The sequence below is a fragment of the Ruditapes philippinarum genome, unplaced genomic scaffold, assembly GCF_026571515.1.
Source record: "Ruditapes philippinarum isolate M1 unplaced genomic scaffold, ASM2657151v2 ctg12866_1_1_1_1, whole genome shotgun sequence".
Taxonomy (NCBI): domain Eukaryota; kingdom Metazoa; phylum Mollusca; class Bivalvia; order Venerida; family Veneridae; genus Ruditapes; species Ruditapes philippinarum.
The window spans coordinates 1-64,192 of record NW_026857268.1 but is presented as its reverse complement, the minus strand read 5'-3'; the positions used below and the strand labels follow the sequence as shown (position 1 = coordinate 64,192).

The 64,192-nt window shown below is 32.5% G+C and overlaps 3 protein-coding genes across 4 annotated transcripts; all 3 read left to right on the top strand.

Moving 5' to 3' along the window:
- The first annotated feature begins 28,728 nt into the window (after positions 1-28,728).
- Positions 28,729-34,116, top strand: LOC132749236 (uncharacterized). 2 transcript variants are annotated; one of them, XM_060738955.1, is made up of 3 exons: positions 28,729-29,014; positions 30,212-32,605; positions 32,645-34,116. In XM_060738955.1, exons 2-3 carry the CDS (start codon positions 30,385-30,387, stop codon positions 33,685-33,687), a joined length of 3,264 nt encoding a protein of 1,087 aa, XP_060594938.1. In that variant the 5' UTR covers positions 28,729-29,014; positions 30,212-30,384; the 3' UTR covers positions 33,688-34,116. The 2 variants fall into 2 exon arrangements, with proteins under 2 accessions (XP_060594938.1, XP_060594937.1); XM_060738954.1 differs by having other exon boundaries at positions 30,212-34,116.
- A 9,126-nt stretch (positions 34,117-43,242) lies between these two features.
- Positions 43,243-59,331, top strand: LOC132749234 (uncharacterized; the record flags this gene model as incomplete). Its single annotated transcript, XM_060738952.1, is given in 2 exon segments — positions 43,243-43,344; positions 58,950-59,331. A coding segment is annotated over 1 exon segment (374 nt), but the record flags the coding sequence as incomplete, so codon positions are not given.
- Positions 44,033-46,370, top strand: LOC132749235 (uncharacterized). Its single transcript, XM_060738953.1, has 3 exons — positions 44,033-45,035; positions 45,334-45,629; positions 45,842-46,370. The coding sequence occupies exons 1-3, from the start codon at positions 44,033-44,035 to the stop codon at positions 45,971-45,973; spliced, it is 1,431 nt and encodes a 476-aa protein (XP_060594936.1). The 3' UTR covers positions 45,974-46,370.
- Positions 59,332-64,192: the final 4,861 nt, after the last annotated feature.

Below are 64,192 nucleotides of genomic sequence, written 5' to 3'. Positions count from 1 at the left end.
CACGGAAGTGTCATATTGAAGGTTCCATGATAACCGCCGTATGAACACATCTGCGGATGTTTCTAAATTCAAAATTTTACTATTTCATATTTAAATGTTGAATTCTGCTTAAGCTGGTGCTAGGGGGCGTGAACGGTAACTTGCACTTTCCAATACCGTCCATGAACAGGCTCAATCAAACCGAGCCTGCAACATTTTCAATTTTGCCGTGTTGGGCTTTCTTTAGGGATTCTGTATTTATCTATTTCAGTAAATATTCATTAGAATTTACCTAAAACGCTCAGTTTATAAAAAGAGTGGGGCAGTCTTTTTATATTTAAGGCAGATTTATAATTTTATCTTGAACATTTTCCAATATCAACTGTTGGTCAAACACCATTTAAACAGTCAATCTTGAGAGATATAAAATCAATTCAGCTCAACTTGACTATGACAATTTGGGCAATGTCACTTTAATTCAGCTCTATTTTAGTAGCAAGTCATGGATATGGTGAAAGTATCACTGTAAATAACAGTTGATGATTCATTCAATATAGTGGGGCGGAAAATTAAGAAAATAGTGCAAACTGTGATACAAGCATGAAACTTTCAGGAAATCATCTTAAGACCATGTAGATTTCAAAAGTGAAGTGGGCCCAACAATATCTCTGCTCATTCAAGATGGCCGCCATTTTCAAAATGGCCGCCATATACATTTGACGTACATACTAGCTCATTCATTCCAATTTTTGGTAGGATTTTAACTAACACCAAAAGCATGCATATAGTTTCTCCTTTTCAAAAATTTGAATCTTACAAAATTTCTCTTTCATACCTCTTCCAAATCCAAGATGGCGTCCAATATGGCCGTCGATTTTGTGCACAAATTATGTTTATTATGATAAAAAGTGTTTAAACATATCAGAGATAATCAAATTTTATACTTATCTCAATAAAAGTAAACATTTTAAAAGTTTTTGTCTTAGAAATATCTTTTAGAAAGATCAAGGAAAAAATCCATTTTTTTCATATTTTTCATATTTGATTTCCTTAATTAATGTACAAAGTTAAAAAAGTTACTTTATATCTTAAACTGTATTTGACATTCCATTAATATCATGTGTTTATTGTAAAAAATGTAAGAAAAACATTAAATCTGTAGGTTTTATATTTTGTGAAAGAGGGTGGGGTAATTTTATACGGTAATTATTGTAAAAGAAAAAACAACAGAAAATAAACATAGCTAAGTTCATTCTATTTCTTTGCCTTTTTGCTTTTCTATGAATTCTAATGCAAATGTTCTTACTTAAAAAGTAGTTTTTATTGGATGAAAGTATTTTTGTCTTCCTTCGGGCCAAGTGGCTAAGCAAGAAATGCACATACAAACATGTGTATACATTCAGTTATTAAATTTGGTTGCATGATAATTTTTGTTTCAATATATTTGATATCATATATTAATTGTTAATTGTAAAGACATATAAGAAGACAATAAATCAACTAAAGTGCTTAAAATAGCAAGCATGTACATGAATGTAAGGTATAAAGGTAGTCCATAAACGCATATTTTTGTCTCCTTCACAATTTTATATTTATAATATAAACATGGCTTAAAAGCCAACAAAATGTATATGATGTGAAACAGATATATCAATGATATGGCCTGGCCTGCATGCAGTTTTTTGAAAAGTTAAGATACAAAGTAAGTGTATTTCCTAAAGTAATCATATCTCTTTTTTTTTCTTTCAATTAGAGGGCAATGATGACCCTGAATCACTCACCTAAGATCATTCTTGGAAAAAAGGTAACAAGATCATTTTGGGAGTGTCAATTATGTCATAACACACATGATTTGTGTCATAATCGAATTCGGTTGCGTTTAAAGAAACGTGCTCAATATCTAGTTTCAATTTTTTTCACACGAGAGGACTTTAATAACCATATTCATATATGTGTCCATATAAACTTAGTAAATTTTGACCATGTTGACCATGATATATCAAATAATTGTAGAGTATAACACAATTATGATGATACATGATTAATGTCTATGTGTCGGATACTGTTGGTTAGGAGAAAACAGATTTAATACATTAGTCTTTTTAAATTAAGTGATACTCATTGCAAAACCATTTTAGACTGCAGTAGCATCATACAAATGTATGAATGTTATATCAGGCTACATCCCAAATATCTTAGTTAAAGTCATTGTAGTTTAACACTTGATGTTTTAATGTGTTTTCCTATACAAGACTGTGAACCCAGGTGGCACTATGAGCATGATACATTAAATATGTTAATAAAGACACAAGGTGGGACTACATGCTTAGTACCTGTGCTATGTGCATTTTGATTTTTGAGAAGATTTTTAATTTTGCATGTACACTTAATGATCTAAAAGTGTTTTATGTAATTTTAAAAGAGGTCTTCTTTACTTGGCAAGGTTATATGGTGACTATCTAAGCTCTAGGCATTGTAGTTTCTCTGTTTGTTAATTTTTTTTTAAATAACAACAACAACAACAACAAAAAAAAAAACTTCAATAAGATTCCCTACACAGATCTTTAAAAACTGTGTTCCTCGTGAGGGCCTTTAAATCATGCTCCTGCAGTCCAAAATGGCTTTACCTGTCACTTTGTTTACATTGACTTATGTATTAAAATTCTTCTCCGAAACTACAGTATACAGAGAAGAAAATATATCGTATATCATCACATTGTGATGCTATATAAAGATAATGAACTAGTTTTCATGGACTCTTATTGGAATATAGTTATATGAATCTTTTGGTAGTTCTGAGAGCCTAGTTATTTGGCATGTTTCTTTTCAAATAGTATATAAATCATGACTGTATTTGGTGAAAAAAGATACTCCTAATATGATTTTAGCATTCTTCAGTATTAAAGAATTATAGACCTTAAAATTCCAGCAGTGGATCTTAGGCGAGTGATCTAGGGTCAACTATTCTCTATTGTTTAATGGAGAAAATAAAGTATAAATACATTTAGTTTATATTCCAAATCATAAGCTATGTTATGTGGGTCAAGCGGTTTTATTGATACCTATTTTAGCACACATAGATAATATGATGTAGCAGTCGCCTTAATTTTTGTTTCTTTTGAAAATATCATTTCTACATAAGTTATTAGAGCTGGACAGTACTAACTCAATTATACTTGGTTACAATGATGTGCAAGTAAATATAACGTTGAATCATTCCGTTACAAGCTTTTAGCAAGACTTAATTATCCAGGAAATAACTTTATTCATAAATAGACAACATTTCACTCAGGTCCAGGCATGATTTTATCTAACATATGGTTCGTTGGTGAATATTCAGTCTTCTTTATGTACAATTATCAAATTATATTGAGAATACTGAAACAACTTATATCATGCAAACACATTTAATAACTGAATGTATACATATGATTGTATATGCATTAATTGATATTTTAGTACACCCTCTAGACCTGAAGGAAGACAAAAATACCTTGATACAATAAAATACTTTTACAGTGAATATTTGCATAAGAATTCATAAAAGACGTTATTTTGTACTACAATTGTCTGATAAATTTACCCTACCCACTTTGAATAAGTATAAAACCTTCACATTTTTTTTTTACAATTATACGATAAAACATTATGTGTTGATTCATTATCAAATACACTTAACGAAACTATGTAACTTTTGGAATTTTGTACATAGACCTAGAAAACCATGTTAGAGAAAAATGCAAAAAGTGGCACTTTTTCTTTGATATTGTTACAGATTTTTTTTTGTACAAAAAACTAAAAACATGACTAACAATGTGGTTAACCTAAAATTTGAGTTTTGTTCTAATATGTTTAACAATTTTATATGGAAATAAGCATACTGTGTGCAAAAAATTATACTACAAAAGAGATATATCAGTTTTCATTAAAATTGGCAGCCATATTGGACGCAATTTTGGATTCTGAAGAAATATGCAAGCGAAATTGCTTAAAGATTTAAATATTTGAAAAGGGGAAACTATATGCATGCTTTGGTGTAAGTTTCAAGTATGTACAAAAAATTGGAATGAATGAGCTATTATGTACGTCAAATTTATATGGCGGCCATCTTGAAAATGGCGGCCATCTTGAATGAGCAGAGATATTTTTGGGCCCACTTCACTTTTGAAATCTACATGGTCTAAAGATAATTTCCTGAAAGTTTCATGCTTGTATCACAATTTGCACTATTTTGACAGCAGAGACCTTATTTCCCGCCCCACTAATATGACTGCATCAATCAGGATCAAACTGCGATGTCTTGCTCATATTTAAATGCTGCTTCAAACAATGAATGTGAAACCCTTAGAAAATAAAGTTTGTGGTTACCCTTTTTCATAACAATTATATTGGTACAGAGTATTTTAAGCCCACGAAGCAGTCTGGTCTTGGCTTAACAAATGATACAACAGTAATGGATTAAAAGACACCTTGGAATTTCACTTTTAACATGCTGAAAAGGTTTCTTGAACAGTAAAGTATTACGATAAGAAGGGTCATTAAGTGGAAAGTTCTGGCGGGACAACTAATACGTATGTTCCAAATTTAAAAGGATTATAAAATAAATCTGGCCATTTAATCATCGAAACATGTTTCTAACACATTAGAAAACAAGAACGTGTTTGCTGAACACAATTGCGCTGGTTCTTGTTAGTATTTTTTTTCAAAAATAATGTAAACATTCATTCAGTCATAGACAGGAAAAAAAGGATAAAAACTGTAAACAGAGTTATGTATAACTTCACAGAGTCAAGATGTTTTGTTATTGTGAAAAATAAGTTGGCAAGTTAAATGGTGATAAAGTCATAAGGGAAAATTCCATGCAAGTTATGATACTTACAAATATGAAAACATCTAGAACTAAATCATGGTTGTTTGGGCATAGTATCAAAATATTTTTTTTGTATAGGTGACCTTGATCTTATTGACCCTTTATTCATTTAAAAAAGGAAATTCCTCAAATTTCATGTTCCTCCCAAATATCAAAGACATCAGTCAATAGAATAAGGTTATACCTGTAAAAGTGTGAAAATCTTTTTATTGACATTGGTGACCATGACGAAAATGTCCCCTAACTGAACACAAATGCAACACGAATGACATCAATTTAAAGATTAAGGCTGTCAGGCAAAACTGTTTGAATTTATTAAAAAACAACAACAAAGATATGGAACTTAACCCTCGACCCACCAAAGTCTATTAAAAGTTAGAGGATCACTGAAGGTATCTACCTACCAAAGAAGGAAAATATCGTAAAAATGGAGTTTAAGATAAACCCAACTTGCGGAATAGGTTCATCAGACAGGGCCCAATTTTCAAAGTGTAAAAAAGGGAAATAGATGAAAAAAATGGAGACACAGCAATATAACTTGGTATTGCCATGTACTTTGTATTGATAAGAGTTGAAAATTATGAAGCCATTAGTATTGATATAACTTATGATTTATCAAACTTTCCGGTTAAGGTTAACAATATCTATCTTTGTCAGAATAATCATGAAGTTTATATGTAGATATTTATCTTACAACGAGTTAATATTTCCCTACAGTGATATATTGTTGTAGATGAAACAACGAGTTAATATTTCTTTACAGTGAAACAATGTTTTAAATAGAGTTTAAACCAGTCGCTGTATGTATACATGTTAAAATGTCAGATCGTTTAAGCTAGCAAATATGCTCGTTTGGTAGCACACCACAGTAATGTAAGCCACAGCTTCGAATGGCCAGGGAGGATTTCTTGGATATAGTGAATATTCTGGATAAATGACTGGTTGTCTTTAAAATGCATTTTCAGCATAAAATTTGATTTTGTGACATCTAATATGATCACTGGCAAATTCGAAAACATAGCCAGAAATCACATGCTGTTGATTATGAATGTCAAGGCCGCCATTTTTGTAAACATTGCTTTTATACAGCATGCACGGTAAAAAGAAGTCATTTTACAGGGGGGTACAAACTTTTAGCAGTAGCAAAAATCTACAAGGTTGAGGACTAGTTTCTTTGTGATATTTTGCATGTATAGGGAGTTGCTAAAGCAGAGACGGTGTTCCTTTAGCCTGTATATTTGCAGATATTTTTTGCCAGAGGGTCGAAATGTGTTGTTTTGGGTCTCGGGTCACTGTAGATTTTGGGCTTCAACGGAATGAATTGCAAATTTTTTGACTGCCTGCCTATTGCAGATGGGATAATTTCTTTGTAGATTTGCAATCTTATGTCATATATGTTCTCAACAAAATGTGTTTTCTTTTTCCAGGTTATGTAGTTTGGTATCAGAATTATTAGACGTATTGCTTGTAGGACATTGACGGCAGGAACTTGAAATTAACTGTGGAGTGCTACCTTAAGGTAAAATGATTTTTTTTCAAACCTTGTTTTTTCGCATTTAACTTTGTGTAAAGGCTCTTCCATGCACACTGACCAAAATGATGGTGAAATTTCATAAAAATATTTGTCACAGAGCTTGACAGTTAGGTTTAAAAAAGGGAGGTAACTCAAATACATGAAAACCTAAATGTGAAATGTATGAAAGGTGCTGTGTCTGCCATGTGTCTTAAGTCATAATGACTACTTATTCCAGGAGAGACAGCTGTGGTAGAGTGAAAATATTCACTTATAGAGCTATTCTGTTGATTTTTTCCTGATTTTCCAAACTTTTTTGGTGGAAAAAGGCATGTTTTTATTGCATTTCAGCTGTACATGTAGAATATGGCCATCGGGCGTGTTCCATGTGATGCGAAATATTTGTGCGAAGGGATATGTTTGCTTGAAATCATTTACTGGTGCAAATGGATGTTAAAGCTAGGTTTTCGGGTTAGATTTTGACCATTTTGGAGTTGGGCATGCGAGATCGAATAGTCGGAGAATTTGGTTTTCAGGGTGTCGCTTGGTGAATTTCGATGCCCTGGGCGACCAACATTGATAGATCTACAATGCTCAGAGGGCCATGATAAGTGCTGTGTCTCTTTGAATTTGACTTTACATAAAACCTTTATGAAAATTGTGCATGCTAATTGGACTTTATACTGTGCAGGATTGAAAAAAACATAGCACATTTTGGTGTCTGGCAAGAACATAATCTGTTGTATTTTTGCCTTATATGAAGCATGAAGCCATATATTCTTAAACTGTATGCCAATTTGTTGAATATTTCTTTCATATTAGATGTTATAAGGACATATTTGAACATTTTGATTGTATAGATGGTATAAGAACCAGATTGTGTACACTTTACATTGGGAATACTTTCTTATTCTACATGTACTGAAAAAGGCTTGCCGAGGGCTGAAAATGGGATGAACAGCATAGTTCATTTAAGGCATAGATAATGAAAAAACAAACAATTCCCAGCAAAAATTTTCATTTTGTTTATTGAAATATGCATGAATTTGTAGAAAAAGTCCATATAAAGGTCATCAATCAATGTTATGATGCCCCTTAAGGTAAAATGATTTTTTTTCAAACCTTGTTTTTTCGCATTTAACTTTGTGTAAAGGCTCTACCATGCACACTGACCAAAATGATGGTGAAATTTCATAAAAATATTTGTCACAGAGCTTGAAAGTTAGGTTTAAAAAGGGGAGGTAACTCAAATACATGAAAACCTAAATGTGAAATGTATGAAAGGTGCTGTGTCTGCCATGTGTCTTAAGTCATAATGACTACTTATTCCAGGAGAGACAGCTGTGGGAGAGTGAAAATATTCACATATAGAGCTATTCGGTTGATATTTTCCTGATTTTCCAAACTTTTTTGGTGGAAAAAGGCATGTTTTTATTGCATTTCAGCTGTACATGTAGAATATGGCCATCGGGCGTGTTCCATGTGATGCGAAATATTTGTGCGAAGGGATATGTTTGCTTGAAATCATTTACAGGTGCAAATGGATGTTAAAGCTAGGTTTTCGGGTTAGATTTTGACCATTTTGGAGTTGGGCATGCGAGATTGAATAGTCGGAGAATTTGGTTTTCAGGGTGTCGCTTGGTGAATTTCGATGCCCTGGGCGACCAACATTGATAGATCTACAATGCTCAGAGGGCCATGATAAGTGCTGTGTCTCTTTGAATTTGACTTTACATGAAACCTTTATGAAAATTGTGCATGCTTATTGGACTTTATACTGTGCAGGATTGAAAAAACATAGCACATTTTGGTGTCTGGCAAGAACATAATCTGTTGTATTTTTGCCTTATCTGAAGCATGAAGCCATATATTCTTAAACTGTATGCCAATTTGTTGAATATTTCTTTCATATTAGATGTTATAAGGACATATTTGAACATTTTGATTGTATAGATGGTAATAGGAACCAGATTGTGTACACTTTACATTGGGAATACTTTCTTATTCTACATGTACTGAAAAAGGCTTGCCGAGGGCTGAAAATGGGATGAACAGCATAGTTCATTTAAGGCATAGATAATGAAAAAACAAACAATTCCCAGCAAAAAGTTTCATTTTGTTTATTGAAATATGCATGAATTTGTAGGAAAAGTCCATATAAAGGTCATCAATCAATGTTATGATGCCCCTTAATTTTGAGAGAGATTTTACATCAGTTATGAGAGACACGCTGATAATGTGTAGTGGTTATTTTTCTATTTGGAAGAGAATTTTGTTGTTTGAAGAGAATTTTGTTGTTTTGAAGTCAGTTTTGTTGGTTTGTTGAAGTGGTTGAATCTAATTGTGGTGATCTTAATTGATCAGGGTTTATTGGTTGTAATAAGTTGTTTAGGTTGTTGAGTTATATCTATTTGTGAAGATATAATTGGTTGATATTGGTTGAATGTTTGGTATTGTTAAGATTATATTAGTTGCTGCATTGTTTTGAGGATATATGTAAATATTGGGTGCTTTAGTTTAAGTTGTTTACTGATGCTGATTAGATTGTGTGAAGTTAAAATTGTTGGATGAATGTTTGCGGTTTATACTGTATCTTAGAGTTGTAAAAATATTCATTTTTGTGTTCTTCATTTTGTGGTGATTTTATTGTTTTGTTAATCATAATATGTTTAGAGCTTGGGCTCGCCAGGTGTCTTGTTTTGTTTCGTATAAAAGACGTATACGTGGAAAGATTTTTCGTATAAGTGGCGGATAAATGATGTGTGTTTGTTTTGGGTGCAAATAATGATCATAGTTCTGTGTTTTGGGTGTAAATAATAGTCAGAGGTTGTTGTTCAAATGTATATATTGATTTGAGAAAGAAAAAATAGAAGTACCTAAAAAAATAGTGTTAACTAAACAATTACATGCTAGTTTTCCAACTGAGAATATTTCAATTTTATGTCAGGCGGTGCTGCTTTGGAAATTGGTTTTAGTATTTCTTGCTTAATCTTTCCTAAGATTAAATAACATCAAGGCAGTCATTTCTCCTGACAATTTGGGGGCTCGTCCGGGATATTCTCTTTAAGTTGGAATTTTTCCTGGCATAAAAAATTGTTTGTTAAACTTTGATAAAAATTATTTTGTTAAATTTTAAATCATTTGTGATCTGTTGGTACAATACTGCAGTGTAAAAATTATAGGCGAAAATCGATAAACCTGCGTTGTAGTGTTATACAAGTAAACTCTCTGTACAATAGTTTAAATAGAGGTTTATATGTATAGAACCGGTGACGGACTGTGTTAAAAGTTTATGTATACTGAAGAATTTATTGCGTTTTAGCAGGAGAGCACCCTTTGTTGAATACTGTTTATACGGTGATATAATTAAGTGGTTTTGGGGAAACATTTGTTTTGATAGTTTGAAGTTTATATCAATGATAAAGATATAGCTTATAATCCGTTGAAGTTATAAACATCAGTAATTGATAAAAGTTAATAACCGGTATCCAGTGGATGATTAATCATAAAAGTGTATGTAATAATTGAATAGCACATGGTTTTTGCCGCCGGTGCTCAGTTGGTTGTTCTCATAAAGTTTACATAGTTAATAAACACTACATAAAGATTGATATCGGTCCCCTGGTTGTTACTGTTGATACAAGTTCATTGCCGGTGCCCGGTAGGTGCCATTATTATATAGAGATTAGATTTGGAATAACGATTGTCGGTGCTTCAGAGGTACACCATTTTGTTGATTAATAAGTGTTTACTTTACGGGTTCTAATAGTAATCCAGTATTAAGCAATTGTGGATTATGAGAAATGGGTATCATTGGGAGAAAGGCTTGGGTTGAAGGACGGGGATTTACGTGATTATGTTCATAAGAAAGAATCAGAATATCTTGATAGAGTAGAGATAAATATTAGACGTGAAGAAGATAAACGGCGAGTTTAGGCCGAGCGTAAAGCAAAAGAAGCTGAGCGTGAAGTCGAACGTCTAGAAAAAGAAGCTGAATGTGAGGAAGAGAGACGACGTTTTGAGGCAGAGCGTCTTGAAAAAGAAGCCGAACGTGAGGAAAAGAAACGTTTATTTCAAGCTGAAGTAGAGATGAATATGAAAGAGCAAGAAATAGAATTGATGAAGTTAAAAATTGAGGCTGGGGATCGCCTTGATATCCCACCTAGCACCGGTTTGAGGCCAAGATTGCCTAAATTTGAAGAGTCGAAAGATGACATAGATGCTTATATAGAGCGTTTTGAAAGGTTCTCCATTAGTCAAGGATGGAAAGAAGATACATGGGCAATAAGCTTAAGTTCTTTATTAACGGGGAAAGGTCTTGAAGTTTACACTAGTATGCCTCCTGAGCTAGCATCAGACTATCAAGAATTAAAAACAGCAGTTTTGAAAAGATACCAATTAACAGAAGACGGTTTCAGAAATAAATTTAGAGAGAGTAAGCCGGAACAAGGAGAGACTGTAAACCAATTTATGGCTCGCTTAGATTGGTACTTTAGTAGATGGACAGATATGGCCGACGCTGCGGATACAGTAGATAAATTGAAAGATCTTATTATTAGAGAGCAATTTGTCAAAGTTTGTTCAACAGAGCTAGCTCTTTTTCTTAAGGAACGAAAGCCAAAGGATCGTAGAGATATCATCTCTTTGGCTGAACAATACTTAGAGGCTCATGGCGGTACAATTACAAATAGTTAAAGCTCAAAAGTTGCCAATTTTTCAAATAAATCACCAATACGCCTTAATCAAGGTAATCTATTAAAACCAATACAGCACTATCACAGAGAAAATAGAAAAGTTACATGCTTCATATGTAATAGAGAGGGTCATATGGCCAGATATTGTCGAGATCAGACTAAGAAAAGATATGGGGCTGCTGCAATGTCATATGGAGAGCAAAATAGAAATTACTTTAAAACAAATTGGGATTCTTCACCAAGGAACTGGCGTAGTAGGCCTGGAGAAAATAGACGTGATGGTAGATCAGATGATAAGAAAGTATTGGGGTTATGTATGTCAATTTCTCCGACAAGTTCTTACGATGGCTGAATTGAAGAGGGGAAACTTAAATTAGCAAATGGTAATTCTTTGCCTGCCATTACAAGTAGCTGTACAATTGAATCATTAGAAGGTGCACTGCGAAAAAGGTATGGATATACGGAAGTGTACGGAATTCCGTATATCATTAATATACGGGTAAGAATACGGGAAACTGGAAATACGGAGATGTACGGGACCGTATATTAGGTCAGTCCGTATATGACCAATATACGGTAATCCGTACACTCGTAATATACGGGAACTTTGATATACGAAGTCAGTATTTTAATGATATACGGAATTATTATATCAAGTCCGTATATTACTAAAATACGAAATTCCGTATTCGTGCAAATACGGATTCTGTATATAGAAATAGCAAATGAAGATTTACTTCTAAATCGCCTATTACCTATAAGAGGAAAGAAATAGTCTTATCTAATATTTGTCAGACATTTGACAAACTAACATAAAACAGGAACGCTTTTACACGATGTAATATTTTCTGGAAGTATTAACACGTTAATTGCATACTAATAATATCGTCAGTGCACAGAACGTGTAAAAAATCCATCTGTAGCATGCAGACAAAGAACGACAACGTATATTGAAATATCTTCTTTTGTATACAAGGCAACGTGGTATCTAGCTCAATACCGCTTGGTTTGCTTTTAATTGCATACAGCAGCAGATAAATAGCGAATACTTAACAATTGCGATTGACGATTAGATAGTATTTTTTGTATTTGTAACTTCTTTATCATAATCATTATAATAATTTAAAATGATAAGCCAAACATGAGAAAATGATAAAGTTAAAATTGTAATATTCAAAACATAAATTAAATATATTCAAATCGTGGATCTGTGAAGTTGAAATAGTGAAAGGTAAAATTATGAAATAAAGAAGATGAAATCGGGATTGTCCACACACAGTTTTTAAATTTTACGTTTATATATATCCTATGAATAATTTAATACATGTACTTGCATATGTAAAAAACAACTGTTGCAACAATGTGAATGGTATCTCATTAATTCATTAATTTACATTCATTCAATCAATCATTCAATCAATCAATCAATCAATCAATTCAATCAGTCAGTCAGTCAGTCAGTCAGTCAATCACCGATAAAACAATCAATCATTCATTCATCACCACTCATTTATTATTTTATTTATTTATTATTTATTTATTTATCATTTATTTATTTAATCATTTATTTCAGGAAACATAAAGACTTGCATTTTTATACACAAGTTTGGAATAGAAATCTTATGAAGTTCCGAATTCCCCAATTTTAATTATTTTCGCGCTGTCTCATTTCTGACATAATATATTGCGTAACAGCCACGTGCTGTATTGCGATAATCGAAGCCAATACTGATAAAGCCGGATATTGATCCGGATATTGATCATAAACGCAGCAGGGTATCACAAGTGTCGGTTTTCTCCGATTATGTAAGTTCGCGCAATTGGCGTTGAATGTCTTAACGGTAATTTTCACTGTTAATTTCTTGTAAGAAAAAATGGAATTAGTTTGGGATCTTATAACAGAGTCTCTATGTCATTTTATTCCAGATATTATAAAGACTCTAACCTGACAAAATAAAATGAAACAGATATAGCGAATGTTTTTGCAGCGTAGTGTTGTTGTTATCCTTTTATCTTGCGGATTTCGTCATTTAAACAAGACATAAAGTTATATCTTAAAGTAAATTCTGAAGTACACTGCCGCCAGGTCCAATTATATCTAAGTTAAAAAGCTGGAATCAGATGAATATCACTGCGGTGTATGTACGTGTATTGTTGATAGATGATGTCAAATTATTCGAAATAGCATTTCTTGGAAAATATCATCATCATCTTCCGAGTTTCCTCGTCTCCCATCAGCCTTGTTTCTGCATAATTCGGTGACTTGAACATTGTTCAGGACAGGGGAACATGGCCGTACTATGTAAATTAAACATGTGTACCCTGGTTATAATAAACTATGTATCTTGGTAACAGTTTTTGTATAAGTATTTTTTTGTTTAAAAAATAAAAATTGTCGCAATTTGTTGTAAAAAAATCAAGTTAAGAACATAATAAATTATATATTGAAAGTAAAATCATTTTTCAAATTGGACTTTTGAATTGTAACCGATACTCCTCATATTCTTAGACTGGTAAAAATTTATTTCAATTTTGAAATCCGCAGATAATGTGAAGGGATCTTTAATTTTTTTTTTATTCTGTGTATAAGTAAGTTAGTAAGTAATTTATTTATTTTAGTGACGTGTGTAAACATATTTAACAAATCTAATTTTACAACATATTAAATACACCCGGCCCAAAAATACAAACGGCCCAATGGGCCTATAAGTCACCTCCAATAAACATAAAATATTTACATAAAGTAATAAGTGTCCTCATTGGCTTTAAAGCCTATTTGAATGAAATGAAGTGTCTTCTGCATAATAGAAACTGGGACATTATATGAATAAAGTCCCAAACAGAACAGTTATTCCATAAGAGCAGATAATGAATAAAAAGTTTTTTCTAAAATAAGTATTGAGCTTTCAACACACACACATTTATTTAATTACAGTTGTCAAACTAAACTACATGATAAATTTTACTATTAATTATCAATTCTTTATTAAAACAATTTAATATTTTAAAATTTTGACAATTCAACTAAAAAAATAAAGAAATATAAGAATTACTTTCTCTAGAGAAGTTATTTTTTATTTTCATGTTTTACCTGCTTATGTTGTAGTTACAAAAATTTGTGTAATTTATGAATATTTCTTAATGCTTCTTAAACGTCTTTATTATTATTATTATTATTATTATTATCATCATCATCGTAAGTATTATCATTATTAATAATAATAAATAACCGATTAAGCATTAGAATCAAAGTTTTGCCTATGAAAAAGTATCAATGTTTATATTATATATGTATGCAAAGTTATCGTTTATAGATACATGATATTTTCAATGAAATATTGTATTATTTTTAATCAAATTAAGGTCTTAGTATGCTAGTTTCTTCCGCATTAGCCATTAATATAAATCCGTGGCATTATTAATGCTAAATGCTTTATTTACACAAACGGTATCTAGGCATATCACGCATTTTTTAAAACAACCAATGAGATTAAAGCGTTGGTTTGGTATCACGTGAATCATGTCAACCAATCAGATATAGCGCGGGCGAAATGAAAAAAGAAAAAAAAAACACGATTGGAAATGGATGATGAATAAAATATAGAATATTGCAAAACAAGGTAGGTTAAAAGTTTTTTTTATCGTTTTAATATCAAAATGCGATCAATAGAATAGTTGAATTTTGTGAACAACAGCTTATTTCAGGGTTAAACTGATTTGTTTTTAGAAAATTTGACCACTGTTTAATCTGTTTCGCTATCCAATATGGCCACCGGATTAGATAATTAAAGCAGGGATTTAGACTGGGAGGTTACGAGTTTGATTTTGATTTCTAAACTGTATATTTTTTTTAATTAATAATTTGTTTGAAAAATGCAAACAAATGAAAATGGCATTTCTAAAATTTGTTAATTATATATAACTTCCCTTTAGGGTAAAAAAGACACCACGTTAAAATAACGACATTTAAACATCGAAGATGTCAATGTATTACTATTACAGCCCCTGGGCATGGTCGTACTAAAGGATTAATCAGTGTGTGTGACACGACCTATGTATGCTTGATTGGTCAACTGATTGGACTTTATAAACCTGAGCGATCTCAATTATCATTTAAAATCGGGTCTTACTAAACACTGCTAAGGACTGCTAAGGACCGCTAAGGACTGCTAAGGAGCCACAAAGGACTACTAGGGAGGCACAAAGGACCTTAACATACCTCCTATGGCATTCTTATAATACATGGTAGTATGTTTAGTGAAAAAAAAAATATAATTTTAAGAAAAATATTATTTTGGTGCAAATTTTATGAGTTGCCGGACCGCTAAGGACTGCTCCGATATACAAAAGACTGCTAGGGAGGCACAAAGGACCTTAAAAAACCTCTTAGGGCATTCTTATAATACAAGGTAGTATGTTTAGTGACAAAAAATGTATTATTGTAAGAAAAAATATCATTTTAGTGGTAAAATTTATGTTTTTGAAGAGTTGCCGGACCGCTAAGGACTGCTCAGGTGCACTAACAACTGCTAGGGAGGCACAAAGGACCTTAAAATCCCTCCTAGAACATTCTTATAATATATGGTAGTAAGTTAATAGACAAAAATGTATTATTGTAAGAAAAAATATAATTTTTTGTGATAGAATTTATGCTTTCGATGAGGTGCAGGACCACTAAGGACTGCTCAGGTGCGCAAAGGACTGCTAGGGAGGCACAAAAGACCTTAAAATATTTCCTAGGGAGGCACAAAGGACCTTAAAATAATGCATGGTAGTATGTTTAGTGACAAAAAATGTATTATTGTAAGAAAAAATATAACTTTAGTGATAGAATTTATGCTTTCGATGAGTTGCCGGACCGCTAAGGACTGCTCCGGTGCACTCAAAAGAAGGACCTTTAAATCCCTGTTAGGTCATTCTCATAATACATGGTAGTATGTTTAATGACAAAAAAATGTATAATTTTAAGAAAAATTATAATTTTGGTGATAGAATTATGCTTTATGATTTTAAACACATACCAAAACATCTATATATAAATATATATTATTACAAAATAAATGCAAGTTCACACATTTATGTTTAAGCATATATCACTTATGAAGCCGGTCTCTAACACACATCATAACATCTATATACAAAGACATACCCTGACAAAAATGCAAGTATACATATTTATATACAAGCACATATCAATAATAAAGCCAGTCTTAAACACATATCAAAACATCTATATACACGAACACAGATCCTGACAAAACAAATTCAAATTTACATATAAATGTACAAGCACATATAAAAAGAATATATATACAAACACATATCATTATGAATCACATTTTTTCATATACCGGTACATGTATGTTGAAAATGTGTATATTGGCTGAACAAATTGTCCCTTCCGCACAGTAAATGGACCATCTATGTCAAATAATAAAGTTAATTAAGGCCATGTTTGTTGTTTTAATGTACCTTATTGTCTGTAACAGATTTTTATGGAAAGAAAGGATAACTTTTTGGACATTTTTTCTTCAAAATGTTACAGAAAGGATAACTATTTGGACGAATATTCTGCAAATTGTCAATCTTAAAACAAGATACATACACCAAATCATTCTTAAATCAAATAAGCAAACACATTTCCTAAAAAAAAACATCAAAAATTCTATGATTTTCTAATTATTTTTTGTTAGAAAACCCAGAAATTACATGCCGCAGGGAGGCGTTTGTTACATTTTTGGGGGGAATGTTACACTAGATGTTCAAATCGCATAGTTCCTGGGGTTTTTGTTTTAATATAATGATAATAGCTTTATATGCTTTAAATAGTACATAATGTACAATTAATGTAAACAAATAGAACAAATTTCAGGAAAAATATATAGAATTAAGCTCCTTGATCAAGGAGTTTCTTTCTTTTTGTACTTCAAAATGAAAAGTTGCATAGGCATTTGAATGAACTGTTCTGAATTAAATAAGAACATTGATAATGAAAGGAAGATTCTTTATTTTCAGATAATGTATTAATCCATTGTGTTAAAGAAAATTATCATACAGACAGTAACTTTCTATATATATTTACAAAATAATATATAGTGATATAATCAGATTTATCTTTTTAATAGATATTATACAGACTGAAGTAAATTATAAGTTTTCATAAGCTTGAATTTCTAATTACTAAATACCAACAAATAAAATTTTCATTTAAAAAAATTACAGATCTGCTTTTAAATTGTTTTAATTAATGTCAACCAATTGATGAAATTTTGTTTATTTATGTGAAATGTCAGTAAAATTATTATCTGAAGATGTTATTATGATTCAGTGTTATAAGTTCATTATTTCTCAGTATTGATAATTCTCTATGTTAATGTTTCAGTATAAATGGACTGCTGATCATTCATTAAAATTTACAGATTCAAAATATTTTTTAGGACTTTGTTTACAAACAAATTTTGATTATTATCACTTTTTCATTACTGAGGTCATAACCATATATTAAAATAATTTTTCTTATGATCTTCTTCCATTTCTTATAATAATTAAATTGGTCAAGTGATATGACAATGTGCTGGAATATGGAGACAAATACTTTATTCAGGGTGGTGAAATATATTTGTTTTTTGGGTTGTTTTTTTCATTGACTATATAATTATTTGGCCAATAAAAAACTGATGTTCAATAGATCCTTAGACTTAATTGATTTACAGCTTACTTAATAATAGGCATTCTCTAACAGAAAGTCCCTCTCACTGTTTTGAAGTATATCACCCTATATTGGCACCCCCACTGGTTTGTACATCACACATCCCAATATACAATACACAGCTCCCAATATACAGCTTGTTAACTTCCAATAATGTGCCAGCCCCATCTGTATGTATATAGTTAGGATCCATATCCCACTGTTTTATGAGGGGTTGAAATTGGTCTGTATCCAACTGTTTTATGAGGGGCTGGGATAGATGATTTGTTTATTATTGAAGTAAAAAGAATGATCTTGAAGAATCTATGTTTTAACAATTGACTAATTTTAACCACAATGTCACTTCAACATTCTATATATCCTATTTTAATAGTTTTCTGTGAATATATATCCTGATAAGATTATTTTGATTAAATTTTAGTGTGAAATATTTCTATGTACAGTTGCAAAGCTAACTACTTCCATATCACACAACATAAGAACAAGATAAGTTTAGTGTTTTTGTACAATTAAAAAAGAATCATTTGCTCATTTCTGTTACATCTGTCCACTTCAGTACCTTATTTTGAAAACACAAAAAAAATATATATATAATATATATATATTTATATTTGTCCGATTTTCATTTTAGCTTTAATATTATGTTGATAAATTGTTGGTCCACTGAAGGTTAGAGTAACATATAATCTATTTCATGTAAATAATTTTCGTAAAAAAAAATAATATCAGTTGCTTTGGAGATTTAGCGTAAAACTCCCTTTGTGAGATTTTAAGTAAGCACCATATGAGCCGCGTCATGACAAAACCAACATAATGGCTTTGCGACCAGCATGGATCCAGACCAGCCAGCGCATCCGCGCAGTCTGATCAGGATCCATGCTGTTTGCTTACAAACCCTATTACAAGTAGAGAAATTGATAGCGAACAGCATGGATCCTGATCAGACTGCGCGGATACGCAGGCTGGTCTGGATCCATGCTGGTCACAAACGCACTATGTTGGTTTTGTCGTGACGCGGCTCATATAAATTTAATACTGATGATAGGGACGGATGTTACAGACAACTGTTACATAATTGCCGGAAAAAATGGCAATTTTTGTAACATTTTCATAGTTAGACTATCAATAAGCACCAGTAACATGGTAAATTTATTTATTTGATCATTTATTACATCTGATTTCCTTTGAACTTAAAATTGTTCTTCTTCAATTCTTCATAATATAATTTCATTCACTACAGTGATATTCTTTATACATTTGATTACCACTTAACATAAGAGCATTTACTTAAAGACCTAGTCAATTTTCACATCTTATGCAGTCCTGTCACTCATCCAAAACATAATAATCAACACCAAAATACATAAAAAAAGAAAGATCACTAAACAAAATTAAATAGAATTATTACACTCTAATTATTATTAATTTAAGGTCTTTTGTGCCTCCCTAGCAGTCCTTTGTGCCCCTTAGCAGTCCTAAGTGGTCCAGCAACTCATCGAAAACATAAATTCTATCATCAAAATTATATTTTTTCTTAAAGTAATACCTTTTTTGTCATTAAACATACTACCATATATTACAAGAATTTCTTTGGAGGTCCTTTAACGCCCTTTGTGCCTCCCTAGCGGTCCATAGCGGTCCGGCAACTCATCGTAAGCATAAATTCTATCACTAAAATTATAATTTTTCTTAAAATTATACATTTTTTTGTCATTAAACATACTACCATATATTACAAGAATGCCCTAGGAGGTATTTTAAGGTCCTTTGTGCCTCCCTAGCAGTCCTTTGTGTCTCCCTAGCAGTCCTTAGCTGTCCTGCAACTTATCAAAAGCATAATTCTATCACCAAAATTTAATTTTTTCTTAAAATTATACATTTTTTGTCATTAAACATACTAACATGTATTAAAACAATGCTTTAGGAGGTATTTTAAGGTCCTTTGTGCCTCCCTAGTTGTCCTTGGTGCCCCTAGGAGGTATTTTAAGGTCCTTTGTGCCTCCCTAACATTCCTTAGCGGTCCTGCAACTCATCGAAGACATAAATTCTATCACCAAAATTATATTTTTTCTTAAAATAATACATCTTTTTATCTATTAACTTACTACAATATAATATAAAAATGCCCTAGGAAGTAATTTAAAGTCCTTTGTGCCTTGCTAGTAGTCTTTTGTGTACCTGAGCAGTCCTTAGCGGTCTGGCAACTCATAGAGAAAACATAAATTCTATCACCAAAATTTTATTTTTTTCTTAAAATTATACATTTTTTTCTCACTAAACATACTACAAATATTATAAGAATGCCGTAGGAGGTATATAAATGTCCTTTGTGCCTCCCTAGCAGTCCTTTGTGACCCTAGGAGGTATTTTAAGGTCATTAGTGCCTCCCAAGCAGTCCTTAGCGGTCCTCCAATTCATCGAAAACATAAATTCTATCACGAAAATTATATTTTTTCTTAAAATAATACATTTTTTATCTATTAACTTACTACAATTTAATATAAAAATGCCCTAGGAAGTTATTTAAGGTCCTTTGTGCCTCGCTAGTAGTCTTTTGTGTACCTGAGCAGTCCTTAGCTGTCTGGCAACTCATCGAAAAAACATAAAGTCTATTACCAAAATTATATTTTTTTCTTAAAATTATACATTTTTTCTCACTAAACATACTAACATATATTATAAGAATGCCCTAGGAGGTATATAAATGTCTTTTGTGCCTCCCAAGCAGTCCTTTGCACACCTGAGCAGTCCTTAGCGGTCCTGCAACTCATCGAAAGCATAATTTTTTTTAATTCTATCAAAAAAATGATATTTTTTCTTACAATAATACATTTTTGTCTATTAACTTACTACAATATATTTTAAGAATGTTCTAGGAGGGATTTTAAGGTCCTTTGTGCCTCCCTAGCAGTTGTTAGTGCACCTGAGCAGTCCTTAGCGGTGTGGCAACTCCTCGAAAACATAAATTTTATCATTAAAATTATATTTTTTCTTAACATAATACATTTTTTGTCACTAAACATACTACCATGTATTATAGGTATGCCCTCACAGGTATTTTAAGGCCTTTTTTGCCTCCCTAGGAAATTTTTTAAGGTCTTTTGTGCCTCCCTAGCAGTCCTTTGCGCACCTGAGCAGTCCTTAGCTGTCTGGCAACTCATCGAAAAAACATAAAGTCTATTACCAAAATTATATTTTTTTCTTAAAATTATACATTTTTTCTCACTAAACATACTAACATATATTATAAGAATGCCCTAGGAGGTATATAAATGTCTTTTGTGCCTCCCAAGCAGTCCTTTGCACACCTGAGCAGTCCTTAGCGGTCCTGCAACTCATCGAAAGCATAATTTTTTTTTAATTCTATCAAAAAAATGATATTTTTTCTTACAATAATACATTTTTGTCTATTAACTTACTACAATATATTATAAGAATGTTCTAGGAGGGATTTTAAGGTCCTTTGTGCCTCCCTAGCAGTTGTTAGTGCACCTGAGCAGTCCTTAGCGGTGTGGCAACTCCTCGAAAACATAAATTTTATCATTAAAATTATATTTTTTCTTAACATAATACATTTTTTGTCACTAAACATACTACCATGTATTATAAAAATGCCCTAGGAGGTATTTTAAGGTCTTTTGTGCCTCCCTAGGAAATATTTTAAGGTCTTTTGTGCCTCCCTAGCAGTCCTTTGCGCACCTGAGCAGTCCTTAGCGGTCCTGCACCTCATCGAAAGCATAAATTCTATCACAAAAATTATATTTTTTCTTAAAATTATACATTTTTTGTCACTAAACATACTACCATGTATTATAAAAATGCCCTCACAGGTATTTTAAGGCCCTTTGTGCCTCCCTAGGAAATTTTTTAAGGTCTTTTGTGCCTCCCTAGCAGTCCTTTGCGCACCTGAGCAGTCCTTAGCGGTCCTGCACCTCATCGAAAGCATAAATTCTATCACAAAAATTATATTTTTTCTTACAATAATACATTTTTGTCTATTAACTTACTACCATATATTATAAGAATGTTCTAGAAGGGATTTTAAGGTCCTTTGTGCCTCCCTAGCAGTTGTTAGTGCACCTGAGCAGTCCTTAGCGGTCCAGCAACTCATCGAAAGCATAAATTCTATCACCAAAATTACATTTTTACTTAAAATTATACATTTTTTGTCACTAAACATACTACCATGTATTATAGGTATGCCCTCACAGGTATTTTAAGGCCTTTTTTGCCTCCCTAGGAAATTTTTTAAGGTCTTTTGTGCCTCCCTAGCAGTCCTTTGCGCACCTGAGCAGTCCTTAGTGGTCCTGCACCTCATCGAAAGCATAAATTCTTAATTTCTATCACAAAAATTATATTTTTTCTTAAAATTATACATTTTTTGTCACTAAACATACTACCATGTATTATAAAAATGCCCTCACAGGTATTTTAAGGCCTTTTGTGCCTCCCTAGCAGTCCTTTGCACACCTGAGCAGTCCTTAGCGGTCCTGCAACTCATCGAAAGCATAATTTGTTTTTAATTCTATCACAAAAATGATATTTTTTCTCACACTAATACATTTTTGTCTATTAACTTACTACCATATATTATAAGAATGTTCTAGGAGGGATTTTAAGGTCCTTTGTGCCTCCCTAGCAGTTGTTAGTGCACCTGAGCAGTCCTTAGCGGTGTGGCAACTCCTCGAAAACATAAATTTTATCATTAAAATTATATTTTTTCTTAACATAATACATTTTTTGTCACTAAACATACTACCATGTATTATAAAAATGCCCTAGGAGGTATTTTAAGGTCTTTTGTGCCTCCCTAGGAAATATTTTAAGGTCTTTTGTGCCTCCCTAGCAGTCCTTTGCGCACCTGAGCAGTCCTTAGCGGTCCTGCACCTCATCGAAAGCATAAATTCTTAATTTCTATCACAAAAATTATATTTTTTCTTAAAATTATACATTTTTTGTCACTAAACATACTACCATGTATTATAAAAATGCCCTCACAGGTATTTTAAGGCCCTTTGTGCCTCCCTAGGAAATTTTTTAAGGTCTTTTGTGCCTCCTTAGCAGTCCATTGCGCACCTGAGCAGTCCTTAGCGGTCCTGCACCTCATCGAAAGCATAAATTCTATCACAAAAATTATATTTTTTCTTACAATAATACATTTTTGTCTATTAACTTACTACCATATATTATAAGAATGTTCTAGGAGGGATTTTAAGGTCCTTTGTGCCTCCCTAGCAGTTGTAAGTGCACCTGAGCAGTCCTTAGCGGTCCAGCAACTCATCGAAAGCATAAATTCTATCACCAAAATTATATTTTTTCTTAAAATTATACATTTTTTGTCACTAAACATACTACCATGTATTATAGGTATGCCCTCACAGGTATTTTAAGGCCTTTTTTGCCTCCCTAGGAAATTTTTTAAGGTCTTTTGTGCCTCCCTAGCAGTCCTTTGCGCACCTGAGCAGTCCTTAGTGGTCCTGCACCTCATCGAAAGCATAAATTCTATCACAAAAATTATATTTTTTCTTAAAATTATACATTTTTTGTCACTAAACATACTACCATGTATTATAAAAATGCCCTCACAGGTATTTTAAGGCCTTTTGTGCCTCCCTAGCAGTCCTTTGCACACCTGAGCAGTCCTTAGCGGTCCTGCAACTCATCGAAAGCATAATTTGTTTTTAATTCTATCACAAAAATGATATTTTTTCTCACACTAATACATTTTTGTCTATTAACTTACTACCATATATTATAAGAATGTTCTAGGAGGGATTTTAAGGTCCTTTGTGCCTCCCTAGCAGTTGTTAGTGCACCTGAGCAGTCCTTAGCGGTGTGGCAACTCCTCGAAAACATAAATTTTATCATTAAAATTATATTTTTTCTTAACATAATACATTTTTTGTCACTAAACATACTACCATGTATTATAAAAATGCCCTAGGAGGTATTTTAAGGTCTTTTGTGCCTCCCTAGGAAATATTTTAAGGTCTTTTTGTGCCTCCCTAGCAGTCCTTTGCGCACCTGAGCAGTCCTTAGCGGTCCTGCACCTCATCGAAAGCATAAATTCTATCACAAAAATTATATTTTTTCTTAAAATTATACATTTTTTGTCACTAAACATACTACCATGTATTATAAAAATGCCCTCACATGCATTTTAAGGCCCTTTGTGCCTCCCTAGGAAATTTTTTAAGGTGTTTTGTGCCTCCCTAGCAGTCCTTTGCGCACCTGAGCAGTCCTTAGCGGTCCTGCACCTCATCGAAAGCATAAATTCTATCACAAAAATTATATTTTTTCTTACAATAATACATTTTTGTCTATTAACTTACTACCATATATTATAAGAATGTTCTAGGAGGGATTTTAAGGTCCTTTGTGCCTCCCTAGCAGTTGTTAGTGCACCTGAGCAGTCCTTAGCGGTCCAGCAACTCATCGAAAGCATAAATTCTATCACCAAAATTATATTTTTTCTTAAAATTATACATTTTTTGTCACTAATCATAATACCATGTATTATAGGTATGCCCTCACAGGTATTTTAAGGCCTTTTTTGCCTCCCTAGGAAATTTTTTAAGGTCTTTTGTGCCTCCCTAGCAGTCCTTTGCGCACCTGAGCAGTCCTTAGTGGTCCTGCACCTCATCGAAAGCATAATTCTATCACAAATATTATAAATTTTTCTTACAATAAAACATTTTTGTCTATTAACTTACTACCATATATTATAAGAATGTTCTAGGAGGGATTTTAAGGTCCTTTGTGCCGCCCTAGCAGTTGTTAGTGCACCTGAGCAGTCCTTAGCGGTGTGGCAACTCCTCGAAAGCATAAATTCTATCACCAAAATTATATTTTTTCTTAAAATTATACATTTTTTGTCACTAAACATACTACCATGTATTATAAAAATGCCCTCACAGGTATTTTAAGGCCCTTTGTGCCTCCCTAGGAAATTTTTTAAGGTCTTTTGTGCCTCCTTAGCAGTCCTTTGCGCACCTGAGCAGTCCTTAGCGGTCCTGCACCTCATCGAAAGCATAAATTCTATCACAAAAATTATATTTTTTCTTACAATAATACATTTTTGTCTATTAACTTACTACCATATATTATAAGAATGTTCTAGGAGGGATTTTAAGGTCCTTTGTGCCTCCCTAGCAGTTGTTAGTGCACCTGAGCAGTCCTTAGCGGTCCAGCAACTCATCGAAAGCATAAATTCTATCACCAAAATTATATTTTTTCTTAAAATTATACATTTTTTTGTCACTAAACATACTACCATGTATTATAGGTATGCCCTCACAGGTATTTTAAGGCCTTTTTTGCCTCCCTAGGAAATTTTTTAAGGTCTTTTGTGCCTCCCTAGCAGTCCTTTGCGCACCTGAGCAGTCCTTAGTGGTCCTGCACCTCATCGAAAGCATAAATTCTATCACAAATATTATAAATTTTTCTTACAATGAAACATTTTTGTCTATTAACTTACTACCATATATTATAAGAATGTTCTAGGAGGGATTTTAAGGTCCTTTGTGCCTCCCTAGCAGTTGTTAGTGCACCTGAGCAGTCCTTAGCGGTCCAGCAACTCATCGAAAGCATAAATTCTATCACCAAAATTATATTTTTTCTTAAAATTATACATTTTTTGTCACTAAACATACTACCATGTATTACAGGAATGCCCTCACAGGTATTTTAAGGTCCTTTGTGCCTCCCTAGGAAATATTTTAAGGTCTTTTGTGCCTCCCTAGCAGTCCTTTGCACACCTGAGCAGTCCTTAGCGGTCCTGCAACTCATCGAAAGCATAAATTTTTTTTAATTCTATCACGAAAATTATATTTTTTCTTACAATAATACATTTTTGTCCATTAACTTACTACCATATTTTATAAGAATGTTCTAGGAGGGATTTTAAGGTCCTTTGTGCCTTCCTAGCAGTTGTTTTTGCACCTGTGCAGTCCTTAGCGGTCTGGCAACTCTTCAAAAACATAAATTTTACCACTAAAATGATATTTTTTCTTAAAATAATACATTTTTTGTCACTAAACATACTACCTTGTATTATAAGAATGCCCTAGGAGGTATTTTAAGGTCCTTAAAAAAAAAAAAATGTGCCTCCCTAGCAGTCTTTTGTGTATCTGAGCAGTCCTTAGCGGTCCGGCAACTCATCGAAAGCATAAATTCTATCACAAAAATTATATCTTTTCTTACAATAATACATTTTTGTCTATTAACTTACTACCATATATTATAAGAATGTTCTAGGAGGTATTTTAAGGTCCTTTGTGCCTCCCTAGCCGTCTTTTGTGTATCTGAGCAGTCCTTAGCGGTCCGGCAACTCATAAAATTTTCACCAAAATAATATTTTTTCTTAAAATTGTAATTTTTTTTTCACTAAACATACTACCATATATTATAAGAATGCCCTAGGAGGTATTTTAAGGTCCTTTGTGCCTCCCTAGTAGTTCTTTGTGGCTCCTTAGCAGTCCTTAGCAGTCCTTAGCGGTCCTTAGCAGTCCTTAGCAGTGTTTAGTAGGACCGCTTGTTTATTAACACTCTAGCGGTCACATTTTTGCATCAATCATCATCAAACTTTGTCAGGTTGCTTATCTAGGTAATAGCTCGGATGATTTTGAACATGGGTCATCTCGGATGAAAAACTAGAGCTAAAATAGAAAAACATTGTTAACACTCTAGTGGTTACATTTTTGATTCAATCATCATCAAACTTGGTCAGTATGCTTGTCTAGGTAATTGCTCGGACGAGTTCGAATATGGGTCATCTGGGATGAAAGACTAGCTCACAGGAGCTAAAAAAAGAAAAATCTTGTTAACACTCTGGTGGCAACTATTTTGATCCAAGTATCCTGTATAGTGGTTGGAAAGTTTATTTTGATGATTTCTAGGTCAAGTGTCAATTTGGGTCACCTGGGGTCAAAAACTAGGTCACACTTGGCAAATATGAATAATCTTTGTTAACACTCTAGTGGTCACATTTTTGACTTACCTGTCATGAAACTTGGTCAGAATGCTTGTCTAGGTAATTGTTTGGATGAGTTCGATGGGTCAAGTGAGGGATCTAGGGCCTTTTTGGCCCTCTTGTTTATAAAATTGTGCTCGAAGCCCTTAGCAAAAGTTTTTAGCTGACAGGGTAAGCTTTTGTGATTGCTTTTTGTCCGGCATCCTTTAAATGACATGTTCTCATTAACCACTAAGCAAATTTTACCCAAACTTCACATGAATGTTCCTTTGGTGGTCACCTTTAAAATTTGTTCAAGAATTTAATTCCATGCAGAACTCTGGTTGCCATGGCAACCATATAATTTAATTCCATGCAGAACTCTGGTTGCCATGGCAACCAAAAGAAAAAAAAAACTTTAAATACCTTCTTTTAAAAACTCAAAGAGCTAGAGCTTAGATATTTGGCATGAAACATCTTCTAGAGAGTGTCTCCCAAGTTTGTTCACATACAAGCGCTGGGGTCAAAATTGGCAGCGCCCCAGTGGGTCTTGGCATATAGTAAAAGCTTTGAAATATCTTCTTTTAAAGAACCCAAAGAGCTAGAGCTAAAATAATTAGCATGAAACGTGTTCTAATGGGTATCTACCAAATTTGTTCAAATAAGAGCCCTTGGGTTCAAATTGGCCCAGCCCCAGGGGTCATTGATTTCCCTAATATGTTTTTAGTAAAAACTTAAAAAATCTTCTTATAAAAACCCAAATAGCTAGAGTTTAGATATTAAGCATGGCACATCTTCTAGTGAGTGTCTACAAAGTTGGCCCTGCCCCAGGGGTGTCATTGTTTTTAACTATATGTGTATAGTAAATACTTAATAAATCTTCTTTTAAAAATCCCAACGAGCTAGAGCTACAGCTACAGCTTAGATATTTAACATGAAACATCTTCTAATGGGTGTCTACCAAGTTTGTTCAAATAAAAGCCCTTGGGTTAAAATTGGCCCCGTCTTGGCGGGGAGTCATTGATTTTCCTTTTTTTTTGTGTAAAGTAAATAATTAAAATATCTCCTTTTTAAAAACCCAAAGAGCTGCAGTTTAGATATTTGGCATGAAACACCATTGAGTGAATGTCTACCAAGTTTGTTAAAATAAAAACCCTGGGGTAAAAATTGGACCCCCTGGGGTTCATTGTTTTATGCCCCGGAAAGGAGTCATATTAAAATCGCACCATCCGTCTGACCGTCCGTCCGTCCGTCTGTGCGTCCCCACTTCATTCGTGATCAGACTGTAACTTTGTCATACATTGAGGGATTTTAAATTAAGTTGGCACAATTGTTTACCACATCAATATGTTGTTTCGCGTCCAAGAAACACGTCCCTACCTCAAAGGTCAAGGTCACACTATCATTTTGAAGTATCACATTTAATTTATCACAATTAGAATTAATAGGTACATATAATAGTGTCCGGGCTGTAAGTTTGTCATGCTTTGAAGGATTTAAGAATATCTTGGCATAAATGTCTACAACATAGAGACGATTTGTCGAGTCAAATAATGCTTTTCGGTAGCATTTGCCACTTGGGTGACAGCTCTTGTTCCCTATATGTGTGAAGTAAAAACTTAAAATCTTCTTTTAAAAAGACTAAAGAGCTAGAGCTTAGATATTTAGCATGAAACATATTCTAATGGATGTCTACCATGTTTGATAAAATAAAAGCCCTTGGGGTTTACATTGACCCCCCCAGGGGGGGGGGGTATATACAGGTGAGTGACTTCAGGGCAATCATGACCCTCTTGTTACACATGCACTATTTCAGATCCAAATATGAACTTTGTGATATCAGTTTAAGATTTTGTTTTATATCTGCTTTCATTTGTATTAATATATAACTTGTTCCTTGTCATGGAGAATATTCATATTCAGGTGAGCGATTGTCCCTCAATTCCAATATCTAGAAGAAATTTAAAAAGGGACTAATGCACCTAAAATGTCAAATTAAAAGATGCTCCATATAGGATTCCTTCAATGCAATAAAATTGATTTTCAAATAAGGAAATTTGATTTGATTTTTATGAGATATATTGCAACGTAGAATGACTTGGGGACACAGACTAACTGAAAATGCCAATATTACTGATACATACATACAATACATTTAAAGAAGAAAAAAAACATTTTTGAAAATTACCGAATTAAACATAATTATTTGTATTATTATTTATGTTGTAGGAGATAAAAAGACTCAAGGAAGAAGATTCTCCTCAACAAAAACAGTTAGAATTTCAAAAGGCTAAATCAGGTATGCTTCAAATGTATTAAGAATATGAAAAGGCTAAATCAGCTATGTTATATAGAATATGAAAAAGTTATATCAGGTATGTTATATAGAATATGTAAATGCTAATTCAGGTATGTGATTTAAATATGAAAAGGCTAAATCAGGTATGTTCTTAGGATATGAAAAGTCCAAATCGGGTATGTTATATCGAATATGAAAAGGTTCTATCCGGTATGTTATATAGAACATGTAAAGGCAAAATCAGGTATGTTTTTCAAATATGAAAAGGCTAAATCAGATATTTTCTATAGAATAAGAAAAGGCTAAATCAGGCATGTAATATAATCTATGAAAAGGCTAAATCATGTATGGTATATAGAATATGTAACGGCTAAATCAGGTATGTGATTTAAATATGAAAAGGCTAAATCAGATATTTTTGTATAGAATAAGAAAAGGCTAAATCAGGCATGTAATATAATCTATGATAAGGCTAAATCATGTATGGTATATAGAATATGTAAAGGCTAAATCAGGTATGTGATTTAAATATGAAAAGGCTAAATCAGATATTTTTGTATAGAATAAGAAAAGGCTAAATCAGGCATATAATATAATCTATCAAAAGGCTAAATCATGTATGGTATATAGAATATGTAAAGGCTAAATCAGGTATGTGATTTAAATATGAAAAGGCTAAATCAGATATTTTTGTATAGAATAAGAAAAGGCTAAATCAGGCATGTAATATAATCTATGAAAAGGCTAAATCATGTATGGTATATAGAATATGTAAAGGCTAAATCAGGTATGTGATTTAAATATGAAAAGGCTAAATCAGATATTTTGTATAGAATAAGAAAAGGCTAAATCAGGCATGTAATATAATCTATGAAAAGGCTAAATCATGTATGGTATATAGAATATGAAAAGGCGAGATCTGGTATGTTACATAGAATGTGAAAGGCTAAATCAGGTATGTTGTATAGAATATGAAAAGGCTTAATGTTGTGATTGTTGTCATTAACTAGCTTCAGTCTGTTCAATATTTGCTGATTTACTAATTTGTGTTACATTTCAATGAGGCCCCCTGTGATCTGTTCTTTTTCTTTTATATATTTCTGCGATAATCTGTCCAGACCTATACTTATTTTCTGTATCATTTACTCATTGATTTGTTCTTAACAATTTGATGTCATATAATCATTTAAATTACAGAATGGCGGAAAAAGCTGATTGAACAGTATCACAAAACCCTGCTGCAAGTTCCTACAACACCTTTACAACCAAAAAGTGAAAAATGTAGCTTTAATGAGATTTATATTAGGCCCAAAATAACGAGGGAAATAAAAGGAGAAAAGGGGGAGACAAAGGAAGTGAGGGTTAATACAATGTCAAAAATCTTCACAAAGAACGGAGTCCCCCAAAAATCTGTATATGTTCTAGGAGATGCAGGGTCAGGAAAAACTAGTTTTTGTAAATATCTGGTGAACTGTTGGTGTTTGTCACACAGTGAAGAACATGGAGCTGACATTGAAGATGGCAATGAAAATGAAGAAGGCAGTAGTAAACCTGAAGGCGACAGTGAAAAACATGGAGGTGATGGTGAAAAACATGGAGCTGGCAATGAAAATGCAGGTGGCAGTAGTAAACCTGAAGGTGACAGTGAAAAACATGGAGGTGATGATGAAAAACATGAAGCTGGAGGTGTCAATGACAATGAAGGTGGTACTGAGAAACAAGGAGGTGATTTTGAAGAATATGAAAAAAAGGGCTGTGACATTGTAAATGAAGAGGTAAAGGGGACACATAGTAGAGACATTGAAAACAAAGAGTGCAGTAAGACACATCAAGATCTTAACGAGAAACCTGGAGATGAAAAACATGTGGGTGGCATTAAGAAAAATGGAAGTGACAGTGATGTCATTCAGGATAACAGTTTTGACTTAATACACTCCGAATCCCACAATGGTGACTCTGATATCTTATATAACTCTGAATCCCATAGTGACAACTCTGATGGTGACTTAATACACTCCGAATCCGATAGTGACGACTCTGATGGTGACTTAATACACTCTGAATCCGATAGTGACGACTCTGATGGTGACTTAATACACTCCGAATCCCATAGTGACAACTCTGATACTGACTTTGAATTTGACAGTGATGACTCTTATACTAACTTAACTGACTCTGAATTTAACATTTATGACTCTGAATATGATAGCAAAAATTATGAACTTAAATTCAATGGTGTAAAAGAGATGAAGAAATTTGATTTTGTATTTTACATCCCTCTTAGACAGTATAATCAAAACATTGGCATTGATGAAATGCTTCTAAAACGTTATCAAATGAAAATGTTAAACACACTTCTTGAAGAGGAATCCTCTAGAGTTATGATTTTGCTTGATGGCTTAGATGAATGGTCTTCTGAAAATGTCCCAGAACATAGCATCTTTAAGGAGTACACAATAGTAACAACTTCAAGGCCATGGAAATTTCATACATTAAGATCAAGTGATGTGGAGATTGAACAATCACTGAAACTGAAAGGGTTTGATCTAAGATGTGAAAGGGAAATGGTAGATAGAACAGTCTCACAATTAAATGTAAGCAGACATGCCAATAAAGAAGCTAGAGAATGTAGGGAAAATCTAGAAGAAAAGTCTCTGGAAAGTTTAAAAAAGGTACCAATTATGCTACACCAACTGATATGTCTATGGTTTGATGGTAAACTCGATAAAACCTCAAGATGTGCCATCTACACCGGTATGTTAGAATTATTCTTCACATGGAATGACATGAAAACTACAGGAACAAGTACTCGACTCATGAAGGGGACCCAGAAAGTAGATCTTCCTAAATATTTAGCTGATAAAACCAAATTAAGATTAAATCGCCATTTCATTTATGAAGTGTCACAGTTGGCTTATGAGACACTATTTAATTGTCCGAAGGATAAATCTTTGACATTTGACATTTGTATGTTTGATGAACTCGAAATATCAGATGAAGTAAGAGAAAATTCCTTGAAACTTGGAATAATGACAGAAGATGAATGTCCAAGTTTATCTGTATCAGAACCACCAAGCTCATTGTTCTCTTTTATTCACAAATCAATGCAAGAATTTCTGGCTGCAGTGAATATTTGTATCAATTTCAATGCAAAAATGTGTTCATCAGATAGTGCAGGAAATAATGAATTAGCCAAGAAGTTTATTAATGAGGTTTTTCAGAAATGTTCAACAGTCAATGACATATTAGAGCAGTCAAATGTAATTATTATGCTATGTGGTCTAGATCCAAGATTAGCAACACATGTTTCAAAATACATATATGATACTGTGTCAAAAGACTCTCGTGTTCAGGAATACAGGAGAACAATAAATAGTAGAATTTATGACGACCATAGTTGTATTACTGATATTCAAAAGCTTATGTTTGACTCAATGGAAGAATTCAATGCAGCATGTAGTATAGGAAGTAATACTGTGTTTTATATAGGAGATTTGGTCATTGATAGATGGGATCAGTCTTGTGATATTGTTTGTTCAGGTATTGATCAGAAACACATTGTTCCTGACACTGTTCTGTCTATTTATGTAGGTTACATCAGCACACAAAATGTTCTGTCTATTTATGTAGGTTACATCAGCACACAAAATGTTAAATTAACAAAATATTTACCAATGTTTCATCATCTTGAAAAAATTGAAATAAGATATGCATCTGTATCACAAATGATATCAAGTACACAGAGTAATGAACCGACGATTAATGAGATGAACAATTGTGTTTGTGAGACAATTAAAGTAAATACTTCAACATTAAAATCTCTGTCTCTGTCTCTTGATGACTCTTACACTGACAAGTATTACCCAGTGTTTAAAACAGTTGTTAGTAACCTACCTAGTATGAACAATCTTGTAGCAATAAGTAATATGAGTAGTATGTTTGATATAACAATGAGTCATGATGATACTACTACATTTTGTAATTTTCTTGAGGGAACAAGTCATCTTGAACAAATACATCTTTATAAAGTTAAATGTGAGTGTATGAAGCAGCATGATGTAAATTTATCAAAACATCAACAACTTCAGTACCTTCATTTGTATAAGACTGTTAGTGTGATAGATGCTGATACTACAAACCTTGAAATATTTACATTTTGTAAATTGAAAAATGGTAATTATGAGAAAATATTTGATATTATTAGAAAATCTAACAAATTAAAAGAACTCAAATTGTATGAAGATTATTACAATAAATCTCAATTATATCATACCAACATAACAAAGAGACTAGTCACAGTATTACCATTGTTACACAATCTCAGTAAGCTTGAGTTATGGTATTGTAGGTTTACTGACAATATAACACAATTACCTTCAGAGATGAAGAGTTTAAAGTACATTATGCTTCAAAATGTCATAATGAGTTTGACAACATGGCAGAAGTTTATTGATAGTCTTCCTGGTATTCCTCATACTGTAGATGTGAGAGTATTTAACTGTTATATAACAGGAGATGGTGAGGAGTTTAATGATGGTATGTTTACATTGACATTACAAGGACTTAGAGGAGGGAAGGGAAATGTTGCTATACAGTATGTAAAAGATCAGGATCAGTTATTTCATGTTAAACAGGATGATACTATTTGGTTTGTATTTTCAACAAAAAAGTAAACTTGTAGTAAACATAAATTATTGCATGTTAAAAGAGATGATTTGTTTGAATTTTCAACAAAAAGGGGATAAAAGTATCAATTTAGAATACATGAAGTGTTAAACTAAATTATTAAAAGAGATGATAATTTGGTTTTTCATTTTCAACAAAAAAATGATCTGAATTTTTAACATAGTGAGATAGAATACATGCAGTTAACATAGTGCTTAATCTAAATTATTTCATGATAAAAGACATAATTATTAAAATAAACATTATCAGCAAAAATAATATATAAAAGTTACATATTGATATGTTAAATAATAAATGTAATTCAATATGATAAATAACAATCATCAAAAACAGTTCATTAAATATCAATTTCTGATCATTGTAGTAATATTGAAATTGATGAAAGTAATATTCAAATGTGTATTTAAATAAATAAATGAAAGAAATGCAGTGAAATATAAAGAAAATATAGGTAACTGTTTTTTTTTTAAAGATCAGGGATAGTTTGTGAAAAGTATAATTTGAAAAAGTAATAGGTTGTTTGAATTATAAATACATAAATAGATAAATAGATTAGCAAGTAAATAAATTAATGAATAAGTAAATATAATAAGCAATTTGAATGGAAAAATTTAATGTACAAGGTCAGAAAAAGTAAAAGATAAATTTATATAACATTCAAATACCAGTTATATTATATAATATATGATAGGACAAGGGAATGGTATGTAATTACCGGTCATATGAGAAATATGTCAAGGGAATGGTATATATCAATACAAGTTAAATGATATATAGGACAAGGGAATGGTATATATAAATACCAGTTATATGATATATAAGACAAGGGAATGGTATATATGAATACCAATTATATGATATATAGGACAAGTGAATGGTATATATAAATACCAGTTATATGATATATAAGACAAGGGAATGGTATATATGAATACCAATTATATGATATATAGGACAAGTGAATGGTATATATAAATACCAGTTATATGATATTTAGGACAATGGAATGGTATATATGAATACCAATTATATGATATATAGGATATAAGTGTTTGGTATATAAAAATGCCATATATGTTTATTATATGTTAAATATGCAAAGAAAATGGTATATATCAATACCAGTTATAAAATGGAATGGTATTAATGAATACCAGTTATATGTTATGTAAGACAAGGAATGTTATATGTAAATTCCTGTTATACAATATTTAGACAATGGAATTATTTATATCAACACAAGTTATATTATATATAGGACAATGGAATGTTATATATAAATACCTGTTAGATGATATATAGGACAAGTAAATTGTTTCATTGAGATGAGGACCATTTACATGTTATATTTTAGACATTCCTTCTTGGATTGTTTTATATTGTAAAGATTGTAAAAATTTACAAATTGTAATTCTGAAAACCATTAATGTGTACAAGTTAATACTGTTAATCAGTATTATTCAAACAGTATAGTTAAAGGGTCTCCACTGAGGATAATATTTTCTTAATTTCTTGACATGATAGGACAGGAGTTATGTTGTTGAGGTTTCATACTATTTGAAGAAGATATATTATTTTTCATGTATTAAATTTGTATGCAAAATTTCAGATTATTATTTGCTTACTTTGTTTTTCCAAAAACACTAGTAATCATTTTAGCTCGACTATTCAATGAATAGCTAATGCTATAATAGTACTTACCGCATTGGCGTCAAATTTAGGTTACTTTTATGTGTGCAAGTTGGTATCTAAAAAACTACTGAATGAAAATTTCAATTGACATTCTTGTTCTTTAACATGACTAACACAAATCCCATACCTCTCATATTTTTTCCTCATATTTATTCCCCTTTTACGACTTAAAAAATCTTGGTTAAGTTTTTACGTATAAGAGTGGATTAGAACTTCACACACATATATGAGAGTAATAGGAAGTCACTGTCCGAGCACATAGATATTTGGCAGAATTATTTCCCTTTTTGAAGTTAGAAAATTCTGCATTATCTATCACTGTGGATAGTCAAGCACAATGTCCTGTCAACAGTGTTTAAATGTTTATAGCTAAAGTCCGTCTGAAAATTGCACTTCATTAATATCGATGTTCAATTTCATTCCGAGTATATTTCTTTAGTATCATTTTTTCCTTTATTGAATATCCCGATTAATCAGTTTTGGATTTTCTATTTTTATTTTTTATTGTTTGGATTTTGGACCTCAGTGGAGCTCCTTTAAGTGAACTTTTTGTTGTTTATGTTAGAATGATAATTTTAAACACAAGGCAAGTATAGATGTACCTTGCTGTAAATTTATATGTACTAGTATATACTGTTACTACATAGACAGTATAACATAATTTTTAATCAAAACATGTTATACACCATAGATGTAAATATGAATTTTAGCTCACCTCACCTGTGACAAATAAAAGTGACATACTGAGCTATTGTGATCGCTTTTTGTCCAGCGTCCGTCCAGCGTAAATTCTTACTTTAAACAACATCTCATAAACCGCTAAGCCAGTTTCATTAAAACTTCACAAGAATGTTCCTTTGGTAGTCAACTTAAAAAATTCTTCAAAAAATTTAATTCCATACAGAACTCTTGTTGCCATGGCAACAAAAAGAAAAAACATAAAAATTTTCTTATAGAAAAACTGAAAGAGATAGAGCTTAAATAGTTGGCATAAAACATTGTCTAGTCAGTGTCTACCAAGTGTGTTCAAATAAATTCCCAAGGGTCAAAAATATGGGGGGGGGTGGGAGTCATTGATTTTCCTTATACATACCAGTTCTCAGCTGCCCCTTGGGAATATATACAAGTTTTCAGCTGCCCCTTGGGGATATATACCAGTTCTCAGCTGTCCCCTGGGGATACATACCAGTTCTCAGCTGTCCCTTGGGGATATATACCAGTTCTCAGCTGTCCCTCAGGGATATATACCAGTTCTCAGCTGTCTCTTGGGAATATATACCAGTTCTCAGCTGTCCCTTGGGGTTATATACCAGTTCTCAGCTGCCCCTTGGGGATATATACAAGTTTTTAGCTGTCCCTTGGGGATATATACCAGTTCTCAGCTGTCCCTTAGGGATATATACCAGTTCTCAGCTGCCCCTTGGGGATATATACCAGTTCACAGGTGTCCCGTAGGGATATATACCAGTTCACAGGTGCCCCACGAGGATACAAACAAGTTCTCAGCTACCCCTCGGATAAGTTCTCGGCATAAGTCAGTTCTCAGGGATATATACCTGTTCTTGACTGCCCCTAGGGGGATATATATAAATTCTCGGTTACCCCCAATGGGTGGAATGTATTCCAGTTCTCGGCATAAGTCAGTTCTCAGTTGCCCCTCAGGAAAATAATAAGTCTCAGCTATACCTGAGGGATATATACCAGCTCTCGGTTGCCAATATGCTCTTTCACACAGACAGCCATATTTTATAAAGTTATATACTATCAGATGTTTATGTTCATATATTTATGAAACAGTTGAATTAGAACTTTTTAATTAAACAATTTGTCATATTTTAGTACCAAGACATTATCACATTAAAGGCATATATAAGTTATATTTCTGCTGATGTCAGCATAATAATGATATGTTAGTTTACATGTATTGTAAAACATATGTTACACGAAATTACTAAAAAGATATGTTGTAATATACTGTCTTAAAATGCATCCTGGGTAATTAAAGCATACTGGTTATGAATACACTTCATTCGTGATGAATGTAGTTCAGTAAAATCTGAATGTATGGGTTCGGACGATGCTAAAATGAAGTTTTATGCTTTCAAACAGTAATGATATAACTACATTTTATTAAAGGTATGTTAGATTTTTATGCTTGCTCATGGTTAGTATAAATTATACCAAGATTTAGATTATGTTATATGTAAACATATGTTACACTTGTCTTTGCCTTTATTCTGAATGAATGAATGTATCAAGTGCATATGTAAACATATTATAACATATATATACATGTTTGTTGTTTAAGTGACATGCTATTGCAATGCTTTTATGAAAATAAGATAACATAATTTTATATAAAGAAAGATTTTGGGACATGTTTGATTTAAAGGCCCATTATACCTTAAAAAATACAATCACTTTATTTTTAAAAAGCTAAAAAAAAATTGTGTCCAAAGAGTTTTTCATTGTCTATATACCAGAGCCATCCTATGTTTGTTTTGCATTTATTCATGTTTGATTTAAAGGCCCATTAAGCTTAGAAAATGCAGTATGTTATTTTTCAAAAGTTTATATTTTCGGTGTCCTTAACCTTTTTTCATAGGCCATATATCTAAGCCAACTTTTGTTTCTTTTGCATTTTAGCAACCAGTACAAGTATGGTGAAAAAGTATTATATATGGAAGTAAAATAACATTTTTTTTTTTTACATTTTGCATCTATATTAATAAACTCAATTTTTTGGCAGGTGATAAGAATAGCACTTGGTCTAAATATATTATTACAACATTATAAAACACATATTGGCCCTTTTACAAAAATAAAAATATATTCATTTCTGAGGCGAAATGTGCCTGTAAACTTTAAATGTATATGTAGAGTAAATTCATCTGGTATATAAGTAAACATATAATTACATGAAGATGTTATTAATTGTTAACTAGATATATGAATGTTTATGTTTATTCCATGCTTAAGATTTGTTATGTCTTGTGAACTTATGCATCAGACATGTTTGTTTGTGACTTGGAATATAGATTTTACAATTCTAGTATATTTGTAAACATACAATTTACATGTACTAATAACAAATCTATATTGTCCATGTTTATGCATAAACAATTCTATATGAAGTTAAGATAAGTTCATGCTGTAATATGTTATGTCAATTGTACATTATATATTAACTATGTCTGTTTAGTGAATATTGTATGATTAAATCCATCTCATACATTTATAATCCTTTAATTACATATACTTGGTTAACTTATATATTTATTGTTTTGGCCATGTTTATGCTAAAACAATACTACCGTATATGAAGTTAAGATAAGTTCATGCTCGAATATGTCGATTGTACATATACATATATACAAAAACATGACTGTCTAAAACATGAATTGTTTATGGAAAACAGTATTCTGTATATGATCTTATCATGGAAGCTTCATAGAGAGCATTATATTGTTTTTGTTATTAATGTAGTACTATTAAATAAATCATGTTTGTTTGATTGGTTTTGATAGCATGAATGTGTGACTTTTCTTAATAAAAGATTGTACAAAATGTGATTTGTGTATCATTTGTTTTTCCTCTCTTGCAGAACAAGTTGGTTTATAAACCTTGTCAAATATTTACTTCCCACTATTTCCATATATAGCAAAGACTAAGCTGCCAGTACATAAATAACGTTTGTAAAATATATGCACTGTACTAGGAATGAGACATTGACTGGTGATATAACTTTTGTAACATATATGCACTGTACTAGGGATGAGACATTGACTGATGAAAAAAAAACGTTAATAAAATATATGCACTGTACTAGCCTGTACTAGGAACGAGACATTGACTTGGGAAATAACGTTTGTAAAATATATATGCACTGTAGACTCGTGAAAAAACGTGTAAGATAAAACGCAATCGACAAGTCTACAAAATGCATTAACACATGATATATACAAGTCGTTACAGTTATAAGATGTCACATATGCCTTTATACAAATTATTTCAATTTTGTAAATACGTTAATTGTCACTGCATGTGATATGATCCGAGTATTCTCCTTATAGTATATATTATAAAGGCTGAATGTTATTCTATGATCCGGGTGCATTATAAGTAAGTCTGAGAAATCTTGCATAAATAACAACAAAATTACTTGAAAAGTTTACTCGGTTTGCTGGTATGGACTTGATTGTGTCGGGGGACTGCGTTCCGTGGATGTCACCTTGCATTGATCTTTGTTTCTCATTGTTTTGTTATCGAGTCTGTACACGAGAATTGATGATAAAGTACAACCTCCCCTCACGCCCCATAGCACCGGCTTGAGTAGTACTTAATAATTTTCAACACACAAAAGTGTTGGAATCAAAGTCTAGAAAGTAAAAAAAAAGACAACAACAACAACACTGAAATAGTACGGCTGCTACAAGCAGAACTTGACACCTGCTGTTTTGAAGTACTATAAAAAATCAGCAAAAAGTTTGATCTTCTGGAAGCATATAATCACTATTCCTTTTGAAATAGTAAAAATGTTCTACATCCCTCACGCCTCCTAGCACTGGCTTGAGCGGTGCCCCGTTGGCAACATTTGTTGGAATCACTTGGAATAAAGTTTTATACCAAGTTGGAATCAAGTTATATTATCATCACTATGTAAGTGGAGATACATAATTATGTACCTCTTTAGCCCACCCATAGAATGATTTATGACAGGTCCAGTTAAATTAAATGTGTGTAACTGTGTTTATTTTTTATTGATATGACAGAAAAAAATGCCCTGTCACATATATAATTTATAAATATCATTAGGAGAAATACTGAAAAAAATTACATTATGGGGCGATAAAAAATAATCCAGGGAGACTATACTGTTCGTATTAAAACATGTATGTATCAAAATACTTAATTTACAAGTACATTCGGTAATAAACAATATGAGGGAGAGACTAATCATGCATTTATATAATCTTTTTACAAGGATAAATTCCCTTTGAAATTGCATATTTCAGGTAGCCAAACATAATAAAAAAATTTTTTTTAAAATGCGGCGGCTGTCCAAAAAAACAACGTTTTCTGTTTTCTCTATAAAGTGATCACATGAATGGGTGTAACATTTACAAGGTTACGTTCATTACCATTTCATGGATACATCTTTGCTCTAATCACTTTACCTGTATTAAAGGAGCAAAGCGCGACACCTGAGTCTTCCTCAATCAATAGAGCTGAATGTCGTCTTTGTGATCTGTTAAAAAATGGCGTTATTTTTAAGGGAAAGGCCTACATCGACTTTAACCCTGCTAATAAGAAAGCAGCTCCCGAAAGACAATTTGAGCATTCTCTTGTTTTGAAAAATCCGGAAAGAAAGTTATCCCTCGGAAGCATTAATCACAACAAAATTACATAAGAATTGCAGACTCGGTTTGATTGAGTCTGTTCATGAGGGATACTGAAAAAGAGCAACTTCCTCACGCCCCCCCTAGCACCGGCTTAAGCGTACTCGATTTTCTCAACACTTAATAGTGCTGGTATCAAATGATCCGAAGACCAGAAAAATATAAATAACACGGAATTGAAGAAAGGGCAACTTTTACAACTGCCACACAGCACTTGACACCTGCTGTTGTGAAGTAATAAAAATCCGACATAAACCTTTGGTAGAATTAAAAGTATTTTGCCAAAGATGATCGAGTCTATTATATCTTTATTTTTTTCTGAAACCGACCTCGGGTGCATTTAACCCCTGTATGTATGGCACATGATATCATATAATTGCAGCTGTAATTATTTCCTATTCTTTATTTTTAAGTTTAAACTGTTTCGTGTTCATTAAAATAAATATTCCACAGAATCAAAAACGGGTTCGATAACAGGTTTTGTTTGTTTGTTTGTTTCATTTTACGCTTTTTTCCCCAAACAATATTTCAATCATATAGGCGGGTAGTTTCCTAACCATCGTTCCTGGATAGTTACACAGTACTAAAATTCCTCCCGTGCTAAAACTATCAAAGCATCTCCCGGGGATCGAACCCACGCCAGACAAGTAACTGGATTAGACTCTAACTCCTCGACCACGGAGGCAGTGAAAAAGCAGGTAACTAATTTCTTAAGTTATAGTTTTGTGGAGGATCTGCTTGTGAATTGTGTATAGGTGCAAATGTATGATGATAATAATTTCAGTATAATTATGTATAATAATGAAAATGAAGATATCAGTATTATAATGAAGATATCAGAATAATAATGAAGCGTATGAGAATGACAATAAAGATATTGGAATGACAATGAACTTTTGATAAACAAATATCTTTATTATCATTCTGAAATCTTCATTGTCATTCTGGTATGTTTATAATCATTCTTTTATTCATCATTTTCATTCTGAGATTTTCATTGTTATCTTGACTTCATCCAAAAATATTTGCAAAAAAAGTAAAACATAAATATATTCATAACTGTTTAAACCAGGAGACCTATTTTTGAACAGTTCCGAACACGTACATGTATTTTTGATGACGGACTGTACCCAACTGAAAACGTTTCCGCGTTTTCTTATCAGAAATAAAATGTTCTTTAATGTTGAAATATATATGAATGAATATATGTAAGAAAGTGTGCCAACATTTCATTTGAGGTATATGTATTAAATTATAATCATTTATTTAAAATGCGTTTACTGTAGGCCACTATATATATATAATATAGTAGGAAAGTCGTAACTTAAAATATCCTACCATGTTATTATTTTATAAAAAGTACTGTACGTGTAGTGTAATATTAATATACATTTATCTCTGAAAGCTGAATAATGAAATAAAATGCAGAATATAGATCAAAACAAAACATGGACATGGATGTCTGTGTCAGTGTTGACAGATATTATTTAAACTAAAGATGAACGTTTGTCAGTATGGACAAAATTAAAAACATAGATTATCTATAAAAAAGTATTTACCAGTAATGGGACTAGAACTAGTGTTGTTCAAGCATTATTGCAAAACAAAAAACTTATTTTCATCTTGGACATTGTATAAGACCTTGTTTTAAACAGAACTTTCCAGAAATAATGAGAAAAATCAAATGCATTCAATGCAATTGCAGTTCTACTTCATCTCACGCCAAGCATGGTGGTGCTTTAAAGATTGCAATACCATATACATGTATACCCCGAATGAATATTAAAATAATAAATCAGACTGAAAGTTGGCAGTTGTACTTACTTAGTTTAAGTATTAGCTCGCAAAAATAGTCAAATTAATATTACAAATGGCATTTGTAACGTTATGTGCACCGGAACTTGCTTCGGAACTGGTGAAACTAACCAGATTCGATCAAGCAGTATTCTTACTAGAAAAGATAATATATTTCCTAATACTTGTTAGGCTTGAAGTCGAATCAAATATCAACTAGCTAGCAGGTACATTTTTTAAACCAACTTTTTGTTAATTTGTAAGCAGACACCAAACGTTGAAAAAACTGAACGCGGAACCGGTCAAACAAATGTATCACATTTTTATTAGATTTATTTATAACAAAGTAACAGATATATTGTAATTTTTTTAACAAAAACAAAATGCTGAGGCCATTATTATACTTAATTTTATTGCATTTAGGAACACATTTACGGAAACGCTATATAATTTTATGTAAATCATTATATAATACATTTTACCATTGTGTTTTTTAGTTAATATAGAAAAACAATCAAAACAAAATCTATTATTTTTTTAAAAGTCCAAAGTTTTCATGCTATTTTTGCCTCATTATTTAGAAAATTAGAAATCTATATAGCCATAGAGGGAAAATACATTAACTACTGGTAAGTGAAGGACAATATTTAGTGTTGTGAGGCCTTTATGAATCGCGCATGCGCTGTAAAATTGAATAAAATATCAATATGGCGGAGGTTAGTCCAGGCTAAGATTTTCTTAAAATTTGAAGAAATTGATGTAAGTATCTTTTAAATCTTGTAGCCGTTATGTTACATATTTTATACTGAAACGAAATGATTACTTCATGAAACAGAAATAACTAATGTGCCAACACAAATTACAAAAAGTTAACAATTATCCCTGTTTCTCGTATTCTCGGGGTTTCTCGTATTCTCGTGGAATCATTAAAACTGATGGAAGCGACGCTCGCGACTTCCGTCGATATCCGAAAACATGTCTATTTAGCAGAGCATTTCATCTCCATTAAAAAAAATAAAAGAAATGCGGCAAAACAGATAAAAAACAAAAAAAACACTGTGGAAATAATCGTAAAATCCAGAAAATTTAATTAAATTTATCAATTTCCCCCCAAAAATCATCAGTTTTCTAGTTTTTTCCATGTTGCAGAAACATGTAGCGGGTCTCTGACGCAAGATGCTTCAAATGACAGTCTCACACTACTATTTATACAATACAGCTCAAAATATTTGTTCCACGAATAGATAATATAAAAAAGATATGAACTCCAATTAAAAACCAATAATGAAACATTGTTTGTCCTAAACACATTTCATTTTTGACAACTGCAACGGAAAACAGTAGTACTCAGTGTTAAATGCTCTTATATTTATAACTAATAAGAAACTAATAAATAAACGTAAAATTAATATATATTAGAGAGATTATGATGTAAATAACAAATTTGATGTTTAAACAAGCGGCTCTCTCGGCGGAAACGGTAACGGCGGATGAAACTGCAAGTACATGTACTAGTGAGAAATTGCCTTCAACGGTGAGCGTGAGTTACCGTGACGATGATGTTCCTAGTGGTTTTAAAAGTTCTAGCAACGAGTATAAGTCAGATAGTCATACAGTTGTCCCTGTCCCTGATCAAAGGTTATTCAGTTCCAACAAATACGAGTTGAAGTATGACTGGTTGTATTATAGTGGTGCAAAAGTTGGATATTGTTGCAAATTGTGCGAGCTTTTTTCAGCAACAGATGACAATGTCTTCATAAATGGTACAGGTCTTGGGGATCATCCAACCAGAAAATTAGAAAGTCATTTAAATGGGAAGAGCCATAAGAATTCACTCGCCAAGTATGTCTTAGTTAATACTAGTTCTACTAAGAAAGTGAAAAAAACTGTTGCAGACATGTTAACTGAAAGTTCTATGATTAAGAGGGAAAATGATATTGAGAGAAATAGAGCTTATATTAGTTCATTAATAAAAATATTGTACTTTATTGTTTCACAACGTTGGGCTCTAGACAGTTTCCAGCCAATGCTTGATTTTATAGCAGGTTTAGGCCCCACTTCTTTATCTGAGTACTTGAATGGATCTGACAGTGAACAGTCGTCCGTCTTGAAATATTCCTCATCAACAACAGTTACAGACCTTTTAACTGCAACAAGTTATGTTATTGAAAACCAATTACTGGAAAAACTTCGTAAGGCGCCATACTATGCCCTATTGGCCGATGAATCATCGGATGAGGCTCACAAAGAACAATTTGCCATTTTGGTGAGGTTTCCACACGACACAAGGGTAACTGACCAGTTTCTTGGAATAATCCATGTTGAACGCACCGATGCTGCCTCACTTATGAAGTCACTTGAAGTTTTTCTGCTTGCAAAAGGGGTAGAGATAAAAAAGGCCTTATTTGTGGGGTTTGATGGATGTAATACGATGAGTGGGGAGAACAAAGGTATTTATTGAAATTCAGGTCTTGAAATATTAATATGACAAATTGACAATCTATTCTTACAACAAATGCAACTGGCAATACCAAGAAATGCCATGTTTTTCTCCAAGCTGTAATGTTTTGTTCAGCAATTAAAATAAGATCTGATCAGATGTGAGTTTCACTTTGTATTATCTTTTTGTAAACATGACTCAAAAAAATTTGTTTGCCTTTACCAACACTTATTTACTAGAATTTTTAGATTTAATCGTTGTCACAATATTGAATGTCACTGGATTTAACTTGATCATCATCATTACAGGTCTTCAGAGAAGGTTCAGACACCATGTTCCATACCAACTCTACCTAAATTGCCGCAACCACAAACTAGCACTGTGTGTGAAGCACTTGATGCTGAGCTTTCCGGTCTTACAAGATGTTGACAGTCTTCTTCTAAGTGTTTGGAAACTGTTCCATTACAGTCCGCAGAAGTATGTTATCTTCATGGATGTACAGAAGGCCTATGGGTTGAAGAACCTTAAGATGATACGGGCTGCAGCTACAAGGTGGTTGTCGCATGGTAGGGCATGTAGACGTCTTATTGAACGCTATGTCCAGGTAATTTTAGCATAAACCTTACCAGTAGACTTCATGTATTAATTATTCATGTATTAATTATTATATATAGCAAAAATATAAGCCATTCAAAATTCTAGAATCATAATTCTTTTATTAAGGATATTAGTTATTTAAAAATATTAATAAATTTTGAAATATTACATTCTTTAATTGTTCTCGGTTCTTTGATTTCTTGTTGTTAAATAATTTAGGTTCTAGATGCTCTAGACGAAATGATTGACAGGAAGCATGACCCAGAAATTGATGGATTGAGAAACATGCTGTGTTCAAAGGGTATCCTCAGATATTCAGTTCTCGATATAATGGAATTCCCGATAGAATAAATAATCGCGTGTTTTTTTTCACGAGTTTGACGTCATTTGACAAGGAAACCTCCAAGTCAACACTGTGTATTCAGCTGCTTCAATAAAAACTGTTTTCACGGTAAAAATGTTCAGGATAAAGGTAAACTTACTCTTTTATTTACAAATCATCAATTTTATACAGTTTTCACTAATGCTTTTTTCTGTTTTATACAATCCTCCATTTTAATTTATCTGCAAGCCTCTGACAGCAGCCGATGGATGACGCAAACAAATCAACATTAGTTCTAAAAATAGACCAAGTGATACGTCACTAGCACCTGTCAAAAAAATAAAATACGGAAGCAAATCAGGGCCATAGATCTTATTAATTGCAATAGTTAAATACAGACTGGACATAATCTGTATTGAATCTAAGTTGATGTTAAGGACCATCTAATAAAGGAAATGAACACATTTTTGTTATTTATTCATGTTTAATATATGTGGTATTCAAAATAAGCAAAATATGCATTAAAAGACTGTTTATTCTGGTTCATTTCAGCTTACTCAACCTGCAGATAAGGTCAAGACTACGCTATGGTCACCAACTGCTATGACATTCAGCTTATAAAATGGTGGAAAGATGAAGGAATTCCAGTATATAGAGCTGCAAAGCTAAATGGAGTTCCTCTTACTACTTTGAGAGACCGGGTTGATAATAGAATATGAATTGATTGTGTCAAATCAGGACCCTGCCCTGTGCTTTCTTTAGATGAAGAAGCTAAATTGTGTGAACACTTAAAAGATCTTGCTTCTGTTGGATATGGTTACACGAGGGCTGAAGTAGTCAATTTAGCCTCTGATTATGCTGTTTCTTTAGGCAAGAGGAAAGATGATCAGCCATTCACTCTTAATTGGTTTTATAACTTCATAAAAAGGTGGCCAGAACTTAATGTTGTCCGTCCTTCAAGTCTGTCTGAACAACGTGCTAAATGTGCCAGTGAAGAATCTGTCACTAAATACTTTAATGAACTTGAAAGAATTTTACGTAAATATGATTTATTTGACAAACCGCACCTTATCTATAACATTGATGAAAAGGGAATAAATACTGAATATAAACCCCCTAGTGTTGTTAGTGGAAAAGATTGTAAGGCACAAGTTATCATGTCTGAGCGTGGTAAAACTGTCACTATAATAGGGGCTGGCAATGCAGCTGGAATGCAAATCCCTCCATATTTTGTTTTCCCTGGTGTCCGAATGTTAGATGGTCTCTTGGAAGGAAAAAGTCCAGGTGCTGATGGTATCATGACACCAAGTGGTTGGTCAAATAGTGTTGTTTTTAAAGATTATTTGCAAAATCATTTTATGAAGTTTTGCCAGGGAAGATCAGATGACACAATTCTTATACTGTATGATGGTCATCGTAGTCACATATCAGTAGATCTTGTTGAATGGGCTAAACAGCAAAATATTGTTCTGTTTGTCTTGCCACCACACACCTCTCATATCCTCCAGCCTATGGACATTGGATGTTTTGGTCCCTGCAACTGAAATATGCTCAAGAATGTTCTAAATTTGCTAGAACACATCACAGAGTTGTCACTCGTTATGATGTCTGCTCACTTGCTTGCAAGGCGTACTCATTTGCTCTAAGTCCTTTAAATTTACAAGCTTCTTTCAATAAGGCAGGCATTTATCCATTCAAGAACTCGTCCTCTATGGTTGAACTTTTAAAAAAGTAAAATCAAACCATCTGAACTTTACATAGTTGATGATGAAGTGACAGCATCAGGAGATCACAAAAAATCTGAAACAGCAGAAAATAACTTTTTTGATAAGAAAGGTGGTGATGTACATATAAAAATCATGAAGAAAAAACGTAAAAGCATTAATAGTATTGTTGGTGGAAAAGCATTGGAAGGTGAAACTGTAGAAAAAATGAAAAAATACATTGATGAAAGTAACAGTAAAATTAGTTCAAATGATCCTAAAAAAGAAAAAAACTAAAACTCCTAAGAACAAAAAGAATTCAGCCACCAGCTTCAATCTTCAAATAAAATGATAAACAAAAAGCCAGGTCCATCCAAACAAAACATTGAACTTTCTGAAAAATCAGACCTCTCTGATAGTTGAAAATGAATCAGAAATACCTGATGAAGATATGTGTTGCCAATGTCATCAATATTATGTAGACAAGCATTCCCATGGTGCAATAGAATTCACCCACTGGGCACAGTGTGATAATGCTACTTGTTCCCATTGGGTTCACCTTAAATACTGCTCTCCAGTCCTGTGTTGTGAGAAAGAATACAGTGTTCTACTGCAACTGTTGTTTATAGCATGTCAACACTGGGCCACCATACTTAATACAGCCTCGTTTTGAGATTTATCTCGAGTTATCGAGAATTCAAGACGCCATTTTGGAAATCCTTTTTTGACAGTTGTTATATTTTTTGAAAATATTTTTTATTCGTTATTTCATTGATTGTTAACAATTAAAAAACTTAAAGAGAATATATTTATGGATTCAATGATGTATTTAGAATAAAGGTGAGTCTTTTTTCCATTTGTTGTTTTTGCATTTTATTGTTACATTATCGAGAACCGAATATTTCAGGATACTCTGGCTGGTATCCTGATATTATGTGACCTGTTGGAACCAGTTATTGTCTTTAGTGATTATCTTCAAGGTGCCAGTATAGACTTCTCACATGTCAACAAAAAAGCCAAGGTAAAAATATTAAAATTAATTGTTGAAATTTATGATTTGATTTCTGATTAAATTATTTGTCTGACAGTCAAAAGGGATTAAAGCTTACTGTTATACATTTTAATTTTAGGATCTGACTGATGCCCTACACACCCTGACAGAGAGGTTCCATGACTCCATCCAGACTCCTGATGCTGACTTGTACTTTTCCAAGATGCCAGCTCTTTTCATGGAAATTGATGAAAGAACTATTCTGATGAGGAGATTAAGGTATTCATAATTGAAACATCAAGATGTATTCCCCAGTCAGTTAAATTGTCGTTAGTAAAATGTCATATAGAGTGAACATTATTTTTCAATGAAAAGAAAAATATTTTTTAATTGCACCAACAAACTTTTTTATGTGAATGTCCCATTTATGATTAATTTTACAGAGGGAATGATGGAGTTTACGATCCAGAACATCTTGTGAATGAAGTAGCTGTACCTATAACCCACCACCTTATACAAGAAATTGAAGATGCTTTCAGGTGCTCTCCTGTTCTTTGTGCATTTAATGCATTTAGATTGGAGTCTGTCCCAGATGACATTCAAGAACTGAAGGACTATAAGAAGGTATATTAATAGTTTAAGTTATAATAATGATTTAACAGTACCTTAAATGATACTTAGGTAACTTATCCATGCTTGTAGGAAGTTTGTCACTCTAACTGACTCAGTAAGTCAAAAAAGAGACATTTTTGCATAATTCATATTATAAAATTTAAATGAAATTATCCTATTAATTATAAATACAGTATGTAAAAAGCTACAATATACATTTTGTAACTTGACATTGTAACAATGTTGCTTAAATAATTTGTTTCTTCAGGAAGCTATTAAGACACTTGCTAGTCATTATGGTAGACCCAGACTGGATGTTTTCATGGGACACAGAGTTGAAGTTCAGCCAGTGTACACTGAGGACGCAATTGTTCAAGAGTTTAACCAATTTAAAAGACAGATGTTGATGTTGAAGTAAGTTATTAAGTAGAAAGGGTGCATATTAATTCAGTTTTAGTTGAGTTTAATGTTCCTGTTCAACCTAGTAGCATTTAATTAATAATTCAATGTTGTTTTCAAATTGCTCTGTTAAACTCCTTAAAAATTTACAGTTACAGTCAGGTTGGTGACTCCTTTTCTTAGTTACCAGTTGTTCAAGTTAACAATAAATTATTGGCATGGTTTGTTTGGAAGTTTCCTCAGCCTGCCAAGTTTACAAATGTTACTGTTTTCAGTTGTTTCCAGTTGTTTACTGTTACTGTATTTATTCATGTTATATTTCCCTTCCAGTTGAGTTGTTCTAGTGCTGGCAGATTAACTTTCAGTATCACAGTCTTTCAGTAGAATATGCAGCACTGAAATTGTTACTGTTAACCATCTAATTATTTTAGTAAGTTTATAATATTGTGTAATTATTTATCATTATGATTAGTGATAAGAAGACAGAGTTTTGTTTACTTTTATTTGAAAAGTATGACTATCACATAATAATACAACAAATGAAACATATTTATAGTAAAACTTAATACAATAAAAAGTTAAACATGTTATTAAAGCATGACTGACAGTCACACTTAGTTAAATTAATTATTATGCAGAATGAGATTCAGTTAATTATCATTTATTTGGAAATATGCTTACAAAATCTGTGGTAAATAATAACCTAATGCATCACTTATTATTTTTAAGGCACAGGAATCCAAGACCTGAACTGTATGAAGAAATGGTGAAAGATGAAGTGCTCCGCAATGCATTCCCAATAATGTTTTACTTTGTTGGGCTGGCTAAGACCATTCCAAGCAGCACAGCAAGTGTTGAGAGGACATTTAGTCTCATGAACTCTCTGTGTACTTCAAGCAGAAGCAGACTGAACCAGTCTTCTTTGGATGCATTAATGCGTATTTGTGTTCACAATCAAGGGCACAAGTCCCTTTCAAGTCAGGAACTAAATGATACAATAACACAGTTCAAAAATATGAAAACCAGAGACCTACTTTTGTGAACTAAATCATATTAGAAAAGGAATATATTTCCTCAGGAAACTTGAAAATGTTGTTTGTTTTTTTCCCAATTTAGGCCAAAATGCCGCTAAAATTCCCAATCTCAAGGGTATGGGTCATGTTCCCAAAATACTGAAAAAAAACCCTGGTTTGCGCACAATTCAAAATCATGTGCGTGAAAATCGCGCATCTATAAAAAGTAAATAAAATCGTAAAAGAATTCTGGAAACAAAGTGATCCCTCGCATGCATAATTCCATCTCCGATTTATTTGGTTGTTTTGTTTACATTTACACCGGGAACTGAAGGGAGGTAACTGTAAGCTAATTATAATAATTTAGTACCATATGTTACTGGTCACGTGAGTTGACTGAAATTAACGGAATGTTCCGTACCGACCGGAACTAGTGTGCTAGGTCTTTAGTGTAGTAAAAAATCAAGAAAAATGAGGCAATTTCTAGCTTGGCTACGATCTAGACGTAAAAGATAGGTCGATTGTTTGTATTGTCAATCCCTTGATAATCAATCGCGACAGTTCTATAATAATTTGTTTTCGTTCATAAATTAAGGGAGGACAACTTCTGCTGCCTTAAATGAATATTTTTGTTTTAAATATTTCATCGGTTGAACGCCTCATTGCAAACTTAATGCAGACGATTTAACATTGGCAGTTTATATTGGCACCCCTTTATTTTGAAAATCGCCCCCTTTTTTAAAATAGAGGGGGGAAAATCACCCATATTTTTGAATTTCTAGAATAGACACTGCACGTGTTGACATGCACAAGTGTTTGACATGTATAGTTGGCATTATAACGGGCGTATTCGTGTTATGATTTGTTTATATGGAGAAAACAGACATTTTAGTAATATGGTCTAATAGATTTTGCCTAACTGAAAAAAAGGAATATTAAAACATGATCCATAGATAAATATTCAAGGCACTCATCTGGTATTCCTTATTAGGAAATGTGAAAGTTTCCCATGTATTGAGTGACATAAAGAGAGTACTAGAAAAATTAAAACAAAAATCAAGCATATCAAGGGGGATAACTAACGCCGAACGGTGCGGCAAATGGCGGATGTCACTCCTTTTCTTTTTTCAATATACCGTAAATTTCACTGATTTTTAAATTTGCAGATTATATTAAATTGAGATTAGATAATAAAAGACCACCCGCTCGCATAATATGAAAAGATATTAAAAGGTCGGACAAACAATTTGTAAAGCCGGTACGAATCCGGATTTATGCGCCGCAATATGCGGTCCTGTTCCAGAGTTCCTATGACCAAAAGGTGTTTGGTGAAAACGAAAGTAGAAATTATAAACCAATTATTCCGTTCCTTAATTATTTCAGACATGAATCTTACCAGTTTGTGACCTCAATTTAACCAATATATAACATTAATGTAACTAAAATTTGTCCATAATCTGACCAAATTCAGACATTCTGAAAAGTGCCACAGACGCGCATAGGTAAATCTGTCCTTATTTTATTAAATCTATATACGTAGAGGTGTCATCGATAAGGATTTTTGTATCGATAAATCGGTAATGAATTATCGGCGATATATCGATTGCCAGGCTAAATTTTAGCTTTCAAGTGTTTTTAAATATTTCCTAAGGACTCTGACAAAGCAGTTATATTTAGACAAATGCAAAAATGATTAACTATGAAAACTGAACAATTTGTTTCTTTTTTTTATCATATAGCTATAAATAAAAACTAATGATTAGTAACTAGAAAGTTTAAAGCCTTTTCCATTTTACTTTAGTTGTTGTTGTTGCTATTACATACAGTACAGCTCAAGCAATTTTTCCTCTTTCCACTCAGTCACCGCGGACACTTTTAATGGCGAACAGAAAATCGCGGGGGACATACTATAGTATGCCACGGCGACAAATCACCACGGACGGGTAGTAAAAAAACCTGCAATCCACGGTTGAAAATCACAGAGATTTGCATTGATTAATTTGCATATACATGTAAATGTTCATGTAAATGTACAACGTAGTCGTCTTTTAAAAAATCAAGAAGACTTACAATGTGACTGATGATTTTAATCATTCCATAAAATTATTTAATTAGCTCGGCGATATTAATGTACATTTAACGGGGAAAATCACATCACAAAACAGTTCAATGAAAGAAGTTTCAAGAAAACGGAATAACAAAATATTAACGAAATCGTTCAACACTTTCAAGAAAATTAAATGCTTTGATGTTTCTGTGTAAAAAGTTGAAACGATAGCTAGAACACTTAAATGCCACTTATTATAGAATATACATGTACATTTAATAGCAGCCAATCTTAAGAAGTTGTTAAATCCAATCAAGGAACTAATTTATTTATTCTTTGCTCAAGACCACTTAATTAAGCAATTTACACCTACAAAAATTAAGCAATTAGCACATACACCTAATAGTGCAGCCGTGGACTAGTTCATGTACGTAAGTATTATTAGTATATATAATAGTTTAACAAATCTTTCCTTAACACATATGTTTTTACGTAAACTTTGCAAGATGCCATCACGAAATCTGATCAAAAGCCACAATTTTTTTACAGTTAATTACTACTGTGATGGGAAAATGCAATTAAGAACTCGAGGATTTATTCTCCATAATGGTGAGGTGAGTGTCGTAGAAATAAATGAGAATCTATCTGAGTGTCGTAGAAATAAATGAGAATCTATCTCATTACTTATTATACAACTACAGTACAATGTAGTCCACGGTATGCGCTATCTAAAAATTTAGATCTGTGATCATGATGAAATAAACAAATTTGTTACATTTTTTTCAGATCATAAGCGTAAATGCAACATTAAATATTTAAAATAGAGAAATGTTTAGTTCAAAAGTAAATTTGTGCGTATTATATGCTATGACCCACTTAAACTTTAGTTCTAGTCAATATTTGGAGGGAAGGTAATTAACACATGTAAATTTAACAGAAAAAATTGTTTAAATGGATCAAAGTAATAATTGAAAATTCTTAAATGATTGTAGCACAGTGCTGCACTGTTAAATCAGAAAGGTTAAAATGGCTTAAAGCAGTTGAAATTAATTATGTTAAAAGTTACTACATATTACGGTTTTAATTTCACACGCAAATCATTAAATTTTGTAATTATTTGCATACGACAGGTGTTACGTCCTTTTAAATACATAACATGAAGATTTTCTTCTATAAAAAATGTGTTTGAGTTCATAATATTTTACAGACATACAGTAATAGTAATAAATGTCCCAGTGTTATAAATAAACTAATGGTCACCCAAGAGAATACCCCTGCAATATTTCACAGTGATCCGCGGTGACAATATCCCGCAGCGCAAACTTCCCCCGATCGAGTAGACGAGCGGAAAGTCACAACTATCGCAGGGACATCGCGGTGACAGTCCACCCGTAAACAAAACGCGGGGATCGGCGGACTTTGGAAAAATTGCTTGAGCTGTACTGTAGTTACTGATAATGCTAAATCCCGTCCTTGCCGTTCCAATTAAGCCAGGTTTAATTGGCAAATTATAGTGTTTAGAATCTGATTAATTATTAAAGTTTAACACTGACAAATTTTTCTTGGCATTTTCCCTTTTGAAATCTGAATTGAGGGGTCTTAACATTCACTTCCTGTACGAAATTTTCTGCACGGAAATGGGGCGGAATTCAAAGGCAGATTCCGCCCAGAAATTTAAATTCTCCCCCGAATATACAAGTGTTAAACCATTTGCTTTTGGCACGGATTCCAGCCGGATTCCAGGCGGAAACGGGACGGATTCTGGGGCGGAATTGGGACGAAATATGCAAATGAGTTGGGGCGGAATTTTGAAGCGGAATTTTGGGGCGGAATTTTGAAGCGGAACCTTGGGGCGGAATTTCGGGAGGGGAATTGTCGAACAAAGATTCTGGCGGAATTCTGGGACAGAATTCAGGGGGTGGAATTTTATAAGTTTAACATGATCACATATTTTGGATAAAATTATCACATTAAATTTTCTTTCACAAAATTTAATATAAAAAAATATCATATCCTTTAGTCCAAATACAGAATAGAATACCCTACATTCACTATAACACAACCAGTCTTTTTTCTAGCTGCAGGTTTTGGAATCTTAGATCCAACACTTTGTTTTTTTTTGCAATTATTTTTGCTGGAAGGGTTTCAATCATAAATTTGTTTCAAATGTTTCTGATTATTTAAATTACTATTTCTTTAATCCATGTCTGTTTTAAGTCCACTGCCTGTGTTTCCTAGAACTTCTTGTGTTGTGCTCACCTTTAATAATAAAATTCATAATTAATTGAACAAAAATTTTGTAATGAATTAAATGTTTTATTGCATAATCATATATATGCAGTTATATTTTATATTTTTTAATAATATCAAATTTTATGTTTCAACAGTATTAAATATTAACTATGCTTATAAAGCATATTAAAAAATAGTAAAGCAACACAGAATCAGTTATTCAAGTGTACAAGTGTTTAAGAATTGCTCTGTATAAGAATTAACTGACTGCTTTATGTGTGACACTATTTATTACCGGGTATGTATTTTCAAGGAAAGATGTAGAATAGTAAAGTATTGAGATTTAAAAATATACCTTTTCAGGATAAATACTGCATATCATTATTAAACACCTGGCATCTCACAGTCAGCATTAAGTCCCTGAGCAGCCTGCAAATATGAATGTAAAATGTAATTTTAGATTGTTTCCATTGGAAACACAACACAAACATGTAAAATAATAAATGATTATGATGACCCTGTTTCAAACTGTACAAACTACTGATTGTACCATTTAGTCCTATTTAATCAAATTTATTTAATTTGTTTAATTTTCCAGGAAATTGAAAAGATATACTTACATGCTATTTTTATTACAATATACACATCATTATATTAACAAAAAATCATTGAATAATTTTTTATCTTGCAAATAATACATGTATTAAAGATTTAAAACAATTATCAGAAAAAAAACAAATGTACGAAGTTGAAAATATTAAAACAACAATTACCTCTAATGTTACAAATTTTAGTTGGCTATTTAGTATTGATAGTTTTCATATAAAATTAATGTAACTAAAGGTTTATAATTACCTGATTATGTTATACATCTCCTGGTCCCATGTTATCATACCAATTACTTTAACACTTTGAGATCTTAAACAAAACTTTATTCCAAAATTGTTAAAATAACAAGTACATCCTCTGTAAATTTTGCACTCTTTTTGCTGACCCAGATATCTTAGAATTCAAAATTCACAAACAGTTTACTGTATAATTTGACCGGTCCATCATTATGTAAAACAGGGTTTATTTACTCATCATCTTAACTTTCATTCATTGATGTAAAAGAAAAAATCAAATAACAAATAGATATTTATAGATTTTAAAAACAATTACAAATTTTGTACAAAAAAATTGCAATATGTCCTAGACAAATTCTACATATGCAATTTCTAATGTTATCTCTCCCCAAAATAATTACATGGAACAGCCTGATCTGTTGGAATGACCAGTTGAGTAAATTAGTCATGCGTAGATGATGGGAAACTGCTGGTCAGTAGAGTTTTATCAGAGCTCTGATCTGTGTAGTGTAAAATCTCAGTGAATATACATTGTAAGTATTTATTTACCTATGGTAAATAAAAGCAATTATTGGGCATACTGGTTGATCAATTTTATATAGATTAAAGGGGCATAATATATGAGATTATTTCATGCACTGTTTTGTTTCTGTTTATTTTATTTTAAACAAAATCATGAATTCTTAGAATTTAAAATGGCAAGCACACTTATAATCTAGTCCCGATGTGACTGCCCTATATTATTTTAATGTTGCTTTCAGATGATATCCTTAAATCGTATTTAAAAATTCATAATACAGTTAATGTATTATAATACAAGCTGTATGAAAAATCTTTATATTATAAACTTAAGCATTTTGGAGGTGAATGTTTTCAAGTTCTACACTAAGATTATTACAGTTGTTTTTCAGTACAAAAAATATAAATTAGTCTGCCAATGTATCATTAATGCCACATTTTTTTATTTAAAAAGAAGGCCTATTTTTAATGTCTAAAAAAAATAAATATATTAATTCTAAAAATACACCTGTAATTATTGGTTCAGCAAAAAAAATAAGTACAGTAGGTAAAATGTTTGCAAATGCAAAAACAAGAGTACAATTATGATTTGGACATCTTATATGTGAAATTCTGTTCAAGAAAAATGTTTAAGTATAGAATTCCGCCCATAGTGAAGACTATTCCTTCCCAAAAAATTTCAAAATTGAAAATTCTGTCCAAGATGAAATGTTTAAGTATAAATTCCGCTCAAAATAAAATTCCAGCCGGAATTTTTCTAGTTTTCCGCCCAGAAAAGTGAACAAAATATTTTTCTTGTGAGACAGAATGGCACGGATTTTGCGTTTCCGTCCCTGGTCCGCCCAGAAATCACTGATTCCGTGCCAATTCCGTGCCAATTCCGCCCAGAATCCGTGCCAAAATTTCGTACAGGCTAGCACGCATGCGAGATTACAACGAAATTAGGCAGCATTCGTTAGAGACACTGGGAGGTAACTTTGGCATTGATTTCCGTTTTCATTTAAAAAAAAATTGTTTCTGGCTTCCATAACTTTATATGTTGCTTTTATTTTGACGTTTTGCAACAGTAAACAGGTCTATCAGTTCTATAAAAACTGTTCGCTGAAGTCTCTTTAGCTAGAAATATATGTGCATTTGATATCCGATATTTAAAAAATGGAATCGATATCGAATCGGATAACAAAGATCGTTGATACACCGATATCGATTGAATCGATGACACCCCTTGGCCCTATATACATGTATATAATATAAACAAGGCATACAAGTTGTGGCCTCCCATTTCCAGCACGGGTTCGTAAAAAGCATTGACACGTGTAAAATACCATCTTTTCCATCAAAAGTTATTGTAGAAGTTAATCATCGATCCTGGTGGGAAATTTTAGGGATAATTAGGGCTCATCAGATGGGTGGAAGTCATTTGAGTGTCGGCACTTCTTTGGTAGGGAATACACATGTGTAAACATCAAAGATTGGCAGATTCTTTTGAAGAGCAGACTAGTCAATTGTCAGAGGTCATCATGTGTGTAAATTTTGCGTATGCAATGATTTTTCTTGCTTAATTGGGAAGAGGCCTTAGCCTCTTTAATTTGGGAAAAATTATCGCTAAAATTGCTTATTTGGGAAGAAAAAAAGCAGGTTTAAGTTCAGATTTTTGGGAAAACTGCATGATTTTTAAGAAAATTTCAATTGGGAAGAGGCCCTTTTTCGGAGTCTGTTATATAAATCACTGGTAATTTTTGCGTATGTTATTTAAGTTGGAAACATTATATCTCATTTATTTATTGATGCTACTTTGTTGGCGAGTGTTTTCGTGTATTTTCGCACAATTGAATATTGACAGTCTGCGATGAATTTTTGTTAAAGTTTAAAATTTTTAAAACAGGGGGCAAATTATCTGACCTTTAGAAATTTAAGAAGACAAATGCTGGGTGTGTTATTTTTTTTCAGATGTACATATGTATTTTAGTAAATTACCGTGTGTAAACTGTAATAAATTGATCATTGGTCACCCAAGAGAGCGGAATGTCCCTGCAATATTTCACAGTGATCAACAGTGACGATATTCTGCAGCACAAATTGCACCCGATCGGGTGATAACAGAAAGTCAAAACTGTAGTAGGGACGTTGCCGTGACAATCCAACCTTAAAATAATTGCAGGGATTGACGGACTTTAGTAAATTGTTAAAGCTGTACTGTGCATTTATCGAAAGTAGATTTATAATTGATATTGAGATATGTTTCTTATTTCTCTTATGGTTAATAAAGTTTCCTTGCTTATAATTCCAAAGAAAAAAAGACACAAAAAAAGTCTCGAGATGACATCTAACATGTCTTCCAAGTTCTACTTTAGACGTAGAAATGGTTGAATTGATTTTGGCTGCTCAATGAGGAACAATTAATATCTACTTCTGTATAATATGTGATGACCGTTTCTAACAGCGAATCTTAGATGAGCAAACTGGGGCTAATATATGGCCCTCTAGTGATAGTAGCAATGCCTTCATTGTATGTCAAAGTTCATGGTCCCTTAACTGGGGCCAGCTTTCAGGGCATACAAGTGTTTGTGATCAGTCATAGTTAATAATGGTTTTCCTTGGATTCTTACAAATTGTAGCTAAAAATATTTTTTGTTTGTTTTAGAAATCAAGATGGCACATGAGATACATTTAAAGAATAACAAATACCGGCAGTGGGTTAAGGCTGGCCTAGGCTTGGGTTATCTTAAAGAGGGACTTGCGCCATTTTGTGATGACATTGGAAGACAGCAGCACAACGATATTATTAACAAAATACAACAAACAAAGACTCCTCAACCAAACGTACCATGTGGCGACTGTCAGATAACAACTCTCCAGCCAGATCATGTCCGAGTCTCAAAAGGGATATGTCCCCTCAAACAAGATAAATGTAACTGTTGTTTTCCTAATAATAAGAGACCCTGTCCAAACAACGTATGTGGTGCCATCTATGACAGCATTATACAGTATCATGCATCAATACCACCGGCACCTTTTTGGAAAAACAGTGATGTCCAACAGTGGTCAACAGAACCATGGGAGGTTTGCAAATGTTTTATAAATGCTCCTGGGTACAAGGACAAGACATCAGCAGTCGACACTGATTGCACGGGGTTGCTTCATGTTATCATAAATAACAATTACTTTCATAGCCATATTGGATGCAATGTTACCGGACAAAACAATCTTTTTTCAAAAGTAACTAGATTTGTATACTATAATTATTATGTTTATTTTAAATTTTGTAGAATATTAAGCTTTAATGTAATATTAAGTCTGTTAATTAAGTATAAAAGCAAAAGAGAATATTTTTACCTTAGTGCAGTTATTGATTAACTCTTTATTATACCCCCAAAAATGAAGTTTGGGGGGTATATAGGAGTCACCCGGTGGTCAGTTGGTCGGTCGGTCCAGCGGTCCGTTGCATTTTCCTTGTCCGGAGCATAACTTGAAAACTAATGTTTGGAAGTCAATATAACTTCATACAATGGTCAAGCACATTGAGAGGAAGTGCAGTGCACAAGAACCATAACTCTATCTTGACTGATTACAGAGTTATTGCCCTTTGTTACTTTTCCTTGTCTGGAGCATAACTTGAAAACTACTGGATGGAATTCAAAACAACTCCATACAATTGTCAGGCACAATAAGGGGAAGTGCAGTACACAAGAACCATAACTCTATCTAAAGTAATTACAGATTTGTCTGCCCTTTGTTACTTTTCCATTGCTTTTTTTGTCCGGACCATAACTTAAAAACCACTGATTGAAATTCAAAACTACTTGATAAAATTGTCAAGCACAATAATGGGAAGTGCAGTGCACAAGAACCACAGTTTGCACAAGAACCATAACTGTATCTAAAGTAATTACCGACTTATTGCCCTTTGTTACTTTTCCATTGCTTTCTTTTGTCCGGACCATAACATGAAGACTAATGGTTGGAATTCAATATAACTTCATACAATGGTCAAGCACATTGAGAGGAAGTGCAGTGCACAAGAACCATAACTCCATCTTGGCTAATTACAGAGTTACTGCCCTTTGTTACTTTTCCTGCCAGAGCATAACTTAAAAACTACTGGTTGGAATTCAAAACAACTTAATACAATTGTCAAGCACAATAAGGGAAAGTGCAGTGCACAAGAACCATAACTTCATCTTGACTAATTACAGAGTTATTGCCCTTTGTTACTTTTTCATTGCTTTTTTTTTGTCCGGAGCATGACTTGAAGATAAATGGTTGGAATTCAATATAATTTCATACAATGGTCAAGCATAGTTAGAGGAAGTGCAGTGCACAAGAACCATAACTCCATCTTGACTAATTACAGAGTTATCGCCCTTTGTTACTTTTCCTTGTCCGGACCATTACTTGAAAACTACTGGTTGGAATTCAATACACTTCACTTCATACAGTTGTCAAGCACATTAAGAGGAAGTGCAGTGCACAAGAACCATAACACCATTTTGACAAATTACAGAGTTATTGCCCTTTGATACTTTTCCTTGTCCAGAGCATAACTTAAAACATACTGGTTGGAATTAAAAAAAAGTTCATACTATGATCAAGCACAATAAGAGGAAGTGCAGTGCACTAGAACTATAACTCTGTACAGAGTAATTATAGAGTTATTGCCCTTTGTTGCTTTTCCATTGCTTTTTTCTTGTCCAGAGCATAACTTGAAAACTACTAGTTGCAATTCAATACTTTTTCATACAATGGTCAAGTATATTGAGAGGAAGCACAGTGTACAGAAATCATAAATCTTTCTAGACTTATTTAAAAGTTTTTGCCCTTTGTTGCTTTTTATTGTCCAGGGGCCGTATTCACAACTGATCTTAAGTTAATTTTTTGACTTAAATATAAGATTTTTCTTATATTTTGAGAAATTATCTTAGATTTAAGATAAGAATCCGCAATTTACTTAAGTGGTATTCACAACTGTTTTTTATCTTAAGTTTTGTCTTAAGATGGACAATTTTTGTCTTAAATATAAGTCAGCTACTACCCTATCTTAAAGTTAAGAAATTTCTTAACTTGGCAGTAAATCATCTTAAAAATGGCGGACGGTAAATCGTCGATTCGATTGAAAACTTGCGTTTTTTACTAGTATTAGATATATCATTGAGGTATTCAACGCCAATAATTACAGCAATAATGATTTCGTTCAAAGTAATTTATACACACGATAAGTGTGAGTAAAACAAGGGAGTTAAATCGGCAAAAATTGAAGACGCAAAGGAGACGCTCATTTCACAAACCGGAGTATGATCGTCAGTTTCTCGCTGGTAAGTACTTGTAAAGAAAATATTTGTGCACAGAAAAATGTAAAATGTCGGTTTGTGTGTTGTTCTTTGAGAAAAACATAACCGCTAAACGCTTACGAGTGTTTATTTGGAATGTCACTGGTTTTCGCGAGAATGACTTATGGCTATCACCACAGGTGCTAGTTGCATTGATTTGACCTAAAATGTGTTTGACCTTGTTATTTATACAATAAAATATCAATATATTAAAAAAAACAAAAAACAAAAAAAAAATTTCACTGTTATAGATCTAGATCTATTATTAATTTTTTTTTTTTTTTTTTTTTTTAATATAGAATCTATTGATATTTTATTGTATAAATAACAAGGTCAAACACATTTTAGGTCAAATCAATGCAACTAGCACCTGTGGCTATCACAAGCTTGCAATGCTTAGCAGATAATTTTAATTGAATAATTTACATATGCAAATTGATAATGTTCCGTATTACCGATGTGTTTATTAACCTGACACATGCTGAATTGATTATGATTTGCCCCACTGATGATTCGCCCAAGAACGTTTCGCCCCACTTTTTTGATGGTTCACTTCAGATTAGAGACGATTCGTCCTACCTTAGAATGATCCTTTTAAACATCCTTTAGGTTATTAAAATAAATAAATGAAAAGACGAAATGTTTTTTTTTTGGTAACCATTTATTTGTGAAATATTCCAATAAAATGTTCTTTGTATTTAGCAAGTGTGCTACCATACGCGCCCGTACTGGGTGCCAGAAGTTCTAGCTGTATGTGAGTCACATATATCTAGCCAATACACACTGTTGTGGCTAGCCGTACAGTTGTTTTTCAATAATAGATAAATGCAATGATGAAGTCAGTAATTTGCAGGTCTTATAAGTTATTACATTTTCACACAGAATGAACATACATATTTTTTTTAAATAATATTACCGATGATGTTCGGCCATTATATTATCATGATGACAAGATATCGGATAGATCCAGCAGGTTTTTTCTCTCTGCTTTTGTTTATTGGTGCCGGTACCCAGACTGTTATTTTGACTCAAATTTTATTAAGCATCTTTTCAGCTACAAATAAGATTAGCCATAATGAATAAAGACAGTTAACATCATCCAGTGTCCAGGTAGAACTATTGAGTGGTAATTAATATAAATATAATCATTTTAGAGAAATATCATGGCCTGCTGGAATTTTGAACAGTCATTTTTGAGAATTTTCTCATTAGAATTTGGGAATTTTTATGTATAGGTTAGTGTTTAATAATATGCATTAACAAAAATAATTGGTCAAGCCTGCCGCAGGCAGGCGACCAATTATTTTTGTAATGCATATTATTAAACATTAACCTATTTAATGATCAACATTATTTTTTTCAACTAACAACAAGGCATTTTCTCTAAATTACCTATAGCTCCGCCCTTTCGCTCTACAACATGTCTACACCTTGTCAAGTTGCTAACATGTCACATTTAGATAAGCTAAATAAATGGCCCAGGCACATTTTTTACTGAAATGTCACAGAATTTATACCTTTATCTACAGTAAGACTATCATGTTTATAATATATTTGGAAAAAACAGTGAGGAAAACGTTGCAATTAGGTAAAAACAATGGAGTTAATGAAATGTGTACATCCTTTTAAAATAAATGGAAAATGTGAGAAAAAAATACATTAGAGATTATTTATTGATACAATTTCGTTATTAGCTTCAAGTTTAATCACTACATTTAAAATCCCTATTGATTTGCTCATTTGAAAAACAGTTCATTTTTTTTTCTGTGTGAAGGGGGTCCATTTTCAATGAGTTTTTCCAGCCAAAAAAATGTAATCATTGTATTCTTGATATCAATGATTGTTAATGCAGTTTATTCCTATCAAGTGAAAGAAAATAATGTTTGGTTACTTTTTCTATAAAATATAAAGTTTAAAACAGTCAGCAATTTATAACAGTCATTTTTCTTAGAGTTCAAAGGATATAAAAAAAGTTAATATGCAATCATTTGTCTCTGCGTACCCAACATGTATTATCTATGTAATAAATCAGTTGATTGTATCCTCGCATTTAGAAAACACTGACCTCGACTAATTTTTTTTATGTTGGCATTGTTTTGCTAACTTTGACATTTTACAAATCAGAGTGTAAACCATACCTCTAACTCCTCCCTAATATAATGCATTATTGAAATTTGTTAGACTGCGGTTAGACGACAGATTAAGTGAATTTTATTTAGTTAGTACACATTAACTAAAGTTAGACAAAGCAGAAATTTGAAAAATACTACAATGTGATTGGACAAAAAATAATGTTGATCATTAAGTCTTTTTACCATTGGGAACAGTACCTTTTTTGAGTAGTAGTTATAACTTATATAAAGAAAAAAACACTGTTATCTATCAGAAATAATTTCACCTTTAATTGAAGTGTTTTCGTTAGCCAATGGAAATTCTGTACATGTTATTTACAAGTTTTAATTATTAAAAATACTTTGTCATGATCTACATGTAACTACTGCTGGATATTGACCCACAGACTTTAGGTCAATTATACAGTAGTGTTCTTGTGCAGTCAAAG

Bases quoted from the DNA above. Each gene is read 5' to 3' on its own strand.
- LOC132749236 (XM_060738954.1), top strand. From the start codon at position 30,385: ATGTCAAAAATCTTCACAAAGAACGGAGTCCCCCAAAAATCTGTATAT.
- LOC132749235 (XM_060738953.1), top strand. From the start codon at position 44,033: ATGTTTAAACAAGCGGCTCTCTCGGCGGAAACGGTAACGGCGGATGAA. The intron at 45,036-45,333 runs GTATTTATTGAA...TCATCATTACAG, and splicing joins GATGAGTGGGGAGAACAAAG to GTCTTCAGAGAAGGTTCAGA. The intron at 45,630-45,841 runs GTAATTTTAGCA...TAAATAATTTAG, and splicing joins TTATTGAACGCTATGTCCAG to GTTCTAGATGCTCTAGACGA.